This window comes from Malus sylvestris, chromosome 10 (genome assembly GCF_916048215.2).
Source record: "Malus sylvestris chromosome 10, drMalSylv7.2, whole genome shotgun sequence".
In the NCBI taxonomy this organism is placed as follows: domain Eukaryota; kingdom Viridiplantae; phylum Streptophyta; class Magnoliopsida; order Rosales; family Rosaceae; genus Malus; species Malus sylvestris.
The window spans coordinates 11,182,577-11,254,665 of NC_062269.1; the positions used below are offsets into that span (position 1 = coordinate 11,182,577).

General features: G+C 35.7%; 2 protein-coding genes and 1 long non-coding RNA gene across 4 annotated transcripts; all 3 read right to left on the minus strand.

The window, feature by feature from the left end:
- Positions 1-12,192: 12,192 nt before the first annotated feature.
- LOC126584708 (putative polyol transporter 1) lies at positions 12,193-15,435 on the minus strand. The gene is made up of 3 exons (XM_050249037.1): positions 15,144-15,435; positions 14,574-14,920; positions 12,193-13,614 (listed from the first exon to the last, which is right to left on the minus strand). Exons 1-3 carry the CDS (start codon positions 15,298-15,300, stop codon positions 12,502-12,504), a joined length of 1,617 nt encoding a protein of 538 aa, XP_050104994.1. The 5' UTR covers positions 15,301-15,435; the 3' UTR covers positions 12,193-12,501.
- A 2,545-nt stretch (positions 15,436-17,980) lies between these two features.
- LOC126587925 (uncharacterized) lies at positions 17,981-19,117 on the minus strand. 2 transcript variants are annotated; one of them, XR_007611275.1, is made up of 2 exons: positions 19,032-19,117; positions 17,981-18,288 (listed from the first exon to the last, which is right to left on the minus strand). It is a non-coding gene; the product is annotated as an uncharacterized LOC126587925 (long non-coding RNA). The 2 variants fall into 2 exon arrangements; XR_007611276.1 differs by lacking the exon at positions 19,032-19,117 and adding an exon at positions 18,489-18,790.
- Positions 19,118-43,966: 24,849 nt separating this feature from the next.
- Positions 43,967-47,354, minus strand: LOC126585895 (putative polyol transporter 1). Its single transcript, XM_050250473.1, has 3 exons — positions 47,053-47,354; positions 46,389-46,735; positions 43,967-45,286 (listed from the first exon to the last, which is right to left on the minus strand). Exons 1-3 carry the CDS (start codon positions 47,201-47,203, stop codon positions 44,177-44,179), a joined length of 1,608 nt encoding a protein of 535 aa, XP_050106430.1. The 5' UTR covers positions 47,204-47,354; the 3' UTR covers positions 43,967-44,176.
- Between the last annotated feature and the right edge of the window lie 24,735 nt (positions 47,355-72,089).

The following is a 72,089-nucleotide window of genomic DNA, read 5'->3' on the forward strand; positions in this document are numbered from 1 at the left end:
CCCCCCTAGCCAAAGGGGGTTTAGTTCCTCATATGCACAAAGCAAAGATAAATAAATTTAGACATTGAAATCTAAAGAAAGAAAACACCTAGACGCGCCAACTTGGACAGCAGGTGCATCCACAAACTTCTCCTTCCTCCTTGCTGCGGCATAAAGCTTGGGGACATGTTTTAGGGTTATGAATGGTGTGGAATGGATGGGGGATAGTATGGTGGTGTTTAGGAGGATGGGTGGTGCGGCAAAGGGTGTTTAGGTTTAGGAATTATGGAGAATGGTGGTGGAAGGCTGCAGCAGAGAAGAGCTTATGTTTCTGGCATGGATGATGAATTATGAGGGATGGTAGTTCGGCTAAGGCATAAATAACAATATATATAGGCACATAAAACCCTAGGGATATCAGATATGGACTTGTAAAATCCAAATCCACAAGGAAAAAGGCTTAAACAATTAGAATCCCCAAGGGAAAAGGCCAAAAGGTGTGGCAGGGATAGGGAAAGAAGGATAAGGCTTCTAGAAAGACTTGCAAGGCAATGACAAAGGGGCTCCTTGCTAAAATTGGTGCGACACTTATAGGAAAATGTTCTAGAACCTTTCTTTGTGTCCAAAAATGCTTAGGAAACCTTCAATGTTGCTGAAACTTAAGGCTATTTAGGTTTAGGAAAGATCAACCCAAAATATGAAACTTTAGGCTTAACTTTTTTACTTCAAGTAGGAAACCTTGTTTGAGTAGGAATCCTCATTCTTCTAGGAATCCATCTTTGACTAGGACTCCTCCGTTGATTAGGAATCCTTCTTCAATTAGGACTCCTTCGTTGATTAGGAATCCTTCTTCAATTAGGACTCATTCGTTCTTGTCCATTCATTTCGTTCCAAGCATGTGATATCCATTCCAAGCTCAATTTTGCTCCAAAAGGCTCCAAAATGCACCACTTTGCATACTTTGCCCTTAAAACCTGAAAACATATGAAAATAGCTTAAAAGACTACTTTAACTAAGAAAACACAACGTAAATGCACAAGAACAAGCTCACTAAGTCGCATAAATATGCTCCTATCACGATGATATTTTCACTTATATGGTAGCTATCGACATAAATGAAAAGTAATGATATCGAACCGTGTTCCGTTGATTAGTGACAATGTAGAACTGATTGGACAACTGAAATTACAATCCAGGTCAAATTCCTTACCAAAGTGTGTATGCAGTAATCATATCTAATACAACCTTGTACTCGACCTAAAAGGACACCACTCTTTTGAATGATGTTGGAAAATTGAGAGAAAAAAAAAATGATCGTATTGCATTGTAAATGTAATACAATAGGTTCCGGTGTCGCTCACGATCCATGAGATTACTCAGAAGAGATTACTACTCATTACATTTCCACCAGAAAGCAAACTGAATAATGGGTCTTCCTTGGACCTGTCATTCCTACGCTGCCCAACGTAACCCTATTATGTTACAAGTGGGAAAGGAAACGTTATGAGATGAATGAAATAATGCGATATGATGCACGCCTTACGACGTAAGGTTTCTCTCAAAATGTCCTGTGATTGATAGTAGCATTATGAAATGTGGTTAGTTTCTCCATGGGGATATAGATACAGAGATTGACATGTAAGTTCCCGAAGAATTTTATGGACTGGTTCAAATAGTTCCAAAACCATGAAACACCCTCTTAACTCATTTTGAGGTGTTCACTTATGGATTGAAAAATCCGACGGATGTGATATACCCATCTACATGATTATTTGATCAATCAGGGATGATTTATGCCCTCGTGTGTTAAACTATGAAGTCTTATTCCAAATTGCTAGAGTTACAGTTTATGTCATTGACACGAATCTCACTAAAACTCTAGAAAAGCTTGAGAAAACTGCCTCACACCTAAAGATGGAATTTGAGATGAAGGATCTTAGGAAAACTCGTTTATGCCTAGACTTGAAGTTGAAGCATTGTTCTTACAGTATTTTGGTCTACTAGTTGAACTACACCCTGAATGTGTTACCTTTGAGTATACCTATGATCATCCATACGTTATATGCAAATGAGATCCTTGAAGAGGTTATGGATCCGAAATTCCATGTCTAAGTTCAAGTTTGTGCTTTGTTGTACTTAGCTCATTGTATTTAGACATGACATCTCATTCGCTGTTGATCTTGGTAAAGATGCAGCATCACGCCTACACGCATCCACTGAATTGGTATTAAAGACGTACCCTGAAGGTATTAAGAGGGCAAATCCGAACGCATCTCGAGCAGATCCAACCCCCTGATCATCGGAATGATGCTTGCCTTTTTTGTTATGTTGACACTGGTTACTTATCAAACCTACACAAGGCAAAATCCCCAAATGGTTATGTTTTTACCGTTAGGGATATCGCAATATCTTAGAGGTTCACGATATGACCTTAGTTGTGAAATCTTTGAATCGTTCCAAGCCTCACCTCACTTCACTACGCCATAAGTGAGACATGGTTAGAAGTTCTTGTTGAGCATATTCGAAATACTTGCTGTGTTTTCATCCGTCGTTGAGTCCCAACCAAGCCATAAAGACTATGCCGCATGTATCCACCCGACCAAGCCATGATACATCAACAAAGTCAACACCAAGACATATTGCATCTACATCAGCAAAGCATTAGGAGATTGAAGTTATGCAAGCCGATCCCAAACAACCTTGCCGACCTCTACACAACGTCGCTACCAAAGTCAACTTTCCATAAGCTTGTCTGAGGAATTGGTATGCCTAACTATCATATGCAATGCTTGTAGTTATCATTTGGAAGTTATGTCAAACTCAGGGGGAGTATCCATAAGTATACTCATTGATCTTAATGTACTCTTTTTCCCTACGATTAAGAGCATTTTTCCCACTGGGTTTTTGCTACCAAACTAGGTTTTAACGAGGCACCCATCCTAAGCTGATCATACCTTTGTGAGCTCTTCTACTTATGTCCAAAAGACATGTAGTTTTGACTTAATGAAACTTCTCACTTTTCTCCTTAGACTATGGGTTTTTCTCCTACCTTAGGTTTTACCATAGTGAGGTTTTATGAGTTTTACTTTTTATGCATTCTTCTATTGATTTAAGACTCGCATTTGCTCATTGTGTCAATGACTTCATCAATTGTATTTACTTCATCGCTGAAGACCTGATGCGCCATTTACTTAAGTATTTACACACTCAAGGGGGAGTATTGCAATCCTATTAGATTAGAAATATGTTTGTGTAAATCCTAGTATATCTTGAAATATTTCTTATATTCCTATTAGAAGTAGATTACCTATTAAATGTTGTAATCCTAAAGGGAAAGATTTTTATCTATCCTACTACTATAAATAAAGTCACAATGGGGTGATACAAACACACCCCACAATTACACATCTCTCTCCTCTTCTCCCTATGCCGCACCTCTTTCCATATGGCCTCCATAATTATTCAATAAATTATGCCTACAACAAACTCAAGACAGTAGTTTTTATTTTTTTATTTTTTGAAAACTGAAAGTAATTACCAAACAAGATTTCAGTTTTCAATTTTCAGTTTCTAGAAAAGTGAAAACTGAAAACCAAATGGTTATCAAACGGCCCCTACATTATTGACTTTTAGGTATTTTTTTAATTACAAACAATTTACTACTCTAAGCTAGACTAAAGAGATGAGAAATGTTTGACCTTGGAACACACTGGGTTGAAAAGAAATGTCTCATTCACTAGATCAATCCACCACTTATTTTTTAGGTATCTTAATATACAATATTATTGTACGGTGATAAAACAATAAACATGAAGTTCAAATTGTTTGTGCATTCTAAGGGGAAAGAATACTTATTCTTACAAGTTTACAAGAAACAGTACGATACTTGTTATACAAGAAAAGCAATTACGATAAAAGTAATGCTACATTTATCACCTATTTGTATCATCTCTCTAATAAAGATAGGGTTCACTAAAACATGATGATTCCATCTTTATTTGAAAGATAGTACAAATTATAGTACAAATTTGTGGCATTTTTGTTACGATAATGTTCTAAGATCATTTATAACACCACCCATAAAAAACTTGAGAAGAAAAAACACAAAGTAAAGCCCACACAGCCCATACGCTTGATGAGATGATTATTAGCACTTTCAATTTTTTACTTTCCTCACAAAACAATAAAAAAATGCGAACTGTCACGGGCCATAAAATCAAGTGTAAAATGGGTTTGATTGTATGTTTCTAAAGAGGAATTCTGAGAAGGAAAAAGAGACTCGTTGGATCACCATACCAGTTTATGCTGCTTGGATCGATCTTTTCGCATATCTGAGAGTCCATAGCTGTTTTTGGATGTGAAACTTGGTTCGAGTGTGCTATTGGATTTCGGGTTGGTATTTTTGTGTTGCGATGGTGTTGTTAGATACACCATCTGGTTGTTGCTTATATGGATGGCGAGTCACTTTATATGGCACGGATACACCATCACTCTTATGTACCTGTGGTGTGACATTATTTGAGCTGCGGACTCTGCATGGTTTGAATGTTTCCTTCTTTCCGGGTTTAGGCCCGTGTACACAGGGATTGGACCTCCCTCTTTAGCTTGGGCTGTTTTCCCCCTTCTTTTGGGGCCTTTTATTTTAGGGTCCGGCTTTAATAATATGTAGACCTAGCATTCATGTCGTATTTTTCATTTTCGTGTCGTTTTCTTGACATACTCGATATCTTAACAGGTCGTGTCATGTAACATCCATTAAAGTATACAGGTAATATAACCTGATCTGAAATTGACTCGTTAATATTATCAGGTTATATGACCCGACTTATTACCAATTAAAGAAAATATATTTTAAATCAATAAATAATGAAAATGAAAAACATAATTTGACCCCAAAAAAATTGAAAACATAATACTAATTTTTGTATATGTATATCACATTGTCACATAAATATTACCTCAAAACATAAAAGCATCATTTGTCTTTTAAGTATTACATACCCCAAAATAAGAGTCTAATGAAAAAAATTTAGTACATTACTACAAAATATCAAATGTTCAAGGATATGCAAAATGAAAGGAGTTGCGTTTCAAGGTTGAGGAAACCTTGCACTTTTTTTACGATAAAACAGTTCAATTTTCATCATCACCAACATAAATGATATTGGTTTATTTTGAACTCCCTTAAAAGTACTATTCATGAGGGTTTGTCTGTTTTTAAAAATTCAAATGACAATGTACCCATCCTCAAAGTATAGAGGATGCTATCACGAGCGTTTGCATTTTATTTTTTTTCACATTTTTCAAACTTGTAAATTAATTATTTTATTTTTTCAATGTGTTTGGTATTTTTAAATTAATTGATATTTTTATTTTTAATGTGTTTTATAATTTTTTAATCTTGCTCTTTATGATTTTATTAATTTTTAAATGAGTGAATTGACGAAAATACCCTAAAGGCTAGATTGTTGACTTTCGTTGATCGCCTTTCGTGAGGCGTACGAGTTATTATTTTACCATACTCTCAAAGTCCTCAACGAGGCAAACGCGTAGGCGTAAGCAGAATTGAATTTGGAGCTACAATTAAGATTTTATGGAATTCGGAACGCAAGGGCAATCTTGGTAATTTTTCAAGTAGAGATATTTTTCACTTTGGACCAATCCTGTGCTGACACGTGGCAAGATGTCCCCATTTTTTTGAAGGGTCCTTTCTTGTCCGGTGATCTCTCTCGCACCCTCTCTATTTTCTTCTTCTTTCACTATCACTCACCTTTACTCCTTTTCCTCATTTTGCCGAGACACACACACACCTCTACACCTACAACCACAACAAGGCAACACCCCCACCATCATCCCTTGTAATCCTTGTGAACCATTGGACCTAGAAATAGGAGAAAAGCACCTAGAAAACCACCTCCCCGAGCTGCACAGTACAAGCATTGTGCATCACTTTTCTTTGGTGAATTCTAGCCATTTCTGGCCAAGGTAAGCCTCGAAATTGGTCCCTATCATTGTAGATCATGTCTAAGCTCATGATTAGTAAGTTTTTGGGTGGTTTTGGTGGTTTAGGAGCTCGGAAAACACAAAGGAAGGTCATTATTCATTTTTAGAAATTTTGAATCCGTGGTCGTTTGGCCACATTCCAGCCATTTTTCCGACTAACTCTGATCTCCATTGGGCCTCCTAAGGGTATGAATCTCTTCTCTACATTTCTAACTTCTGGTTTTTGGATCATCAAGTTTGGTTAAGTATTGAACTAGAAATTAGCTATGAAATTTGGAAATTTTTTTTTCTAGATTTCTGGAAAATTTCGCCATGACCATCATGCCATTTTAGGCCGTTCCCCCGTCCAACTTCGGCCACTATTGGACCCTGAACTGGCATAAACTTTTTTTTTTCTCCATATTCTTAGCTTCTAGTGAGCTTTTGAATCATCGAATTTGGTTAAGTATCAAGTTAGATATTAACTTTGAAAGTTGGGATGAAATTTCCCAGATTTCTAGAAACTAGATCCGTGGTCATTTGGCCACTTTCAGGCCATTTTTCCGGCCAACACCAACCTTAACACGGCCCTAATTTGGTATGGTTTTGTTCCCTACATTTCTAAATTCAAAATGGCTTTTGAATCACTGATTTTGGTAGAGAATCGAGCTTGATAAGAGCTTTGGAAGTTGAACAAAAAACCTGCAAAATTTGCAGGAACTCACAAGGAATGCAAGTACGTGCATACTCGCAGGTGCGTGCAGCAGCGCGTGGAGGAGCCCGAGGTCCCTCCTTAGGTTTCTCGACATGGCGAACTCGAATCTGCCTTCTGTTTTCCAAAATTTGACCGTTTTAAAATAGTTTCTTTATTAGCTATACTTTGTATGAAAATGCGTTTATATGTTAATACGTTATGTATTTACATAAATGGCTTCATTTCTAGATGAAACATATCACAAGGACTCTCGATGTTATGAGGCGGGTTCGATTCAACGACATGAAGTGTGAGTGGGTCTTTTCTTTATTTATATATATTGGTTAGTTTCCATATATACAAGCATTAATAAATTATTTATGCGATTGCCATGATTAAATTATGTTTATAAGAAATACCTTATTGTTGGGAAATGATGAAATAATCCTACGGATGCACATGTAAGCTTACTATAGGAGATGCCTTGATTATATTTCTGGTCATGAATAGTACAATGTTGATTAGAATTGTTGAATGGATGTGGCATGATTGTATTTATGTAGTCTGCTTATCATTATTGCACCCCGGTGTTAGTGCTGGCCTAGGGTCAGGGCCAGTCTTTCACGTGCATGTTCACATCTGCATCGCATGCTCGCCTTGGATCCAAGTAGGTGCCATTCATGTCGTACAGGTTGCAATAGGCAACTCCGACATCTTGTCGTACAGGTTGCAATAGGCAACTCCGACTCGTATGTGACTGCGAATAGCGCCAATATTCATGTGATTGTGACACAAGAGCGTATATTATGATTACACCCAGTCCTGTTGTATAAGTTGCATTAGGCAACTCCGACTTGTGTGCTAACATAAAGTGATGAGCATCAGTACAGTCGTACAGGTTGCATTAGGCAACTCAGACTTGTGTACTAGCATAGATCGATGAGCATCTAATTTTATTATGCTACTATTGAGAAATTGTGATTGGCATATTTCTAGATTTATTGTTGATTTACATTTGATTTCATACTTATACGTAGTATGATTTTCTGGAAACTGTACTTGTTTTACAGCTAGGGGTTACAATGTTTTCAGAAAGATTTTTATAAAACTTTATTTTCAGGCCCACTCACCCTTATTTTTTGCCCCTCCAGGTTTTAATAGCCGAGCTTTCGTATTGACGAAGATTCTTGGAAAATCTCAGTATAGGTGGCTACCTATGATGGTATAATCTTTATCATACCTTATTGTACTTTACTTATGCTCTGTCATCACGTGTGAAATGAGTTAATTCCCGCTCACATGCGACTCTTATTTTAGGCACTTTTAGGTTTAAATTTATTCACATTTTTCACATCACTACACTTTATGGCTTCATCACCTTCCAGGTGTTGGCTAACACAGCTCGATTTGGAGTCCTAGTAGACATTTCGGGTCGGGGTGTGTCATACACTATGGCTATTGTAGTTTAAAAAATTAAAATCATCAAAATAACTTTTTACTTAATGTGTCAGAACAGATTATCCGCGTGTCATTCTCATATAAACCTGTTAAGGACCCATTATTAACGAGTTCTTATTGTGTGACTAGATAATGACCTGATTAGTTATCGTGTTGACCCGAAACCTGGCTGCACGATGTACAATGAACAAACACGATTGATTGATCCTCCAGATCCCCACAAAGAGAATCCTTATCCCCTCAGGAGGGCCAAGAGTTCAAAACCAAGATTCGAAAAATCACAAATTACCTCACCGCACCTACATTAGAATAACTAATTATTATCCAAACATTGAATTTGATTTGATTTTAGAAGAAGAATGGAATGACCTTTTTACCTCTACTTGTGGATGAGATTTTGATAAAAAATTTCAATTTGTACTATGATTGATAACCAACTTCGCCACAGGGTTAAAATTAATAGTTTTCCACCACATGAGTCGATTTGAAAGTAGTATCTCACCACAGAGATCACGAAAAACATTTGGCCTAAAATTAATAATTTCAAACAAAAGAACGAAACTCCAAAATCTTGATGAATGCGACGAGGGAAAACTAGTAGTTACATTTTTGTGTACATAGAATACCACCACGTTGTTTGTTTATTTGTTAATATACCTCTAATAAGATATATCAACTATGTCATTTACATATATTATAACTTTATAAATATCAAATGGTAATATTACACGGCAGTGTTCCCGAAACAAACAAAATTTCTCTGAAACTAGCACCATGACCACCCAAATTTTAAATGCAGGATTGTAATCATTTTCTTAACGGCCTCAACCTAACTTCACCCTCGAGGCCAATAGAAGAAAAAAACAGAACTTCACTCTCAATGGCCTCAACCATTTGGCAATGCATCAGTAATTAACATTTTTTAATTCTGGTTTGGAATTATTGATTAATATTGGTCCCCAGAAGCGTGATCTCACTGGACCTCAACTTTGATTGATACCAGATCACTAGACACCGTTCAGTTATACAGAAAATCTTGTCCTATATTTTAGACAAAGATCATGTGACGCGTGGGGAGCTTGTGATCGCCAGAATTTGGAGGATTAACTTGTTAGATGATACTGTCATCTTATAGCTATCCTTATGAACCCAAGATGCAATACGCGTGGGGAACTTCACCCTCATTGATATCATTTAAGCATCAATTTGCTTCCCTATCTATCAATCTTTGATTGTACAAAGTTTGATTTGTGCTTAATCTTAATCTCACTTATTGCCACAGAATACGATACATAAGCCACTTGTCACATTATCGATGATCAAAATTTGAGAAAGCCCAAGTGTTGCGAACTTTATTACTGTCATTCATTGGTTGCATACAGCAAAAGAAACTTGTCATTCATTGGCGCATGCGATCTGCATAAAATGTTTATTGTTAAACAAAATACATAATCATTGTTTATATCAAATCGAAAAGATAGCGTGTAGAAGCCATGATTAGATTCAAGAATTTAAATCAGTCCGCATAAAAATCCAACTAAAATACCAATTAGTTAATTTAGTTTAGGATAAATCAAAGAAATTGGATGATAAAAGAAATATCAGGTCGATTCAGATAGGCAAGAAGCAACCAAATTCTATCAACCTCTGAATGCAGAAAGAAGAATGGATTATGGACCACGTATTTTATGAGGTAGAAATAAAATCCTTCTATTTTTTTTTTTTTCAAATGCCCTCCCTACCCAATTATTGGAGTTTTGTCTGTTCAACAATATTGTTTTCGTATGTACCCAAAAATTAACTAATTTGTCATCGTTATATTGTTGTTTCTTTTTCGTTTCGAAATTTATTAAAAATACTATTCTTACTATAATTTTCATATTACATTTGTATCATATTTCTAATAGAGAATAAAGATAAGATCTACATGTGTTAGTGACCCTACCTCTATTAGAAAGATGATGCAAATATGATAAGTGTTACATTATTCTTTTTACTAGCTTAAAGTTGTTCAACTCTTTTGATTTATTAGTTATATTTACCTTTTCAACTATTGAATCATGAATATGTTACGTACATCCACTATGACCTTTGTTTTCGTCAAATCATACATAATCATATGCATATAACAAGTACAAAAGTATGAATGATAATTTTCAATAACAAATGTTATTTAGTCTCAATAAACATGTTATAGTTTTTCGTTGGGTCTCAATGCCACAACTCCAAATAAAAAATAAGTTAATACTAATTATAACGATTATTTATTCCGTTATTAAGAAACTTACACCTCAGTTGGTTAAGAATATTTTATTTTTGCATAGTCTCGAGTTCAAATTCTCACCCTTCAATATCACTTATATAAAAATTAATAACCGTTGTTATGGGTTTGATTGGAAGAGCTTAACTTCTGGTATGACTTATGAGGCTAGGCTAGGGGACATATGGCCTCCCAAAATGTAACTAGCTAGGGACTAGAATCCAAAATTTGTTTATTTTATGCTTACTGTTTTATCAACTTACTTGGTGATGGTTATCCAAGACTTACGCAAAACCTATTTTAAAGAAGGGATAACTTGATATAGATCCAATTTTGTGAGTCATTAGTAGGATTAGTCCACTTCATTGAAATAGATCCAATAATTGAGATTCCACATATGCTTATTTGTGATTTGTACCATATTTACCCCTTAGGCTTACAAATTGTAGTAAATTCACAAAAAATTCTTAATTATGGGATTATTTGTGGTTTAACTAATCCCTTAATTGTAGGATTAGTTATAGCCATATAATTACCTCAACCCCCAGTCCGTTTCATCCCTCCTTTTTTCCTTCTTCCACACAATTCCCTCCGTTAGATCATGGAATCAATCCTCTTCTTTTTTGTCTCGTCTTTTCATGGGTGATATTTTTGTGTTTTCCCTCCAAATTCGTTCCTTTAATGGAGGTATATTATATCATATTTATATTTCTATGTTCCGCCATGTAGGTTTCCAGAATTTTTCTTCCGATATAATGGGTAGTTTATTTTTGATTTGCAGGTAGATTATATATGCTTTGTAGGTATAAAGCATCTTTCTTCCTACACAATAGGTAGTTACTAAATTATATCGGTTTTGTTTTCTTCATAAATAGTAGGTACTTATTAGATAATATTTTAGTATGAGTTTTAAATATTCAAAATTTAAAAACTGAATAAATGATAAAGAAATTTAAAGAAATTAAATATTTTTATCTGAAGGGGCAAAATTGATATCAAAATATGTAATTGAATAACTGGACTCAGTCTCAAAAACTACCTATTTTTTTGGACCTAAATCCAAAAGCCCCTTTAAAGAATTGAAACAAAACCTATTTTAAAGAATTGAACATTTATGTATGGCTTTTTAAGCTAAAATGGTCATTGAAATTTGTATAACTCTTCACTTTGGTCCACTGAGATTTGAAATCAATAAAAATGGCTATTGAGATTGTCCACCATCAATCATTTTGGTTATTGGGTGAAAAATTATGTTAATGAGGATCAAAATTACAAAATTATACTCAATTTAATAAACAATAGGCCAAAATAATTTGACCAAAATTGAGGGTATTTTTATCATTTTATTCCTATTTTATGGAGATTTTTTTGCAGAATGATCAAAATGATTGATTGTAGACAAACTCAAGGACTAATTCTATCTATTTCAAATCTCAGTGACCAAAATGAGGAGTTATGTAAATCTCAAAGATTATTTTTAGCAAAAAAGCCTTTATGTATTGGTGCTATTTTTTAGAACTTTTTTTACAAAAAAATGGAAAAGATATGAATAAGTAGGAATTCTTGTAACATATACAAATACTACAGGTGTGGGAAGTTATGAACAAAGGAGTAGGTACTTTTAGAGCGGTGAACAAAAAATGCAGGAGTCATTTGTTTTTTTCTAGAAAAGAATTATTTTCATCATTTCGGCTAGATTTTTTGTTCATTTTGGCCTGCTCTCCTTCTTGCCTATGCTTAAAGACTTTTGGGTTAAGCTACAATCTCATTGCTTTTAAAAGATTAAGAAACAAAAAGAAGTTGGTGATGGAAATCAAACTTGAACTGAAAACTTGTTGTATACACGTTGAAGACAAACTCTTCTACATGCTCATGAAAACAAATTCGTACAATACACATCAAAAACACTCTTTTTCCCTTGCTAATGCATGGAAAACAAACTTGTACAATACATATTGAAAACAAACCCTTTTCTCCTCTGTCTCTGAGGTTTGAAACCCGTTTACATATATAGCCGATTAAGAGGAGGTACATTATATAACCGACGCCTACCCAAATTTTCGTCAAAGAACTAAATGCACTAACCATTATATCATCTACTTATCACACTAATCTAATTACCTATAATCTAATTACCTAGCCCTTTTGTACCTAATTCGACCGCACCAGTTCCATTGTTGCCATCGCCATGATTAACTTGGGTTTTCGTTTCGAGCATTGCATTCGCTTCTCTCCACTTGTGGAACTTACCAAACAAGATCTCCATATCTTCTAGGGTTCTACCTTGGGTCTCCGGGTACATCGTATAAAAGAACACCCATGCAACAGCAGCAATTCCCCCGTAAAGAAAGAAGGCCCCACCCATTGTGATGGCCTTATACAACGAAATAAACGTCATTGAGAGGACCCCACTCACCACCCTATTCATCGCCACTCCCATACTGCAGCCTTGGGCACGTAGCTTCAACGGAAAGATCTCAGAGCTATAAACCCAAGTGATGGGCCCCAATCCGATAGAGAAGAGCGCGGCGTACGCTATTACCATGGTCAAGCACAGTGCAGTAGTCCACGTCATCTTAGCCCCGTGGTGTTGATCAATGATTGTAAGGGCGACACCAAGAGATCCGAGGGAAAATACCATCCCGGCAACACTAGATAGAAGCAACGGACGCCGTCCGATCCGATCAAGCAAAAACGTGGCGACCAGGATGAAAACGGTCTTGGCTAATCCAACGGCTACAGTACAGAGTAGCTTGTGGTCGGAGTTGGTTATCCCAGCCTTCTCAAAGACTCTTGGGCTGTACAAAACGATGGCGTCGATGCCCGAGGCCTGCTGAAAGAAATGGATACCGACGGCGCAGATTAAAATGTGACGAACTGCTGGTGTTGGATGGAGGAGCAACTCTTTCCAGACGTCTTGGCCTTTGCTACGTTTGGGGACCTGAACGACGTCGTCGGTGCAGTGCTCGGGGATTCCAGCAGCTTCTTTGATGTCCGCTAATCGAAGCAGAGCCTCCTCCTTGGAGTCTGAGGTTTTGTTGAGAACACGTGTCGCGTCCCCGAGCCGTCCCTGCATGACGAGCCAGCGCGGCGACTCCGGCATGGCTAAGACGCCTACGGCCAAAAAAACGGAGGGGACTGCGCCGATGCCGAGCATGAGCCGCCACCCCAAGTTAGTTGGGAGCTTCGAGAACGCATAGTTGGACACGTAGCCCAACAGTATCCCTACATTGACAAAGACCTAGTATGCATTCACACAAATCAAATTAGTGAAAACATAATCAATTCATAATAAAAACAAAATCAATTCATATCTGCATTCCACAATTTTTTTTCTTTAACTAATAAATCATTTCAAGCTTTTCAAAAGTGATTTTCGCATCATAATTCTTTTTTTTTTCTAAAATATTTTATTCATCTAGCATGTAACTTTCTTTAAATTTATACAATTCATATGTCAAAAAAGAGTAGTGTTATGTAGATTGAGTTTGTAGACTAAATTTGCAATTAAATAATGTGTCCGCAATAAGAAATAAACACGTTAACTAAATAATAATCTAATCATCAACTTACATATCATTTAGTTTACAAATTTAATCATCTTAAGTATTACCCCAAAAAATAATAAGAGTGCATGAGAGAAAAAATTACAAATAATTATTTACAAAATTTTGTTTCCCTAACATTACCCAAGAAAATGAGTGCATGAGAGAGAAAAACATTGCAAATAACGCGTTATCCAACATTATCCTTTTATAATTATTCAAATTTTATAGTAATAAACTGTTAATTTTGTTTTCATGTGGAGGGAAAATAAAAGAAATTCATGAAAAACCACATAAAAGAAAAACTCCTGACATATCGAAATTCTTATATTTGTATAATGTTTTTAAGAATAATGTTGCACATACCACCCATTCGTTTGTAGCACCTTTCTACTAGAGGTAGGGACCACAAACTCCTTTCTACTAGAGGTAGGGACCACAAACTCATGTGAGTGCCATTTCCTTTAGAAAAATAGTACAAATAAATGATAAGAATAACATTTTTGTTTCTTAAAAATATTGAAGGCATGCATGTGGTAGGTCTCACCAACATGCTGCCTGTGCTTTGGGTTGTGAACTTGTGATAAGCTCTAGTACTATGGCTGTTTCGCTTTATGGAAAATGATATAGCGGTTATGGATGCATATAAACCAACCTCTGGGAAAGATGTGAGGAACCCACGAGATGACGCCGGCGAGACCTCGGCGGTATAGACAGGAGCGATCATGAGGGCGTACCCGATGCCGATCCCAGCTACAAACCGGCCGACCATTAGAAAGGCATAGTTTGTGGAGAATCCCATAAGAAGAGCTCCTGCAAAGAAAATAGCCCCGGCAAGGACTATGGTGTATCGGCGACCAATCCAGTCGGATGTTCTTCCGGCAGCGGCGGAGCCGAAGAGGGAGTAGACGTTTATAATACCGAGTAGGATCTCAATTTCCACGTCGGAAATTTTGAGGTCCTTTTGTATGTAGATTGCAGCTCCACTCATCACACCAATGTCTATAGATATATAAAACCAACATCAACACATGCAAAAATATAACTTTTGGAATATTAATGACAACGAATTGCTTCAATAAATTAAGAATTTTTTCTCGCGACTCAATTTTTATATTTATCATGTATTTTTATCATTAAAGCAAAAGTGTATACGACTACTTTGGAGGGTTAATAATAATTAAAAACAATCTAAGGAAGCAAAATTTGAAGTACATATCCTTACCATAACCCAGCAAGATTGAAGTCATGGAAGCCAAAATGGCACAACCAAAGGCGTACTTATTTCTTTTGGGTTTCTTTTGGGGATCAAAGTCTGAGAGGCTTCTGCTCCCGGTTTGTTGGCTGAAGACGGCATTATCTTCAGCTCTCCGGCCGGCCATCTTCTCAGAGAAAAGAGATGTGGAGGGGAAAAATAGATCCTAATATTTGCAGAGATGTAATTTAGGGCGAGAGAGAGAGAGAGAGAGAGAGAGAGAGAGAGAGAGAGAGAGAAAGAGAGACTTAAGTGGATATCAGATGTTTTGAGAACTTGAGATGATGAGGGCTTAAATAGACGTTAAAAAAGCTAACATCACTTTAATAGCATAAATAGATACGTGAGTCACAACTCCTCTACTAGCGACTCTGCATCTCTCTCTCTCTCTCTCTTCCCACCAGTTCTTCCATCCCTCTAACATATTCGTCCATTCAAACGACAAAAAAATATAAATTAGTAACAGTGTTTCTCTCGTTTTCATTTTCTACGTGGGGCGATGACCAACCGACTCTTTCTTTAAAGATAACGTACTCATTTTGGATAAGAGAATTTACATATTTTACCGCAGCCTCAATTTTGAAATATTTTTAAGGAAAAATTAAGTTTATATCCCTCATTTTGCTATTCTCTTGATTAAAACCTTATTCATTTTTAATTTTTTATCAAGGTTATTGAGTATTAATAACATCATTAATTATTTCAATAATAAAATAATTTTATTTCTAAATATATTCATTCGGTTAAAAATGTTACAATTAATATATTTATATTTATAGCTAAATTTTTTATCATATATTTTTATTTTTAGTTTGTACCCATTTTTAATTTGCAAACCTTTTTTAATTTGTACCAATTTTCTTTTCAGTTTTAATTTGTACACATATTAATTTCTTTTTTTGCCCTTATTTTTTTTATAATTTCTTTTTTTGCCCTTATTTTTTTAAAGTTTTATTTGTATTTGTGTCCATGGCTAAACTTTGTATCATATATTTATATTTTTAGTTTGTATCCACTTTTAATTTGCAACCTTTTTTTTTAATTTGTAGATTTTTTTTTAGTTTTAATTTGTACCCATGTATTAATTTCTTTTTGCGCCCATATTTTTTAAAATTTCATTTGTACTCACAAGTTTTTAATCTTTTATTTGTACCCTAATTTATTTATAATGTACCTATTCTTTTTTATTAATGTACCACTTTTTTATATGTGAAATGTACCAATTTTTTTTTGTAAAATGTACCAATTTTTTTAACTCATGGATACATTCTTTTGGCATTTATTATTTCTTATTGTTACATAGTTTTTATCCATTTATTCAATCAAAATGTGTGAATTTTTTTTATTATAGCCTTTTCTAATAGTATTATAATGAGGAATTTTAAATTTATAGGATTATAAATCTCTTAAAATATCAAACAATTAATGTCAAAACTATAAAAATATAAATATTAATAGTACTATAATGAGGTGTACAAAGTTAAGGAACTTTAATCAAACTTTGAATACCATTAAGGTTTTAATCAAAGAGTGTTAGGGACTAGGAATCACATCCAAAGTATCCCTATTTTTAATTATGTGAAAAAAGAAAAATAGGAAACTCATTCACTCATTCAAATCAATACAATGTCAAGCCTTTTAACTATTAAAGTGATTGGTGTATGAAAAATGAAGTGAGAGATTCACCATCATCATGCTGAGGTCAAACACTCCAAGCCTTCGGATTAGTAGAGCATATTCCATCTCTAATAGGTGTGTAGCAAATTATAAATTGTAGTTTCTCAAGTTTATTTAGTAAAAAAAAAATGAATCGCTATAATATGTTATGTACAACTCAAATATCGAATGAGTGCTAACAAAAAAAAAATTCAGAGAGTAATTCTATTTACTCCTGCAACACAAACATATACTATTATTGATACAGTCGTTAAAATAGGTGAATTCCAACCAGTTCTCTTATAATTTGTCTTCTGAATTCGGACAACTGTAGAAACCAATGACATTTGAAAGCTTGTGTGGGTTACAATGAAATGTCAGACAAAAAGAATAATGTTTTCCCAGCTCCCCTTTGTTCCACAAACTCATTGGTGACCTCACTCGTCTCAATCCCTCTCAATAGTCTCTAAAGGAGTTCCTAATACACCCACAAAACTCGCTCACTCTGACAATTTCTCTCTCACTCGGTATACCCCCAAGATAAATCTTAATCAATTAGTCACACTCAAAGGACGAAGGTAGCTAAAGGCCCACAAGGGTGGCTGCCCAAAAAATATGATGCTTACATAAAGGGGTAGAACATATTATTCATGCTCATTCGAATGAATATAAAGTAAAAGGCATATATAACTTGAATTTAATATATTTAAGTACTTTAATTGATTAGTTGAAATTTTTTAAATAATATGAATAATGATAAGCTAAAGGTCGTACCCAGTGCACAAGGCTTCCGCTTTACGCAGGGTCTGGGAGAGGTGAATGTCGGCTAGCCTTACCCCAATTTATGAAGAGCTCCCAAGTCTCGAACCCGAGACCTACCGCTCATGGGCGAAGGCACTTGCCATCGCACCAAATGCGACCTCCATGAATAATGATAAGCGATGTGAAAAAATGCCTACAAGTTGGCTTAATGAAATTTGAGAAGAAAAAAAAAGAATGAAATTATAGAAAATATTCTATTATCATAAATCTTCTCAAGTAGAGCTAGATGTTAAGGTCACCCCAGCTAAAAAAAGTTTCGAGCTCTTTCCCTATACTTACACTAGATAGTAAACACATTACAGAATAAACAACCCCAAAACATGAAGAAATTGAACTGAAATGTTATGAAATTATTATGAAGGTGGGATTACACTCTAAACTCAATTAGCAATGAAGTGAATAACCCAGTTCTTTGCAAGCTCTTATAAGATATGGTAAGTTTCAAATTTGAGACATTTCGTCACATCTTCACAATTCATAATCAAATAGGACTGATCAAGTAGTGTGCTCATTTTCAGAGTGCAGGAACCAGTGAGCACCTTTGGGTGATCGGTGACCCGAGAGAGAGAGAACCAATTTCGCCGGCTAGTTTTGAAGACTGATCCCCCAATGCCACCGATCGGTCGTCAGTTAATTTCTACACCAAGAGGAGAATAACTACAGTCATTGAAATAGTAAGGAAATTACTACAGGAAGATGGTGAAATAAAGAGTGATCCAATAAAAAACTTTCCGAAGCTTTCAACCCGGTTCAAAAAGAGGCGACACACTATAAAAGAAAACATGCTAGCTACTTTTAACAGCTAAATCGGACATTAAATCAGATAGTTTCTCAAACCAAATATACTCATGTTCCTGGACAGGACACAATTTGCTTCGCTGTGTTCATGGGAAAATTTGACTTGGAAAAGAGACGAGACTCCAGGAAATGTCTTGAAACATTTATGATATTGCGCAACGTTAAAAACATCTTCCTCCTTCGATGAACAACTGCTAAAAAAAGGAAGCAGCTGTACTTTGAAACACATTTCTTGATGAGATTGAAGAGCCCCAGATGGCTAGTATACTATTTGAAATTTCATCATAAATATTCGGATTATCATTCACATATCAATTTATTTGAATGATGTTCAATGTATAATGGCATAAATATGCCCGAGGAAGAGAAATTACGAATTCATTAAAATAAGTCATCGTTCCAAATAATAATCAATAAGTTAATAACTATACCAGCTCGAGTAAAAATATTAATACTTCAGCTGAACAGAAAAGGGAAACGAAAAGGGGGAGAAAACACTACACTGTACATATGTAAATAATTCATGAAAAGGGTAGTACACAGATGGAAAGAAAAATACATGATAAATAACAACGCACTAACCTTCACCACTCTCCTCAGTCCCCACAAATTGGAACTCATCCAAATCTTGATCATGAACATGAGCATACCAAACTAACACATTGCCCACCCAAACCTTCTTCTTAAAAGGAGGGTTGCACTCATTTTCATGAGGGTGATATATCCCAACCTCTAATGCTATTCTCAAGGTGCAAAATGGCAAATCTAACCTAACTTCACACCACAACCATTGATAATTTAATAATCCCAAGCTTGATTTCACTACATCACAAAATTCTTGTATACGACGATCTGTATGTGGCAACACATTCAAAGTAGGGGTGGGCAAACGGGTCCTGGACCCGCGGGTCGGGGCGGGTCTTTGCGGTTCGGGACGAGTACGGGGCGGGTCCAAGAATTACAAATACAAAACGGGGCGGGACGGGCCGGTTCCAGATAAATAACGGGGCGGGCCGGTTCTAAAGATTGGAGAAAACGGGCCCCCGGCCCGGACCGTTCATGGTCTACTGTGATTACCCTCTATACCGTCTCTTTTATTATTAGACCTAATTCGACCCTCTTACCCTTTTTATTATCAGACCTAATTCGACCCTCACACCCTCTATTGTCTCCTCCCTCGATCTCTCCGCTCTCCCGATCTCTCTCGATCTCATCCCTCTCGATCTCCTTCTTCTCGATCTCTCTCTCTCACAGTCTTTCTTTCTCTCTCTCTCTCCCATCTCACCTACCCTAAACCTTCACAAGCCGCCGTAAACCAGGCATATACCCAGCTCACCCGCCGTAAACCATCTGCGCCACAAGCCGCCGTCCACAAAGCATCACCAGCTGTGACTTTGTCTCTGATCTGTTTAAATTTTCAGGTAACTATTTAAATTTTCAGGGTTCCAAACGCCTTTGTCTCTGATCTGTGTGTGAGTGGGTTGATGTTTTCTCTATTGTTTTCGGCTAGTCGCTCATTTGCAGAAGAACCCCCTTTCTCTGTTGAACCAACGATCTCAAGTCTCAAACAGGTAAACGTTTTTTTTTAAATTTAAATTTAGATTTTGTTTGTTCTTCTCGCGTTTCTTTTAAAATTTAAATGTAGATTTTGTATTGTTAGTGTCGTATTATAGATGGACCAATCTTCTCAATTTGCCATATTCTTAGTTTCAACATCACTGTTATTTTTGGATTTTGTTGTTGTTATCTGGTATTGTGTTGTGTGTGTTATGTTATGTGTTGTGTTGTGTGTGTGTGTGTTCTGTGTTGTGTGTGTGTGTGTGTGTTCTGTGTTCTGTGTGCGTGCGTGTGTGTGTTCTGTGTTCTGTGTGCGTGTGTGTGTGTGTATGTTCTGTGTGTGTGTGTGTGTGAAGAAGGTAATTATTTTGTTTTGTATAGTTTGGTTTATAAGTTTATATTAATTGGTTTACAATTAACGTTTGTTCTTTGTTGTAGAATATAAAAGAAGAAAAGCAAATACTATATCTACAAGTTCAACCATTTCATCAAGTGTTCCTGAAATTGAAGCTCCTTAAACAACTTGAACGAACAAAGGAAAAGGAATTGCGGTAATATTTTAAACTCAAATGAATAAACTTTAAATTTCAATGAGGATAATATGATGTTGGACGTTAAAAATGTCATGTTTATATTCTATTTTTTCTTACAGATTCAATGAGGAATTGAGGATTGTTGTTGGAACTTGGGTGTTGGATGTGGTTTTAATTTGAAATTTATTGCGGATGTCATGTTTATGTTGTTTTGGATTATTTGATTTTTGGAATTTGGATGTCTTGGACTTTCGGATATTTTGTATGTGGATTTCATTTTTAGATGTTGGAGGACGATGTAATATTGTTATTTTGGATGTATTGTTAAAACTTAATTTATGAACTTGGATGTTAGACTTTGTATTTAGATTAGATGTGAATAATGGTGAATTTGTGCAAAATCTGCATAAATGCAGTGTCACTGTGATTGTGCAGTTGCAAATTGCAATCTGTGCAGTTTGCAAACTGTGCAGTTTTCAAACTGTGCAATGCAATTTAAAAAAAAAAAAAAATGGGTACCCGTGGACCCAGCCCGAACCGGCCCGTTTTAACCGAGCCGGGTAATGTCCGGTTCCTATACAAGCAAATCCAATCCCCGCCCCGTCCCGGCCCGTTTCGTTTAAGCTCTGGTTCCTACAAACTTAGGTTCGGCCCGGCTCGCCCCGGCCCGTGCCCAACCCTAATTCAAAGGGGAAGTTCGTATGGGACTTGCATGCAAGGTGCCTACTTTACTGCGAGTAAGGCGCATAGTGTCGAAATTTCTCCACAACTTAAGTAGGTGCCAGAAGCTTCCTAGACACAGTTTACTTATGTGAAAAGCTTGTCCTACTTAACAAAACATGTGTTCGCTCACTTCCTATCTAAGCATCTACTATTTTACTAGGAATACTTTGAAATATTTCAATTTTGAACCAGGGACCTCCATGTTAATTTAAACATCATGAACCACCACTTCCAGTTAAACTTCTTAATCACTTGGGCAAATTTTACATATTATACCCTTATAAAAGGAAATTTGTAAAAATTAGAAAGTAAATAACACAAGATTTGAACACATGACCTCCTAATTAATTTTAAACAACATAAACCACTAGTTCTAGTTAAACTTCTTAGTTATTTAACCAAATTTTAAAAATTTATACTCTTATGAAATTATATATGTATATAACACCCGAAATTATTTTGCTGCCCCTGATTTTTTTGGATCCCTAGACGATCACCCAGCCCGCACTAGGCCTAGGCTGGCCCTAGATCGGATTTAATTGAGAAGAATATTTTAGAATATTTCAGCTTGGAAGCAAATATTTCTATCTAAGTTGCACCCCTAATCTCCAAGAATTGATTTGAGAATCTTTATTTATTTTTTTTTTCAATTTGCAATTCCACCTCAGTTTTAAATTGTTTGAACATTTCAAAGGCTTCAGACTTGCGTTTTATAAGATACCCAAATTTATGCTTTGACGTGTCGTTAGTAAAGGTGATGAAGTAGCTATATAGCCATTTCTTGCAACAGTGTTCATGGGATCATTATGTACGCCACTATATATTAGCTCACAAATCTAACTAGCTTGTTGGTTTACTCCATCAAATGGAACTCGAGCCATTTTCCCATGAGACAAGGCTCACAAGCCGGCAATGATTTAGAAGATTTAAGATTGATTAATCTCTTACAGTATCCAAGCCTTCTAAACGCTTCTCACTTACGTGACCTAAACTCATATGCAAGAATTGCATGCATCTCTTCCCAATTCGTTTGCTCCCACTGATTTAATCGAAACTCGTATTGCAGTATATCCCTCCATCCAATTCAAGAATATAATAGCGCGCCACTAGCACTACTACAAAAGAGGCTATCAGTGGCGGTGTAAAAATCGACTTTAAAACCCAATTACTGTCGAATTTTTGGTAAAAATCCAACAGAAAGTTGTGCAATGTCGGATAGGTGAAGCGACACCATTGCTACCATCACCAAAAGGATATTGTCGTCAGTTAGTCCATTTAATCCGCCACCAAGAAGCAAAGTAATATAAAATAAAAAAGAACAATAGCGTCGCTTAAAAGCGACATGCAACATTACATCGGTTAGAAGCGACGTTAAGTTCTAACATGATGGCGGTTCTAAGTGTCACAGCCCGTCCCGAGATTTTCATATCGAGGGTATGAAATGACGGAAATACCCTTGACGTTACTAAGGTGTGTGTGTGATATGTTTTAGATATTCATATTTTTCCTAACCTATTGGATATATTAATTAAGTTGGATAGAATTTTCAAAGGTTGGAATGTTTGTTTGGTTAGGGATGTAAATGGATGGTGTGGATTAGAGTGGACTACCTACACTCTCCTGCTCTCTCTCTCCCTTCCCGTAGCTCTCCCTCTCTCTCTCCTCCCTCACGACCCTCTCTCACTCTCTCTCACCCAAACCGTACGAACAACACCAAAACCAACCAAAACTTCATGGATCGATGTGGAGAATAGTATCATCGTGTTGGTGAATGTCCTACGAACTCAAAGATACCATTTTCAGGTAAGAAATCCTTCGTTTTCACGTTCAAAACTCGAGGACCGAATGTGGCACTATTCATGAACTTTATGTTGGTTGATTTTTAGGACAATCCAATCACACAGTGAGCTTTAGGAGGTCCTAAGGAAGCTCGGGGACGTTCGTTTGGAAGTTTTGGACGTCGGGATCGTCGAGTTCGACTTTGGCCGGTTTTGCTTGGATTTTTCCGGTGAGATTTAGTTGTTCTTAGAGCCTTAAAGTAGTGTATCTTGATTCTACATGTTTGAGGCTTCAATTTGGTATAAAATACGAAGAAAATGGGTGAAAAACGAAGGAGAACGAAGAGTTTTAAAACTCGCCGGAAACCGGCCGCCGGAAAAACCAGTCCGACGAGCTAAGGAGGAAGAAGATGCGCGTGGGGGGCGCGTGGACCCGTGCCACCCACGGCGCGTGGGACCTCCAAAAAAATTTTCTAAAAATTGTGCGACGTCCGTGACGTCGAGTAGGTCGATGTGGTATATTCATATACCCAATTTGAGCATCGTATGAGAAGTTATTTCGAATTATTGGTGATGTGTTTAAAATTAACGTTTTTATAGTTGTTTGGCATATAGGTGACACCTATCCCGAGGACAAGCGCATCCAGGGACGCCACGGGGGTTACGACCCCTCGACTTATCAGTGAGTGGGCAGTTTTGATTTCGTATTTACCTATATACAACTGTTTTTCCCAGAAAATCCGTTTATGTGAAAATTATGAATCTATTTTCCATGCATGAAACTGTTGAGATATTTAGTTGACAATTGATATATATATATGTGAAATGACGCGGTGGACGCCCAGGTGAGTTTATTTATTTTCAGCTGAGTTATTTATCATGGATTGCATTAAAAGCTCATGACCTGCACCAGGTGATAGTGCTTATATTGTTATTCACCACACCGCACGCTCGTCTTGGATCCAAGTAGGTGGATGTCGTACAGACCATGTGAGGGTTCCGACATGCTAGTCGTACAGATCACTAGATGTGATTCCGACTACTGGGTGACCTTAGTTATGCGCGCTGATGATTGATGAGAGAAGCACTAGAGCGTATTTATACACCTGTCATGGTACAGACTACTATATGTAGTTCCGAATAACGTGCAGAGTTGAACCGTACAGGTCACCGAGGTGACTCCGATTGGATTGGATGTTGAGCTTTAGAATCAGCCGTACAGGACCATTGTAGGGTCTCCAGTTGATTTATCATTCACCTGATTGATATTGATGTATTCTGATTATAATTTGGGCATGGCATGTCATTATTGAGATATTATGTTGATGAAATTGAGTTGAGTTTGATGTTGCGTATATATATATGTATATATACTATTTTCTAGGAAGGTATACAGGTTTTTACGGTGAGGGGTTAGAATTGTTTTTAATGAACTGTTTTGGAAAACTATTTGGTTTTACTGGCCCACTCATTTTGTTTTGCGCCCCTCCAGGTTCTAGTTAGCAGTTGGTGGCTCTCGAGGTCTTATTCCGGCTTTTTGACAGACTCTTGACATGTAGGACTCACCTGAGGGTGATGTACTTTTATTTTAGTCCTACTTGACTGCGCTTAAACCTATGCTCTGAACTTATATATTTACTTTATAACCAGTCCGGTTAATCTAGTAGGTTGTTTTGTTAGAGTTTGGGTTGAATTCCTTTTTATGTATGTTATGGTTTTGCTTCCGTGTCGCACTTATGGTTACGTCACACCTACGTGACGGCCAGCACACCTGGATCCTCCGGATCGGGGTGTGTCAGTTTGGTATCAGAGCCTAGGTTGCAGTCCTGTATAATTGTTAATGCTTTAATGATCTTTTGATGTTTTCTGTCAGAATTATGCCGCCTCGTAGAGAGCGTAGGGAGTCTCGTCGTACTCCTGAATCTTATTTTCCGGATATTACTCAATTGGGGGAAGCAATGGCTCAGGCTTTCCAGAATGTGATTCGTCCTCTTCCCCCACCTCAGAGGACACATTTGGAGACCATGTACAATTTGAAGTTAAATCGTTTTATGGGTGATGAAGGTCACGAGGGGGCAGAGAAATGGCTAGATCATATTGAAAAGACGTTTCAGGTAATGCAAAGTCAGTGGAACTTTCCGGCTGATAGGTGGGTGGAGACCACTACCTGGTTTTTGGGTCGAGAGCCGGCTAGTTGGTGGAGGAATCAGACTCAGTTTATGACCCCAGCTATGGCATCTGATTGGGCTGTATTTAATGATAATTTCAAGAAAAGATTTGTCCCTCCAAAGTATATTGATCGCAAGAAGCATGAATTTACTCGGTAGAAACAGAAAAATATGTCAGCTCATGAGTACTATAGAAAGTTTACTGATTTGTCTCGCTATGACCCTGATACAGCTGGTAATTAGGGAGAGATGCTTCGACGTTTCAAGTTGGGATCTAAGAAGAAGTGGCGTACTTTTGCCAATGCACTTCCCTGCGCCGATTACCATGAGTTTTTCGAGATTTTGGTCAGGATGGAGGACTCTGATAATCTTCCCAGTGAGAGTGACGATGACGAGGATAAGAATGACGGTCAGAAAAAGGATGATAAAGGTAAGGGTATTACTATTCCGAGACCTCGCAAGACTCAGAATTTTAAGAAGAGTGGAGCAAGTTCGAGTTCTTCTAGTGGTGGATTTAGTGTTACTGGCCCGAGGAGAAGTGGTGGTAGATTTTCTGGTGGGCCTAGATTTCAGAGGCAGAGGGATTCTGGTGGTGCTAGTGGTTCTGGTGCTCCGTGGTGCCGCCGTTGTAACTTTCGTCACCATGGTGAGTGCAGGAGAGGTAGTGGTGCTTGCTTTACGTGTGGGCAAATGGGACATCGTGCTTCTCAGTGCCCCCAGGGTCAGCAGAGACCTCAGCAGACTAATATGCCACCTTCAGCACCGATTCAGCAGAGTTTTGGACCAGGTGGTTATGGCCAGTCGAGTCGTGGTGGTGCCTACCACTACCAGGGGGATGCTGCTCCATATGCTCCCGGACCTTATCAGTATCCCCCGGAGCCTTATCCTCAAGCAGGGTATTCTCAGGATTTTGGAGGTTATTCTTCTTAGTCCTCTATGCCAGCTGGTGGATCGCAGTGGCATCAGGGAGGCCAGCCCCGTCAGGGGGAAGTTGCTACTGGTGGTGCAGGATCATCCAGGCAGCCTAGTCAGCCAGGCCAGGGACGTACTCCTCAGGGACGAGGTAATCAGGGCAGTAGAGATCGTGGTGGACGACAGCAAGCTCAGGGGCGAGTTAATCATATTTCATTGCAAGAGGCTCAGAACCATCCCGACTTGATCATGGGTACGTTAAATGTTCTCGGTCATTTTGCTAGAGTTTTAATTGATTGTGGTGCTACCCACTCTGTGATTTCTCATACGTTTGCTCAAATGACCCAACCTCACCCTTCACCTCTAGGATTTGAATTAGAGTTTGCCATGCCTAGAGGAGATAAATGTTATGTTGATAGTGTGTATCTTGGGTGTCCAGTGATGGTAGAGGGCGTGGTTATGTCAGCTGATCTTATTCCGTTAGATATTGTGGATTTTGATGTGATTCTAGGGGCTGATTGGTTGCATTATAATCGTGCCCATATTGATTGTTATGGTAAATCAGTTACTTTTATCGTCCTGGATTACCCGAGGGTACTTTTGTGGGCGAGAGAAGTGGGGTGAGACATGGAGTTATTTCTGCCATAAGGGCAAGGAAATTATTATCGAAGGGTTGTCAGGGATATTTAGCACATGTGGTGTTAAATGATGTTGCTTCTACTAGTATAGAAAAAGTTGGTGTGGTCAGACATTATCCGGATGTATTCCCTGATGATTTGCCGGGGTTGCCGCCAGACAAAGTGGTGGAATTCGCTATTGATTTGCTTCCAGGTACTGACCCTATATCTCTAACTCCTTATAGAATGGCTCCTGCTGAGTTGAGAGAATTGAAAATTCAGTTGCAAGAATTACTTGATAAAGGTTTTATTCAACCTAGTTCATCACCTTGGGGTGCCCCAGTATTATTTGTGAGGAAGAAAGACGGAACTATGCGATTGTGTATTGACTATAGGCAATTAAATCGGGTAAGGATTAAAAACCATTATCCATTGACTATAGGCAATTGAATCGGGTAACAATTAAAGAGGAAGATGTACCTAAGACGGCTTTCCGAACTCGTTACGAACATTATGAATTTTTGGTTATGCCGTTTGGGTTGACTAATGCACCTGCAGCTTTCATGAGGTTGATGAATGAGGTATTCCAGCAATATCTTGATAAATTTGTTATTGTTTTTATTGATGATATTCTGGTATACTCTAAATCTAAAGCAGATCATATTCGACACCTTAATTTGGTGTTAAGGAAATTGAGGGAGCATCAGTTGTATGCTAAGTTCAGTAAATGTCAGTTTTGGTTGACTGAAGTAGCATTTTTGGGGCATGTTGTATCGGCTCAAGGAATTCAAGTTGATCCTCAAAAGATAGCAGCGGTGGAGAATTGGGAGCAACCTCGAACCGTCACTGAGGTACGAAGTTTTCTTGGTTTGGCAGGTTATTATCGACGGTTTGTTCAAGATTTCTCTATGATTGCCTTACCGTTAACGAAGTTGACCAGAAAGGATGTTAAATTTGATTGGGATGAAAATTGTGAGCGGAGTTTTCAGCAATTGAAATATTGCCTCACTCATGCTCCAGTGTTGGTACTTCCTGATGATAGTGGTAATTTTGAAATTTATAGTGATGCTTCCTTAAATGGTTTGGGATGTGTTTTGATGCAGCATAATAGGGTGATTGCCTATGCCTCTCGACAATTGAAAAATCATGAAAGGAATTATCCTACTCACGATCTTAAATTGGCAGCAATTGTTTTTGCTTTGAAGATTTGGAGGCATTATTTGTATGGTGAGAAGTGTAAGATCTTCACTGATCACAAGAGTCTTCAGTATCTGTTTACTCAGCATGATCTTAATCTTTGGCAGCGAAGGTGGATAGAATTGCTAAGTGATTATGATTATACTATTGAGTATCATCCGGGTCGTGCTAATGTGGTAGCTGATGCACTGAGTAGGAAACCTCAAGGTAGACTCAATGCCTTATATGCTTGTCGTGTTCCTCTTCTTGCTGAACTGAGGGCAACTGGAGTAAGGTTGGAGTTTGAAAACCAAAGTGGAGCTTTTCTTGCTAGTTTTCAAGTCAGGCCAGTTTTGGTGGATCGTATACTCGAAGCTCAGATGGTGGATGAGGAAATTCAGGAGTTGGTTCAATTAAGAAGTGAAGGGAAAAAGAAAGACCTCAGAATTCGAGAATCAGATGGTATGCTTATGCAGGAAAGCAGAATGTATGTTCCGAATAATGAGGAATTAAAGAAGGAAATTTTGGATGAAGCGCATTGTTCAGCTTATGCGATGCACCCGGGAGGAACAAAAATGTATCATACCATTCGACCATTTTATTATTGGCCGGGTATAAAAAGAGAAATTGCAGATTATGTGAGTAGATGTATTATTTGCCAGCAAGTTAAAGCAGAAAGGAAGAAGCCATTTGGGCGAATGCAGCCACTTCTCGTTCCCCAGTGGAAATGGGAAAATATAACCATGAATTTCGTGTATAAACTTCCTCGTACACGAAATGGATTCGATGGTATTTGGGTGATTGTGGATCGACTTACCAAGTCAGCGCATTTCATTCCAGTTAGGGAGAAGTACCATTTGAATAAATTGGCTAAGTTGTTCATTACGAAGATTGTGAAGTATCATGGAGTTCCGGTAAATATTATTTCTGATCGAGACCCGAGATTTACTTCTAAATTCTGGGTGGCTTTTCAGGAAGCTCTGGGTACACAATTGCTTTATAGCGCAGCTTATCATCCTCAAACTGATGGGCAATCAGAGAGGACCATTCAGACGTTGGAGGATATGTTGAGATCTTCAGTATTACAATTTGGCGATTCCTGGCATGATCGTCTGGACTTGATGGAGTTTCCTTACAATAACAGTTTTCACTCGAGCATTGGTATGTCACCATTTGAGGCACTTTATGGTAGGGCGTGTCGAACGCCATTATGTTGGTCTGAGGTTGGTGAAAGGGTGTTAGAAGGCCCAGAGATTGTAGATGAGACTACTCAAAATGTTCAGGTAATTAAGTCTAACCTGAAAGCAGCCCAGGATCGACAGAAGAGTTTAGCGGATCGACATACTACTGATCGAGTGTATGATGTGGGTGATTGGGTGTTTTTGAAATTGTCACCCTGGAGAGGTGTGGTACGATTTGGAAAAAGAGGGAAGCTAAGTCCAAGATACATTGGACCTTATGTGATCACCGAAAGAATTGGTGAAGTTGCCTACCGGTTGGAGCTGCCTCCGGAGTTATCTAAGGTCCATAATGTGTTTCACGTCTCTATGCTTCGACATTATATTTCTGATCCTTCTCATGTGATCCCTCCTCAACCGTTAGAGATTAATCCGGATTTGACATATGATGAGACACCAGTCACGATCTTGGATTGGAAAGATAAGGTTCTAAGGAACAAGACGGTGAGTTTGGTGAAGGTGTTGTGGATGAACCATTATGTAGAGGAAGCTACCTGGGAGACAGAAGATCGAATGAGAGAGATGTACCCAAGGTTATTCTATGAAGATTAAGTGGGTTATTTGGTTATGGGAATTTCGGGGACGAAATTCTATAAGGAGGAGAGATTGTCACAGTCCGTCCCGAGATTTTCATATCGAGGGTATGAAATGACGGAAATACCCTTGACGTTACTAAGGTGTGTGTGTGATATGTTTTAGATATTCATATTTTTCCTAACCTATTGGATATATTCATTAAGTTGGATAGAATTTTCAAAGGTTGGAATGTTTGTTTGGTTAGGGATGTAAATGGATGGTGTGGATTAGAGTGGACTACCTACACTCTCCTGCTCTCTCTCTCCTTTCCCGTAGCTCTCCCTCTCTCTCTCCTCCCTCACGACCCTCTCTCACTCTCTCTCACCCAAACCGTACGGACAACACCAAAACCAACCAAAACTTCATGGATCGACGTGGAGAATAGTATAATCGTGTTGGTGAGTGTCCTACGAACTCAAAGATACCATTTTCAGGTAAGAAATCCTTCGTTTTCACGTTCAAAACTCGAGGACCGAATGTGGCACTATTCATGAACTTTATGTTGGTTGATTTTTAGGACAATCCAATCACACAGTGAGCTTTAGGAGGTCCTAAGGAAGCTCGGGGACGTTCGTTTGGAAGTTTTGGACATCGGGATCGTCGAGTTCAACTTTGGCCGGTTTTGCTTGGATTTTTCTGGTGAGATTTAGTTGTTTTTAGAGCCTTAAAGTAGTGTATCGTGATTCTACATGTTTGGGGCTTCAATTTGGTATAAAATACGAAGAAAATGGGTGAAAAACGAAGGAGAACGAAGAGTTTTAAAACTCGCCGGAAACCGGCCGCCGGAAAAACCAGTCCGGCGAGCCAAGGAGGAAGAAGATGCGCATGAGGGGCGCGTGGACCCGTGCCACCCACGGCGCGTGGGACCTCCAAAATTTTTTTCTAAAAATTGTGCGACGTCCGTGACGTCGAGTAGGTCGATGTGGTATATTCATATACCCAATTTGAGCATCGTATGAGAAGTTATTTCGAATTATTGGTGATGTGTTTAAAATTAACGTTTTTATAGTTGTTTCGCATATAGGTGACACCTATCCCGAGGACAAGCGCATCCAGGGACGCCACGGGGGTTACGACCCCTCGACTTATCAGTGAGTGGGCAGTTTTGATTTCGTATTTACCTATATACAAATGTTTTTCCCATAAAATCCGTTTATGTGAAAATTATGAATCTATTTTCCATGCATGAAACTGTTGAGATATTTAGTTGACAATTGATATATATATATATGTGAAATGACGCGGTGGACGCCCAGGTGAGTTTATTTATTTTCAGCTGAGTTATTTATCATGGATTGCATTGAAAGCTCATGACCTGCACCAGGTGATAGTGCTTATATTGTTATTCACCACACCGCACGCTCGTCTTGGATCCAAGTAGGTGGATGTCGTACAGACCATGTGAGGGTTCCGACATGCTAGTCGTACAGATCACTAGATGTGATTCCGACTAGTGGGTGACCTTAGTTATGCGCGCTGATGATTGATGAGAGAAGCACTAGAGCGTATTTATACACCTGTCATCGTACAGACTACTATATGTAGTTCCGAGTGACGTGCAGAGTTGAGCCGTACAGGTCACCGAGGTGACTTCGGTTGGATTGGATGTTGAGCTTTAGAATCAGCCGTACAGGACCATTGTAGGGTATCCGATTGATTTATCATTCACCTGATTGATATTGATGTATTCTGATTGTATTTTGGGCATGGCATGTCATTATTGAGATATTATGTTGATGAAATTGAGTTAAGTTTGATGTTGCGTATATATATATGTATATATACTATTTTCTGGGAAGGTATACAGGTTTTTACGGTGAGGGGTTAGAATTGTTTTTAATGAACTGTTTTGGAAAACTATTTGGTTTTACTGACCCACTCATTTTGTTTTGCGTCCCTCCAGGTTCTAGTTAGCGGTTGGTGGCTCTCGAGGTCTTATTCCGGCTTTCTGACAGACTCTTGACATGTAGGACTCACCTAAGGGTGATGTACTTTTATTTTAGTCCTACTTGACTGCACTTAAACTTATGCTCTGAACTTATATATTTACTTTATAACCAGTCCGGTTAATCTAGTAGGTTGTTCTATTAGAGTTTGGGTTGAATTCCTTTTTATGTATGTTATGGTTTTGCTTCCGTGTCGCACTTATGGTTACGTCACGCCCATGTGACGGCCAGCACACCTGGATCCTCTGGATCGGGGTGTGTCACTAAGCGACGTCAAGCAACAATTAAAGAATTAAAATATCAAACCTTGTCAATCCTAACCGACATCAGTAGTTAAAATAATAAAATAATCAAACCTACTGTCGGTTTGAACCGACATTACTTAACTGTCGATACATAAAATATGTCTTGTGATGTCGTCCATAAGTGACACAAAATATTTTAATAATAAAAATTAATTAATTAATTAATAAAAAAAATTTATATGAAAAAATTTCCCAACATATTTTAGGCCAAAGCACATATTAATAAAAATTAATAACAATTATCTACCATAACAAACATTTTATATCACACATAACATACAATAACTCATCCACCGTAACAAACTCGGCTGGTTTATCATTGACTTATTCTACAATCTTCAAGTAAAAATAAATAAATTTATACCCTTATTCCAGAATTGGCAACGAAACCAGCAGAAAATGGTAAGAAAGGAGAACAGAAGTCACACGAATCGAAATAGAATGTTTGAGAACGTCGCACTCTCGCAGAGTATAATAATAATACAAGAAATGAATAAAAAATCAGATCATTTGTGGACCGTAGTGGAAGATGTTGGGATCTAGAAAAAGTGGAGGGGGTTCTGATTCGGCTGAGGAAACGTCGAACCATCGCGCTTATGAAGGCGCGAAGCTGGCAGAATCAGAGGAAGCTCAGGGTGAGTGATAAGAGAAGCACCCAGGGAGAAGTACCTCGGCGGAGCTGAGGTGTTCAAGATCAAGATAGCAGAGCTTACTCTGCCAAAAACACTATCACCGACGTCGCTGTCACGCTTAAGCGGTACAAACTCTGCGACACTAATGGTAAACTGTCGGTTGAGAAAGAGGTATCCAACTGCCGTCGAATCCTTCCATATGAGCACATCCTCCATCTGAAAGACGACGTACGCAAGAAAGACAGCTACAATGTTATTTTCGAGTCGTATAACCTGGCAGAAGATCTGAGTTGCAAGATTCGACACGGCAGCTTAAGGAGGACACTGTGAGAGACTTCAGCTGATAGATTCTGCTAGGATTTGCTCACTACCACTAGAACATGGAGCACAGGGGAAGAAAGGGATGCACGGGGAAGATGGAGCACAGATGAAATGGGGATGGAGAAGGAGAAAGACAGTATGAAGGCACGAATGAAATAGGGAAGAAAGGGTTTAAATATGGATACTGAATTGGCATCGGCTAAAGCCGACATTGACTGCATGACGTCGAAATAAAAGTCACTAGTGTCGAAATAAATTAAGCTTGGTGTCGATTAAAATCGACACCAAATTCTGATAGTCTTTACTGATATGCACGTCCAATTAAATGAAGCCTAACGAACTTTATTGAAGTTCAGGCGGCGTCGGTTTAATGAAAATTGGTGTCGGTTATAACCGACACTAGATTTTGACACACTTTATTGAAATACACGTAGCGTCATTCAGCGTCGGTTAAATACGATAGCACATCTGACACACTGAGACTGATTGTCCCCTTCCCTAGTGACTGATTGAATTTCTCTTCCCCAGTCACTTTACGTCGCTTTTAGCCGACACCACTCAATTAAGAGATACAAGCGGAAAAATTTCCGCTAAGTATTTCAAATAATTTGACCAATGGCGTCGGATAAAAGCGACATAAAACTATTTTGAAAAAAAGATGTTTAACCCAAAGAAAAAAATAAACCAACGTTTTTTTTTAATGTTATCTCATATAATATTTTAAGATTTTAATAAATTTAATACGTAATAAAAAATAAAAATATAATTTTATGATAAAATATCATCACATACGAATTGAAACATAGTCTAATTAATACATAAAATAATTAATTAGACTATTTGATATCATCACATACTTTTCGACGGTTATAAACAAAAAAATCACGATTTAACGGTTATTTTAACTCTGATTTTGATGATTCTTTTTACAGCTACACTCCTTTATCCTATATGAATACAATGAACTAATTTGATCGTCAATTTAAAATACTTACACAAGTGGATACCACAAAACCTTATGTCATAGTTAATGAAAGTATGAATAAACTCTTAAGTGTTAGTGAATCTATTGTTTTGATGGGAAACGCATTTTACGAAACTAGTTTCAACAATCTAACCGTCAAACATGTTTGTATATACTTCGAGATCATATATGCCAAAAATTGCAAAAAACAAACATTCAGAGATCAAGTAACAGGACAAAACTTTTTGATAGTTATAAAACGAAAAATCACGATTGAACTGTTATTTTAACTCCGATTTTGATTATTTTTTATAGCTACACTCCTTGATCCTATATGAATACAATGAATGAATTCGATCTTCAATTTAAAATATTTACACTAGTGGACACCACAAAATCTTATGTTATACTTAATGAAAGTATAAATAAACTCTAAGTGTTAGTGAATCTATCATTTTGATGGGATACGCATCTTACGAAATTAATTTCAATGATCCAACCATCAAATTTGTTTGTATCTGTTTCGAGATCACATACGCCAAAAATTGCAAAAAACAAACATTCAGAGATCAAGTAACGGGACAAAACTTTTCGATGGTTATAAACAAAAAATCATGATTTAATGGTTATTTTAACTCCGATTTTGATGATTTTTTACAACTATACTCCTTAACCCTGTATGAATACAATGAATGAATTCGATATTCAAGTTAAAATATTTACACTAGTGGATACCACAAAATCTTATATCATAGTTAATGAAAGTATGAATAAACTCTTAAGTGTTAGTGAATCTATTGTTTTGATGGAATACGCATTCTACGAAACTAGTTTCAATGATCCAACCGTCAAACATGTTTGTATAAACTTCGAGATCGTATATGCCAAAAATTGCAAAAAAACAAACACTCAGAGATCAAGTAACCGGACAAAACTTTCCGACAGTTATAAAATGCAAAATCACGATTTAATGGTTATTTTAACTCCGATTTTGATTATTTTTATAGCTACACTCATTGATCCGATATGAATACAATGAATGAATTCAATCTTCAATTTAAAATATTTACACTAGTGGATACCACAAAATCTTATGTTACACTTTAATGAAAGTATGAATAAACTCTTAAGTGTTAGTGAATCTATTGTTTTGATGGGATACGCATTCTATGAAACTAATTTCAATGATCCAACCGTCAAACATGTTTATATATATTTCGAGATCGCATATGCGAAAAATTGCAAAAAACAAACATTCAGAGATCAAGTAACGGGACAAAACTTTTCAACGGTTATAAAACAAAAAATCACAATTTAACGGTTATTTTAACTCCAATTTTGATTATTTTTTATAGCTACACTCTTTGATCCTATATGAATACAATGAATGAATTCGATCTTTAATTTAAAATATTTACAGTGAATCTATTGTTTTGATGGAATACGCATCCTACGAAACTAATTTCAACGATCTAACCGTCAAACTTTTTTGTATATGCTTCAAGATCGCATACGCCAAAAATCGCAAAAAACAAACATTCATAGATTAAGTAACGGCACAAAACTATTTTACGGTTATCAATGAAAAATCACGATTTAACAGTTATTTTAACTCTGATTTTGATGATTTTTTTGTAGCTACACTCCTTAATCCTATATGAATACAATGAACTAATTTGATTGTGAATTTAAAATATTTACACAAGTGGATACCACAAAATCTTATGTCATAGTTAATGAAAGTATGAATAAATTCTTAAGTGGTAATGAATCTATTGTTTTGATGGGATACGTATTCAAAATATTTAATAAAAATTAAAACTTATGTAGGCTACAACCAACACTGGTGTGTGAGAAAATTTTTTATTTTTGTTTTTGAGAAATTTTTTTACTAGCATATTGGCACACAAAGTGTGTGAGAAATTTTTTTATTTTTGTTTTTGAAATAGAAGAAGAGAGGAAGGGAGTGATAGAGAAAATATTTAAAAACTATCATTAGTGTCAGAAAAAAGCGACACCAGTCTTTTTTAAACCGATGCTGACATTATGTCGGTTAAAAGCGACACCATTTTTTTTTAATGCGACACCACTATTTAAAAATATTAAAATCTATGTCGGTTATAAGCGATATCAACAGTTTATGTCGGTTATAAGTGATAGAAATTCCGACACCATGTAAAGTAGGTGTCGTAATGTCTTAAGCGCCACTATGTTTTATAAAGCAACAGCAACCACCGACACAATAAGGCCCTTTCGTAGTAGTGTAGGTAACCATTACTTGTTATTTCATTCTTAAATGTGTTGTCACACTTCAAATCACAATGGATCACAAAGTACCTATTTAAATTTAGATATGGAAGCGACACAATATTGTAAATACATATCAGAATGAAAAAGCACTCTGTCAGATGAAGATTTTGCCATTGGGAAGCCTAAAATATGCATGCTTGTAGTGCAAACAGAAGCTTGTAAATCATTTCCTATTCTCATGTATATCTGTCCTAGTTTTAGATTTCCATCCGCCTTCATGTCATGTAGTGTGTTACATACATGATAGTTGGCCCCTGATCAAGTATCTATAGTTGGATAAAGTTTACTACAATCGTTGAACCAATGATAATAAGGAAACTTGGATCAAAATTATCTCTAGGTCTAGAACAGGTTCTTCCCTAGATGTCCTTTGCCTCTTTTGTTCAATCATTTGGTTATCGAGGTTTGATTGTGAATTATAACTGTAAACATAATTCTTTTCTACAGAAAATAAAACAAATTTTAATTAGCGAAAGTTATACTCTAATCAAAGTTCACAACTATAAGCATAAGATACCTAAGATGTCACAGATTTGAGAACTATTTGTTTACTTACAACCAGAAGCGTTGTAGTGTTTAACATTTGGTAAGCATCCATACATTTACGCTTCTTGCACGATCAGTATTTAGTGAACTTGTCTAATAGACAAACACATGTTTATCCACCACGTGTCCCACACACGTAGCACGAGATCATGCTAACCTTAATGTGATATACACCGTCATTTTCATATAGTTAGTGTCTAGTTGACTTTCCAAACGACTAGGAACTTTTTTTAAGGATTAATTGATCTATAGAATACTAGTCTCCTTAGCCTAACCTCGTTTAGGACATTACTTCCATACCTTATATCATATCTATCATATAAGCCAAACTCATGAATGTATAAAGTATGTCATTTATTATTTGATTTAAATCAAGTTGTGAATTTTAGGGCACAATTCAGATTCAAGCATAAAAGACAAATTAAAAAAAATGTTTACCTTTCTCGGGAAAGAAAATCCCGCTCAAGTATAGAACAGCAACATAAATATTGCCTACAGATTTCGTGATTTCGTGAATTTGCAATATTTGTATTGAAATAGTTCTCAATAAATTCATCACTTCCTGAAGATAAGATTTCGATTATTGAGGCACTGCTTCTATTTGTGAACATCTATTTCTTATCAATAAATGTTTGGGTTAATATTTAACTTTGAGCTTAAAGAAGAGAAAGCCTAAAAAAGTTCTATAAAAGGAGTTTTTGCCCAAAAGCAATGGAAATCCATCAACTTAAAGTGACAATCGATGGAAATCCATCAACTCTCTGCCCAAAAGCACTTTATGAATGGCATAGCATGTAAAATACTGAAGGTTCCCAACCAATTGCTTTCGGGCAAGAACAGAAACAACACAAGTCAGGTTAATTCATCTATAAAAGGAGGAAGAGGGCCTAAAGATAAGAACACTTAACCAATTAAACAAACATACAACTTGTCTCTCAGCCAAGCAAACACCCAGAAAGTCATGTTTTGTCCAGACTCTACACCCTTTTAGCCTTATATTTCCTTAGAAAGACATTTTTTGTCTATGTAAAAGCTCTGCTACCTTTTCCTAAATGCTGCAGTATCGATCTCTCTTGTATAAACTCTTTACTAGTCATCCCCCTTTAGTATTCAATCATTTTGTAACTGCAAAGAAAAGAGACTGCAAGACATTTAATCTTGCCCGGAAGGTGAAATCTTGTCATACCCTATTTGTTTTGTCTTTCAATTAATAGATCTGGTGTCATAATGCATTCCCCAGTTTATAATCAAGTTGTTTCCAGCCTTTTAATGACTCAAAGCCCCATCAGTTTTCAGATCTGGTTCATTTAATGGTTTTATTGTCACAAGAAGATTGGAATGAGTTAAAACTGATGTCTTGATCAGATCTGGACCTTCACCCCTTAAACATACAAGATAACTAAAAGTCCTTGATCTCAAGGCATAGAAAAGAACCTAATGTAGACTTAACTTATCTACAACAATCCTTTGATAAACAAGAAGTCATAAATAACTTGGGGCGCAAGTAATCGACTTAAAACACACTTGTTCTACATTTGCCATACATAGATGGTAGTGGCACACCTAAGCACTTAGTTGGTTTTGATTGCGAGTCTTAAGGCCTACACCTAAAGCCCCACAAAGGCACCTTTCAGAACTAACTTTGTTCTCCTTTTGCAGCATTGCGACAAGCAAGAGCCCAACAATCAACCAAAGTGCCAACTCCTCAGGGAGCTGTGTGCTTGAGCCAGGAATGCACATCAGCCAGATTTCCTGCTCGAACATAGTTTTGGCACGCCCAGTGGGACCACAAATCTTGTATGCCAAAAAGATAAAGGAAGGAACAAACATTTAGGTGAGAATAAAAGCAAAAACCACCCTGGTACACACTAAGATCTAGCATGGCAAATCTCCCATAAGACTTGCAAGGATTCGCCTTGACGGAAAGCCTGACCCCTTCTAAGAAATTTGGAGAAAAGGTCACAAATGAAAATTTGCATGCTACTATATGATGGTTGTGATAAGGAGCATGGAGAGAAACTCTTCACAAACAATAGAGAAGTAAGCCGACTCTGTTCCTTAACAGGACATCTGCAAAGAAGGCTGGATCTGGAGTACCCTACCCTAGAAAATGATCATGCTAGAGAAACCATGCGGGAAAATATACTTGTGGATGAATCAGTTATTCCTTTGTTTCCTTTACTTGAGAAAAAAAAGGAATAAAGGAAAGGATAAAGAAGAATCCGGAGCTAGTCAGCCAGTATTGGAAGAAATGCTGGAAGCAGAGTTGCCCGACCCCCTATTTTCACTAAATAGTAGGGGGCATATCGGGTAAGAAAGAATGAAGTATGGGATGCCCCAGTTGATCGGGGAATCTAGTAGGAAATGAGAGCTTACCAAAGCAGACAAACCTCCACCTTATAGGCCACCACCAATGGTCACTAAAGGAGGGGAGTTCAAGTGGAGAAAGCCCCAGCCAAGAAAGGAGATTAACTTAGGCAACGATCGTAGCCTGAAGTGGGAATTGCCTCCTCATACCCCGCCTAATAATACAGCCAACCAACAACTCAGAGATGAGTTACCTGAGTTAAGAAGATGGTGGTGAGGAATGCCCAACAATAAGCTCGCCCGCTGTTTAGAATCGCTTATTAGAAGCCCTACCCGGAGTTTATTGATAAGCATAATCCCTTTCCTCTCAACTTCAAGATGCCTGCCTTCCCAACATTCAACGAAGAAGCTAAAAATGTGTCTTCCAGGGATCATATCTGGAGAGGAAGGGGGAAAATGCATTTTCACTATAGAGAAGCCAAACAAAAGCCAGCCAGAACAACATTTGCGCCATTTTACTATCCATGAATAGTACACTCGAGTTTGGGTTTTAGTATAGGAATAATGTCCAAAAGAAGAGCATGGTGCTAGAAGACATCAACGACTGCTATGACTTTAATGAGGTAAACAATTTTACTCTTATTACCCTAAACCCCACCCGCAACCGGAACTAAGAAGAGACATTAGCTTAGGAGCTCAAATGCAGTGGCGAAGCCACTAAGGGACCAGAATGATTTTTGACCCATCTTGCCTTTTTTTCTTCTTCTTGCTACTATAATAGATGTTGCTGTTGCTGCATATCAGTCTAATACTCATAAAATTCAAATGTGTTCTCAATCCAAACTCTCTTTCATTCCTGGCCTTAGCTTATATTTTATAAAAATTCTTGCTTATTCTTGACCTCATACTCGGGTTTTTGGGTTTGTGCAATGTTTTTAGTCCTCTTTAATGAATTTAAGGTCTTTCAATTTTTATACAAATTACTCTAATATCTCATGTTCTGAGTTTAAATTACCTAAATATGTGAAAGGGTCTCCCACACATAAAATTCTGGCTCTGTCACTGTTCAAGTGAATGTGTAAATTTCTCATAAGACAAAACAAAAATGCAAAAATAGCACAAGAAAAAAATAGATAAATATGAAGTAACTTTGAGATCCATTTGGATGTGCAAAAAAAAAAAATTAAAATGCCATATGCACCCAAAAGTAAAAGAAAAAACAAAAAACCCAGACAAACAATAAGTTAAGCTACCTCCAACACCAAAAGAACAGTGGCAAAGCTAGGAAGTTTGGATAGTAGGACCAGACACTAGCTATTAAAATATGTAGTTTTCCTTAAACAACATAATTACTTGTACAATTAATACACATCCGTAATTACGTTAGGAGTTAGGACGTCCAACCAATGATGAAATATCGGCAGTTCAAGTTACCGACATAGGAGGAATGAAATATTTTATATTGATGTCAAAGAAAATGATGAAGGATTAGTCCAAAACTAGATTTTGAATGGAACAATAAACATCCTCACATACCAAAACCAAGATTAAACGGTACGGGTTTTAAAATCTTCTTCCCGGCAAGTCTCTGTGTTCGCTCCCTAAATCCGCTATGGTGCCTTGCGGGCAAGCCGGAGATTTACTTCACATATGAGATTGGTGGGTGCGGGCGTGCCACTACTAGATGCCGCTAGTAGACGGGATTTGAATGATTGAGGTTGCGCCTTTTGACTTCAAATCAAGAGATTGTGCAATTTGAGTGGGAGTTGCTCAAATTAAGGTTCTTTGTTTGCCTTAAAAATAAGGACTTTACTTATATGGAGAGATAGAACAATATGTAAATGACAAGGTTGCTTGGAAATATAAATGACAGAGGAAAGTGACTAATATTGCAGATTGCTTGGAATTTATATGACTAGAAATGAGTACATAAAAGCTACAAATGAGATCGATACCGCAAGTGAGCAGCAAAGCTAATAAACTAGATAAAAGAAGGCTTTTGGCAAATCTGGTTTGAGCAGAGTTTGTGCTTTTGTTTGTTTGTTTGAGTGTCCATAATCCTTGTGCATCTGCTCCTTTTTATAGAGGTCTGGAGGAAACCCTCCTGCTGAGGTTTTGTACTTGCCCGAAAAAAGCTTGGGCAGCTTGCATTTCCTTACTTTGGTAGCTTGCATTGCTTTTGCCAACTTGCATGTAGAAACAATATTAAAAAGGGAATTTGCATCTCCACCATATGTTTTTAGCACATGTTTTCCCACTTGTAATAAACTAATATTTAAAAGAAGCAAGTTGGCTTCTTTCACATTTTCTTTGCATCCACACCCATATGTTGCCTTCCAATCTATTTGCAAGGATGCATGTATCTTGATTAAACAATGCTTGACAAATCTCCACCACCAAAACAAATTGGAAGAACAATATTATAGTGTCCAACCCCTCTACTTGCATCTAAATTTCTTTCCAAGTTAGCCTTCTTGCATGTTAATCCTCCAAATGCCATATTTTACCCAAATTGCCCAAATAAGTAAAAATGGGTATATTTTAAGTGCAAACACTCTGTAATATTGGAGTACGACTTCGACGTTAAAGGCAGAAAGTCTGAGCCTTGCCTTCTCAAGAAGGTTAAAACAAGTAAACGACACTGAATCCTATTCATATGTAGATTGCAGAGGCCATGTGCAATCCGTGTGGTCCTCTCCCCATTCTTCCCAAAAAACAAGCAATGGATACTCAAGGTTTTGTCAAAATTTTCCGGGGCCATGGCCAACCGTAGTTTTTCTTAAGGGTGATTTGGTATTGCTATACTTTGAAAAAAACACTACTTTTACTGTACGGTGAATTTTTTTTAAATTTTTTTTATATATTGTTAAAATGAAAATTCATTCATCAATCATCATATATGATGTGATTTAAGAAGTATGATCTCTAAGTAATTATCTCTTTCATTTTTAACTGCCTTCCTTTCTCAATTATTGAAGTTTTGTCCCTTTGCTCTTCCCCCAAAAAATATTTTACGTGTGCGAAAAGTACTATTGGTCCACGTGATCATTGGAGTTTTGTCCCTTGCTCTACCCCCCAAAAAAAAATATTTTACGTGTGCAAAAAAACTATTGGTCCACGTGATCTTGCACGTCCTCAGCCTGACTTTTCTCGTGCATGTCTGTGCAATACTCTCGATCATGACCATTGCATTTGATCTACAACTTAATTAATTAGAAAGTAATAAAATAAATTCTAACAAAATAATAATAATAATAATAAAATTAAAGGCGAAATTCCTGTATTTTGGTGGCTGTATATTAGGAAGTGCGATGTAGGATTTCGGATTTCGGATCTAGGACTCAACTGCATCTAGCCGATTCGGAGGATACATGCAATTGCCAGTTGCAGTGGTGGTAGAGGAATAGTCGAGAAGAAAAAGATGGGAAGAATGCCATACATGCTCGTTTAGAAGTGTTTTTAAATGATTAAAAACAACTTAAAAAATATTTTTAGATTTTAAAAGTATTTAAAATGCTTCCGCAAAAGTATCAATTTTATTCTTCTTGCAACTTTAAGTGTTTTTTCAAACATTAAATTTATTTTTACCAAAAATTAGTTTAAAAAATAATTTTTCTAAAAATACTTTAAGTCATTTAAGTACTTTAAGTTCACTAAAAACGTGGCACATTGTTAACCTTTCAGATTTGTTCGATTGCTAGAATTCAAAAGCCTTGAATAATCTTGTACGAAAAAAACATACAGAGGATCATTATCCCATAAATATATCAATAAAATAGCATCACTCAGTTGGCTTTATACGGTAAGAATAGTCTTGAACTTTACCTATAGTTTAATTTTAGGAAATTTTAACGAAAAGTTTTAGGTATTGTTCAATTTAACGAAAAACTATATTTTTACACTAAAAAGTCAATTCTGACACTATTCACTTTATCATTTATTTTGTCTTTATTATTAAAACTCAAAGTTTTTAAGCTATTTTCATTAGTTTTTCTTTAATTTTAATCTCTAAACTCTCCCATTATATTTTTTAGTTATCAAACTTAACATTATGTTGTCCCATTGGTCATTTTCATTAACGACGTATTTTTTCAGTTAATTCTAGGGTATATTAAGAACTTCAATTGAAAACTTCAAAAAACAATAGAAGAAGCTGAAAAACAAATGAAAATTTATAAATTAATATCTAAAACTTAAAAACAAAATGCAACTTAATACTACGGTCTAGTAATATTCATCTTCACTTGCAAGTGAGAGGTCTTAGGTTCAATTCTCTACAAAGTAAAATTTGAAACACATTATTGCTAGCCTATTATGAGGCTAAGCCCACCTCTTCCCCCTTAGTATAGATAATATTATTTGTTAAAAAAAAAACTTTAAACAAAATGAATTTGAAGTATAAAAATACAAAATGAAAATGGTTGGACTTTAACAACTTTTAAATGTTAGGCAATGCAATGTCAAAGTTGGGAGGAGATCGAATTGTAGTTGAACTTAAACAACTAACAAATCACATATTGAACTACGAAAATACGTCATACGTATTCAATTTTTTTTTTTTTAAATCTGGTTTTTAAGGTTGTTTTTTCTTTCTCATTTCTAATTTTTAAATTTATTTTTAGTGATGTAGGATGAAATTCCTAATATACCTCTAAATTTAATGGAAAAATAGACGGTGTTAGTGTAAAGTACCAATGGTAAACACATTGTTAAGTTCAATTGTTCAAGAACTAATGAAACTAACATGATATTAAAGACCTGTACTACATTTAAGCCTAATTAGTATCATTCCTTAACTTTTGCTAAAATTGGTCAATTTGAAACTATATTCTCATTGCTTTTCGATGAACAGATAAAAGTCGCAAATAAAACAGATTTGAAGAACAAACTTGTAAAATACACATGGAATTTCATCTGAACTATGTTTTCTTATTGCACACAATCCTTCTTTCTTAAGGGGTCGATTGCCCTCTCCTTCTTTGGAGCAGAGTAAGACGAGGAACATACTTTTATCGTGCGTGTTACATATAATCGATGCATACAATACTTTTTTGGCAAAGAGCTATAGCCATTACGTAGAATATTCCACCACATGATCGATCACATTCACTCACTAATCTAATTAACTTGCCCTCTTGTTCCTAATTGTACTTGACCGTTGTTAGTGATACCGTCGCCATGACTGGCATTCTTTTTCTGCTTGAGCAGTGCATTAGCTTTTCTCCACTTGTGGAACTTGCCAAACAAGACCTCCATATCCTCTAGGGTTCGGCCGTGAGTTTCGGGGAGCATAGTAAAAAAGAAGACCCACGCCACCGACGCGATTGCCGCGTAAAGAAAGAAGGCCCCACCGATCGTGATGGCCTCATACAATGAAATAAAAGTCATCGAAAGGACCCCACTCACCACCCTGTTCATCGCCACTCCGAGACTGCACCCCTGAGCACGTAGCTTCAACGGGAAGATCTCGGAACTGTAAACCCACGTAATGGGGCCCATTCCGATCGAGAAGAACGCGACGTAGAGTAAAACCATGGTCAGGCACAAAACGGCGGCCCACAGGATCCGTTCGTGGTTCTGATCAATGATCGTAAGGCCTAGGCCGAGCCCCGTCAACGACAATATCATCCCCGCCACGCTGGCAAGAAGCAACGGACGCCGTCCGACTTTGTCGACGAAAAAGGTGGCGACCAGGATGAAAACGGTCTTAACGAATCCAACGGCCACGGTGCAGAGTAGCTTTTTATCGGAGTTGGTGATCCCCGCCTTCTCGAAGATCCTGGGGCTGTACAAAACAACGGCGTCTATGCCCGAGGCTTGTTGAAAGAAGTGGATACCGATGGCACAGATCAAAATATGACGAACGGCTGGCGTTGGATGGAGGAGCAGCTCTTTCCAGACGTCTTGGCCTTGGCTGCGTTTAGGGACCTGAACGACGTCGTCGGTGCAGTGCTCGGGGATTCCCGCGGCTTCTTTGATGTCGGCTAAGCGTAGCATAGATTCTTCCTTGGAGTCTGAGGTTTTGTCGAGGACACGAGTCGCGTCACCGAGCCGTCCCTGCATGACGAGCCAACGAGGTGACTCCGGCATGGCTAAGACACCAACGGCGAGAAAGATGGAAGGGATTGCTCCGACGCCGAGCATGAGGCGCCACCCCAAGTGTGTTGGGAGCTTGGAGAAGGCATAGTTGGAGACGTAGCCCAACAATATCCCAGAATTGATGAACACCTTTAAAAGAAAATTCAACTCAGTTAATAATATACAATGGGCCACTGGCCTAAAAGATAAAAAATCGTGATGACATACTTGTACGGATTATGATGATTCTTTTGGCACATGATAATTTAATTTAACGACGCTCTAAGTTTTTATTTTGTTGAAGGTTCTAAGTTGCACTGCCGTTGTTAAAAAACGCTAGGTAAATTGGTAGTAAGAAGTAACTTTCTTGAAAATATTATTTATTTGTCATACCCTTGTTAGAAAAATACAAAAGAAAAGGGGTAATCGGATAACAATTTACAATACATACACTTAAGCCAAGAGTCAAACGTTTACCATACTCTTTGTAGCCTTTAACAAATCATCTGAGGGAAATAATAACACATACTATAATAACACATACTCGCCTTTAACAAATCTTTGTTTATTCTTATTTATAGTTTTCGTTTCATTTATTTAATTTAAGAATGAAAATTACCAAAGATTATATAAAACGCTAAAAAGAGTGCATGGAAATAATTTTTCATCACTTTAAAAAAAATTTCCGGACACTGTTTTCTCCTTTTTAATTATTTTTATTTTTACTTCGATCCAGAGAACAAAAATAGTGCACGGAAAAAAGATAAACTTTGTCTTCTTAGCTTTTGCTTGTTTGTAAAGTGGGCAATGTCTGCTTTTTTGAAAGAATTGGAAAAGGGTGATGCTAGATGCGAGAGAGCATCTTGTTAGACTATATTTTATAAATAATATATAATATGCAACTGTTGATGATTAAATTTTTTTTAATAAAAAATTCAAAATAAACTCTACCACTCTACATCATGTGATTTTTAAAACATGATCTGAAAAAGGTCTCTTAGCATTTTCCCTCAGAGAATATCCAAGATTAGGTAACATACCAAAAAAGTTATCTAACATGCCAGCCTGGTGCCTAATAGGCAAAAATGTTTTGAGCTACATCAAAATTTAAAAGTCCAAGAAAGTGAAGGGTACACAATTGGGTAGTTGGACTTGGATTGGATCCAATCCGAAAGTAATTCTAAACGATATCCAAGATTATTTTGATATACGAAAGGGATATTTAACAACGTAAGAAACAAACAAAACAAACCTCTGGGAAGGACGTCAGGAACCCACGTGACGACGCGGGAGAGACCTCGGCGGTGTACACCGGAGCAATCATGAGGGCGTAGCCGACGCCGATTCCGGCAACAAATCGGCCGAACATGAGGAAGGAGTAGTTGGTGGCGAATCCCATGAGGAGAGCCCCGACGAAGAAGATGGCTCCGGCGAGGACTATGGTGTACCGGCGGCCGACCCAATCTGAAGTTCTGCCTGCGGCGGCGGAGCCTATGAGTGAATAGAGGTTGAGAATACCAAGGAGGACCTCGACTTCCACGTCGGAGATTTTGAGGTCGTCTTTGATGTAGATTGCAGCTCCACTCATCACACCAATATCTGTAGATAAAACCAACATCAACACGTGCATGGAGACAACTTTGTTTCCAAAGTAAAAAACTAGAACGCAATAAGTGCTTCCCATGCTTTTGGAAATAGCATTAATTAGCCTCCATTAATCTCTTTAATGCATAAAGCATTGAAAAGGGACATCAAAATTATACGGTTTAAGATTATGTAATATAATTGTAGCTATGTTGGTTAAGATTATTCATCAAATTTAGGTCTGAGTTCGAACTCTCTCTCCAGCTCTACTATTGCTTCATAAAAGAAGCAAAAACAATGAAGAAAATAAAGTTTGAAGCATATTTACTTACCATAACCCAGCAAGATTGAAGTCATGGAGGCCAAAATAGCACAAGCAAAGGCATACTTATTTCTTTTGGGCTTCTGTGGGGGATCAAAGTCTGCAATGGTTTTTTGGGGTTGGCTGGAGACTGTATTATCGTCAGTTGTCCGGTCAGCCATCTTCCTGGAGAGGGATTGAGACTGGACAACTGCTTAGCAAAGGGTCTCTTGTTGCAGAAGTGTAATTTAGAGAAGAAAGGAGGAGAGAGATTTGTGTGGATATAAGTAGGAGATACAGCAGAAATACTAGTGGCTGTGCAATTGTTGAGTTGGAGCTATAGTGTTTAAATAGACCAAAAAGTTGACATCATTTTCACAGCCGTAGGACCTCCCCTTGCATCAATATTGGGAAGCTATAGTGTATTTCATTGTCACTGCAAGCTTGGTGAAAATTTGAAGGTGCAACGAAGACAGCTGTAGCCGATTCTGTTACTAAATTATATATTTACATTACTAAACTAAATCAATAATGTCGAAACATTACTTTTGGTGAAATGATACATGTCCGTGACCACAATCAAGAAGACTCACCAGCTTAAAGTCTTGAACCCGAGACCTCCCACATTTTCTTTGTTTATTGGGAAGTCGCAGTCTACGCCCTTACCAGTGGGCCACTTGCTATAATTTTTTACAAAATATATTTGATTAAATAATTAAATGATCCAACTCCGGATTCTCCCTCCCAATTAATTAATAGTTTTCTTTGTCAAGCTATTCCAAGTCGAGTGTATTTTAATTAGCTTGTGCTTCCCAATTTATGGATTATCGGCAAATGAGTTTGATTTAATTTTATTACAAAACCTTCAAAATTTAATATGCTTATTTAACGGCAATCAATAGGGTGTTTTGTTATTGAGATGTGTCATTTAGATGTATTTATGAATGATTTTGCAAGAAATGTGTGTCATTTTTATTTATGTGTTTACTAATAATAAAAATAATAAAAAAGTATGTGTTTTACTGATTTTCGATAAGGCACATTTTTTTTTTAACAAACAATATTATCTACACTAAGAGCGAGGGGAATGTGCATAGCCTCACAATGAGTTAGCAATAATGTGGTTCAAATTCACCTTTGGCGAAAATCGAACATATGACCTCTCACTTAAAAATGAAGATAAATATTATTAGACCGTAGTACTAAGTAGCCGATAATACATGCTTAAAAAAATAGGGAGTTTTAACGAAAAGCTCATGGTACTGTTCACTTTAACGAAAAACCACATTTTTACACTAAAAAGTCAATCCTAGTACTATTTACTTTACCCTTTATTTTGTCCTTATCGTTAAAACTCAAAGTTTTCAAGTCCTTTTCATTAGTTTTCCTAAAAAAATAAGCATAAAATAACGAAATAAAGTTATTTATCTCATTTGCATTTCTTGTCCTTACCATCCCTTCTCATACTCTTATCAAGTAAGTAATTAAACATGTTCGAAAGGAATGAAAGATAAAGTCGGACGGAAGAAATAGATAAAATGACATGACAAATTTACCTTGAAAGTGGCACACATACAATCTTCAATCCACCTGACTCAATAAAATTAACTGTAGGGGGAACGCTAGGCATTTTGGTGTTCAAGAAGGCATAAATTCAAATTCAAATTATACAGGGTATAATGTGGAACACAGGCATTATTTACGGAAATGCCAAAATATGTCCCATCTAATATGATTACTCTCAATTTCCTCCTTCAAAGCTACTCCAACCTTGGAGTAAAACTCAAATGTTAGATTCTAAACCAATCCTAATTTGCTCCAACCTTTGGGCCAAATATGAGTTTTAACCCAAAACTCTTTTTTTTTTTAAACAAATTCAGTCCAGAATTCCCCCTGGGTTAGTGGGTTGGCTCACCATATATGTGTAATTTTTTTAGCTTTATATCTATAAATTTATTGAATTAAATGATCAAATCTAATGGTAAATAAAAAAAATCTAAATGTTCAAATTTAAATCCAACGGCTAAAATAATAATAAAAAAAATCTTTCATGTGTTTCATATTCTTCATAGTGTTCCACAAGTTTCATGGTGTCGGTTTAGTAATTTTTCAATATTTATCGGAATCTAAATATTTTTAGGTTAAAGTGTTCATAAAATTAAATTAGGATAATCTACATAATTTTTTTAAGAAAAAAGTTACTTTAAAAATCCTAAATTCATTGTTTAATGATATCGGACAAAAAATTTAACCTAGAAGAGTTGGAGTATAAAACATGCTTCTGGGTTAAAACCTAAATTTTCTGAGTTAAAAATTTTAGGTTTTAACCTAAGGGTTGGAGATGGTCTCATAAGTTTATATCATTTTTTTTTATTTTGAACAAATGATTTTATTTACACTAAGGAAGAAGAGTGAGTATATCATATTTTTATGAAAAAAAAAACAATTAACTTGTTTATGGAATAAGAACATTTATAATTGGTATCTCATCTAAGATGCATAATTGGTCTGGCTTAATACAATATTCTATCCTTAAAAAGGTCTCTCTCGACTAGTATAAATACATCATTCTAGGGTTCGTCTTCGTCTTTGGCAACGCAATTATCGTACTCTAACTCTCTTGTCCAATGCTTGAGTCTTATACTTGATAGGAGCATATTTATGCGTCTTAGTTAGCTTGTTTTCTTGCATTTATTTAGTTGATTTAGGTTAATTACATTGTTTTGAGCTATTTTCGTGTGTTTGTAGGTTCAAATGCCAAAGATGGCATGAAAGTGCATTTTGGAGCAGTTTTGGGCTTGGAATGAATAGCACATGCATGGAGCAAGGTGGATGGACGAATTTGAAGACCAAAAGAGATTAGGAATGTGCTAAGAAGATGAAGGAATTAAGTCATGAAAGAGGGAAGAATTTGGAGCCATGTGTTCCCTTCCATACTAATATGTTGTTAATGATTCATGCACCCATTCTAGAATTTAAACCATTATCGGACCATTTCAAGTATCACCTCCCATTCAAATATCAATTCCATGTCGTGGGACCTAGGGGAGTTTGAATGGAAATATTGTCTGGCTGGAAGACGTTAAAACAAGCGCTTCTTGGGAGGCAACTCATGCGTTCAAATAAAGAAGACCTAGGAAGCTCCGACTCCATAACCAGATTTGCCTTCTTAAACTCTACTCTTTATTGCTTTTATTTTGCCATAATTGTGGTGATTGTTAGTTGTGTTGTTTGCTTGCTTACGTGTTAGTCTATGTTTGAAACATTGAGGATAATGTTTGGTTTAAGTGTGGGGGTAAACAAGTGTTTTTGTTGAAAATTCGTGGGTTTTTATCACCTATCCCCTCTAGAGTTGATTCTCATTGTTTTTAAGTGTTTTTAGTGTGGTTTGAAGTGTTTTGAAAGAAAAATACGAAAATTTGAAGAAAAAATTAGAAAAAAAAGTTTTGAAAAACCCAAAAAGAGTCATTTTTGTGTGTTTGTTTGTGTCTTAGGGTACCTTCCAACACAATAATGAGGATTTGATTTTTAATTACATGACTGTTAAAGAAAGTTACAAACATGGGTGGAAGTTTGATATGCTCTTTGGTTTATGCTTGGTTATTGTTATCGCTTACGAATTCACATGTAATCACAAAGGAAAAAAAATCAGTTTTTGTAACATGCTTGAAGGAAGGAACTCAAACTAACGCTACAACCCTGAGAGACTTGAGCCTAAACTTTATTTGGAAAGTTATTAATCTATGATTTCTTGTTTTCTAAAGTCGTTGCATGATCTCATTATTCTTTGCTTGGTTGCTACTTAGAATGCGTTTTATCACTTTAGTTCCAAATACTAGAACTCATGCCCGTTTCATTCAAAGCTTAAAATTGAGTGCATAACATATAACAAGATGAAGTTGTTTAGTAGTTACCACCAGAGCCAAAAAGCCTTCATCCCATGTATTTGTTTTGTAGGTTTAATCCCTTTGAGCCTTATTTAGCCTATTTTCTTTGTTAGCCACATTATCCTTACCTAGCCTAGAATAGGACTATCCATACCCTTGTTCTTAAAGTATAGTAGAGCATAACTTAGAGGGCATTCCTTTTGATCAACATATTGAAGAAAATAAGTTTGGGGGAAGGTCTTTCGTTGCAAATCTATTGAGTTGTACGTTCTATGTGCCAAAAAAAATGAGCAAGGCACGAGAAAAGAAAAAGAAAAAAAAAAGAAAAAATCGTGAAAAGAAAGAATGAAAGAAGTTGTGAAATAAGTGAGAAAGAACTCACAAGTATTGGTTGTTGAAGAAAGGGTCCAAAAATTTTGAATATGACCCTAAGTTGTACGAAATCCCCTTAGTGTTTCAAGTTATTTGTTGCATTCAAGAGTGAATTCTAAATTGATTTCATTACTTTGCTTACTATTGCTTTAAGAACCTTTGTCTATCCTTAACCTTTCTTTGTTAGCCAATACCCTTAGACTTCTATCTTGGGTGTTATGTGTTTCAATCTGTGGAGTTTGGAATTTGTATGAGCATATGGAATCCCTGGTTCTTGCTTCTAAGTAGTACCATTCATTCATGAGATCACACATATATATATATATATATATATATATATATATATATATATATATACATGCATTAATAACTCTAGAAATTGACCTCTTTGTTTAAAACATATGTGAGTACTAGTCTACATGTTTACATCAATCTTCTCACATATACCTAGTATAGGGAGTGTAGTCAGAAAATCTGTGAGAAAATAGTGAGTATATCTGGTGAGGAATTGAGGGAATTCTCTAAGGCATGTTACTTCATTCAAAATGTTGTTTTAATTGATTAAATGTGAGCTAGTAAGTGGTGACTATGATTAAGTGTGTGCTCGAAGGTAAGAATTGCTAAAATCTATGTGAGTGGTGATCTTTGGCACGTCATGTTTCATTGGAAATCCCTGAGGCAAATGTTGGAAGGTCTAGGTTGTGTTTTGTTTTGCTCGAGGACTAGCAAAAGCTAAGTGTGGGGGAAGTTGATATGAGCATATTTATGTGTCTTAGTTAGATTGTTTTCTTGCATTTATTTAGTTGATTTAGGTTAATTACATTGTTTTGAGCTATATTTGTGTGTTTGTAGGTTCAAATGGCAAAGATGGCATGAAAGTGCATTTTGGAGCATTTTTGGGCTTGAAATGGATAGCACATGCATGGAGCAAGGTGGATGGACGAATTTGAAGACCAAAAGAGACTAGGAATGTGCTAAGAAGATGAAGGAATTAAGTCATGAAGAAGGGAAGAATTTGGGGCCGTGTGTTCCCTTCCATGCCCCCTTGTTGCATCACTCTTTCCCTTTCACTTTGTGTCATAACTTACCCTTTCACTTTGTGTCATAACTTTCCCCTTCCCTTTCACTTTGTGTCATAACTTTCACTTTCCATTTCACTTTGTGTCATAACTTTCACTTTCCCTTTCACCTTGTGTCATAACTTTCCCTTTCCCTTTCACTTTCTGTCATAACTTTCCTTTTCCCTTTCACTTTGTGTCATAACTTTCCATTTCCCTTTCACTTAGTGTCATAACCCTTCCTTGTCCCCTTTGCCTTTCCTTCCCCTATAAATAAAGTGTTATGCCACACCATTCAAGGAACCATACACACATCCATTCACTACCATTCACACTTTCAGCCATCCTTCACCATAATTCATCACTTAAACCACCCTTACCACCTTGTGCCGCAGCAAAGAAGAAGAAGGATGACCTTTGGACGTGCTTGCCATTCAAAGTTTGGATTGCTGGAACATTATTAGGTGTAATCCATCTTTTTGTTCTCAATGTTTAATTTTATTAGTCTTTGTTTTGCTGTGAACATGAGGAACTAATTCCTCTTCAATTAGAGGTGAATTCGAAGCCATGGACATATGTTTAATATGAATTGATTCCTTTCAGTTATTGTTTTGTAAAACATGAATGCGATATACTTATCTGCGTTACTAAGAACTTATTCTTGTGTGTTGATTGAGGATGCATACTTAGTTTGCATGCAGGGATTTGATGCTAAATTTATAAGGGAATTTCACCTAATCGTTATAAACTTATAATTAAAATTAGTGGAGATTGCTAGTCACAATCGTGTTAAGTAGATTCTTGGCAGAGGTATCATGCAGTTCATAGTTACGATTGTCTTGGCAATGCTTATGATTTTCATAGAACTTAATGATCTTTGATATGTATCTCTATCATGTTGTTCATATAGGGAACTTGATGAGAATAATTTGGTTGCGATGCGTTGTCCATTCAATTTGAACTTAGGAAAATCTGAAAGTTAATTAGTGCATTCACAATTAACTTGGAGCATTGTCACTCATGGTTTAAAGAAACAATACTGGAAATTGATTTATGTTGCATATGTTTCATGTGTGGAGAAGGATCTTCTTGCTAAGTTTTCACCATTCAAATCACCTAATTTATTTTATTTTGCAATCTATTTAGTTTAGTTCAATTTCATCCCAATCAATCCCCCTTTTAATTAAGTGTCTTAGATTAGTTAGAAAAGTGTTTAAATCTGTCCAACTTAGTGTTTTGAGTCTTATTAGTCTTAAATTCGTCCAAATAGTCCCTAGAGTCTGTTTTGAGTCTTTTTAACTTAGTTTTGCTGTTTTGAGTGTTTTAAGTCAGTTTTGAGTCTATAAAGTCTAGTTTAGTGATTTTGAGTCTTATTTGTGTTGATTAGCATCCCTAGTTAATCCCTGGTCTAGAACGATTCCTACTTACATCTTTATTACAATTGTCATCAATAGGGTTTAATTTGTGTGTCGAGTTAATTTTCACATCAATACTTGCTCGCTAACTTGACTATCGGATAGCTTTTGGTCAGCACACCCCTGATCTTAGGCTTGTTCACGACTGTTTGCTCCTTTATAGGTTAGTCGAATTTGTGCATCTTCACCAACTGTGGCAGTGTGCGAATTTAATTCCAATAATGTTTACCAAATAACCATTAAAAAGTTGCCACATGGATGTTGAAACAAGTGAAAGAACTTGACAAAAAGACTATTTGTTCACAATTAATCTAACATTTAACATGTACATGAATGATTTATTTTTATGTTTATAAAACATGAAACTTATAGGAGCTTGTCATCGATCGAAAAGATTCCTATTATAAATATAACATGCTTTTTTATTCTTTTTGAGATGAATGAAATTTCATTGAGAAACAGCCATAACGTACAAAGGATGGACAGCATGACCTTAAAAACTTCAAATTAGAAAAATGAGATCACACATGTCAACACAATTACTTTACTCAACAATTAATGTACTCATCACCAATATAATCCATAAGTCATGGAGGATCATATCAACCTCTAAGAAAGATCCCGACTTTTACAAGCAAGGTGTGTCATTTGACACTGTTAACTCTAGAATTAAAGTTGGGAGCTAAAAGCCGTTGAAAAATTAATTAGTTAGCAATTTAGTTTATATTTATGTTAGTGTATTTTTTTTATATTTTATGTACTAGCTAGGGTTTTGTAGTGAGATGAGGATTATGAATCCTTTCCTATTGTCTAATAGGATTAGGATTGCTTTTCTATTCTTCTAAGGTTTAGGATTATTCCCTATTTTCTTTAGATTAGGTCTTTATAAATACACATCATGTAACGCATTAAAACTAAGTTTGGCAACATGTAATCTTTTTAGATTATGAAGAACTCTTGCAAATTTTGTTTTTCTTATTTTTATCTACGGAATAAAATTCAATCAGAGTTGCAATTCGTTTTTCTTCTTTTCTTGTCCTTTGATTTTTTTTAACACAAACAGTTAAATGTGCATTGTATGGTTCTAAAGTCTTGTTGTTTAAGTTAATAAGCTAATGTGGCTGAAAAAAATAGAAGATATTCAATAGCTATTTCGTTTTTAGTTTTTTTTTTTCACTTTTCACAAAAATTGAACACTAAACACTTGTTGGTAATTTATTATCAAGTTTTCAGTTAAAAAAATTTTACTTTTCTTGAATTTTCAAAATTTGGCTTTCAAATTTTTTTTTTAAAATTTTTGGTTTTGAATTTTCATTTAAAAAAAACGAAAATTAAAACAAAAATATAAACTAAAAACTGAAAATAAAATGGTTATTAACCGAGCCATAATATTTTGCATATTAGGCTTTTACTTTTGTTTTGTTAATTTACTGCAGCTTATAGCCCTTAGCTTACGTAATATGAAAATAAGACAAAGATTTGCAAATTGGCTTCTAGCACTGTTTTCTAGCCAGATGACATACCTTGCACCATTCGTCTTTTTATCATTTTTTTAACAAATAATATTATTTACACTAAGCGAGAGGGAGGAGAGAATGAGTTTTAGTCTCACAATAAGCTAGCAATAATATGATTCAAATTCGCTTTTGGCGAAAATCGAACCTAAGGTCTCTCATGACTTACAAGTAAAAAAGAATTTCACTGCATCATTCGTCTTTGCATGCTATTTTTTTTACATCACGTTCTTCTAATGAATTAGTGTATATTTTCGGGTATTTGAATAAACATATCCTCACTTACCGTAAAGGATAAAAAGCATATAGATCCTCTCATTTTTGCGTTATTTACTTCACCCGTCACGTTTGTACTTAAAAACTTTGTGCTGTTAGATAATTTCATTTCTATTTGAGAAAATTAAAATTAGTTGCGTCATTTTGGATATTTATAGACTAAACATCTGTTACTTTCCAATTTTTTATTAAAGTGCTTTCACCTTTCATTAAAAGGAAAACTAATGAAAAGGGCTTGAAAACTTTGATTTTTAATGATAAGGACAAAATAAAGGGTAAAGTGAATAGTACCAGGATTGACTTTTTAGTGTAAAAATGTGGTTTTTCGTTAAAGTGAACAGTACTGGGTGCTTTTCGTTAAAGTTCCCTTCATTAAACCCTATATTCTACGTATATTCTTAACTTAAGTATTTTTTTTAATTTTAAATTAATTTCCATATCAAAAATGCACTTAATAATATTATTTTATTTATTGCTTTTTTTATGGATCTCATTCCTTTCTCAATATAAGGATTCAATTAAATGGGATGGAGATTAATTGGATGGATATAATTTTATTTATTTATTTTTAACTCAACATTTTATACAGATTATAAACAAAGTAAGATTTCTTTTATAATTAAAATAAAGATAATACAACGTACCAATAACTTGGTACGTACCAAAATAACGATAGCACAATGTACTAATAACTTGGTACATACCAAATAAAGAATTGCATAACGTACCAAAGTAATATTTCTAACGTACCAAAATAATACTAATATGTACCCAAATTAAATTTATATAATGTACCAATACGTACCAAATGATTGGTACGATATATTTAATAATATGTGCATGTTATATCTCATAATTGTATTTTAATAGGATATTTGATGTATTTTTAGAATTTAAAACAAAAAAATTATTTGAGTTGAAAAAAATTATTTTCAAACGAATTATGATAAGATAAGATGGGATGTTTGTAGTGGTTTTAGGATATTTGTGATATTAATATGTGAACTAATTGGTAAATTAAATATAATTAAAAATTAGTAGAAAAATGTAACATCCCACATCACCTAGAGGAGTGGATCTTGTAAGTCTTATATGTATATTCGCATATCTACCTAGCACGAGGTCTTTTGAGAGCTCATTGGCTTTAGGTTCCATCGGAACTCCGAAGTTAAGCGATTCGCGTGAGAAAAATCCTAGGATGGGTGACCTACTGAGAATTTCTTGTGTGAGTTCCTATAAACAAAACTGTGAGGGCGTGTGTGGAGCCAAAAATAATCACAATGCGACACGTGGATTTTTGGAAGAAGAAGACGAAAATACCCATGAGGAGCATCAGGTTTCCTACGCGCGAGTAGTTGGTAATCATCTTCAACCTAGTAAAAAATGCCCAGAAAAGGTAACCAATTCCAAGTTATTTCTTCCATCCTCATTTTAGGTGGTTATTTCATAACCTCTAATTATTCCATTTAAATAGAGATTAATTGGCTAATTAATGAATTAATTCCTAATAATTCATTAATCAACCAATTAAATTATCATTTAAGCCGAAAATTACCCTAAAGGCCGGATATCCCTCCAAAGGGAGCCGGCCATTTCCCACCATAACTTGCCTTTTTGTGATGTTAATTAGCTAATCAATTCAGCCATTATTTGATTGATTAGCTAATTATACCATAAAACTCACAAAAACATTCCCTTTATAATGTTAATTAGCCAATTAATATACTTATTCTTAATTAATATATTAATTGTTAATTAAATCACCTAAATGCACCCAAAATTCATCTCTAAGGACCGGCCACCCCATTCCCTATATATATGACTCTATTTCTTCTAAAAAGTTGGTCCAATACTTTGGCAAAAATCCCAAAATTCTCTAAACACTCTTTCTCTCTAAATTCTAACTTTGGCATCAGAGGCTCTTCGGCCAAAGCGCCCCCCCATTCATCGTGGGTGCATGAGGCTCTTGGCCTTAACCTAAGATGTTAATTGTTTTGTAGGTGCAAAATTATGAAAGATCAAGGAGGAAAAAATTTGCATCCACAACGTGGTCGGGGCCCAAAGCGGACAATATCGTGCTATGGTGGAGTCCAGTCCGGGATGTGGTGGGGGCCCGGGCCGGGATGTGACAATTTGGTATCAGAGCCAATCTCTGGCCGGAAGTGTGCCGATGAGGTTGTTGGGCCCATAAGAGGGATGGATTGTAACATCCCACATCGCCCAGGGAGTGGATCCTGTAAGCCTTATATGTATATTCTCATCTCTACCTAGCACGAGACCTTTTGAGAGCTCACTGGTTTCGGGTTCCATAGGAACTCCGAAGTTAAGCGAGTTCGCGCGAGAGCAATCCCAGAATGGGTGACCAACTAGGAATTTCTCGTGTAAGTTCTCAAAAACAAAATCATGAGGGCGTGGTCGGGCCCAAAGCGGACAATATCGTGCTACGGTGAAGTCGAGCCCGAGATGTGGTAGGGGCCCGGGTCGGGATGTAACAAAGAATGTTTTTTTTTAGTACAATGATTTAGATGTTAGATTAGCCATTGATGGAGTTCAAACTTACGCCTTCATGCAAGAATTTAACACTTTTCCACTATTGTGGTAAAGGAAAATGTTTGATCAAAAGTTCAAAAGCTATGAATGTTTGATTCAAAAAATTCAAAATCAAGGCACCTATATCAAAACGCCCATTTACCTGTGAATCCAAACTCACATTCTTTCCCTCTCAATAGTTAATATTAAGGTAGGGAACGAGATTCTCAGTAAAAATGCAGATTAAGCACTAGCCACAAGGAGAAGGGGAGAAATCAGAATTTGGATTTCAACGTTAGAAGGGTAAGTACAAAAGCTGGTTGGTCACCAACAACATTTTTGAAATGTAATAAAATTCAACCACAAAAAATGCAATAAAAATAGTGTACATAAATGAAATGATTTTTGCAAACCTTCTCTCCTTCATGCACAATCTTCATTCTTTAGTCATTAGATTGAATGATTGAACGATCACACAATCTTTAAGGCTGAAATTAAGAGGGAGTGTACCGTAGTTAAAAAATGGTGCGTAGGAATCGCTTCATATAATATACAAACCATGTGAACCCAAAAACCAAAACTCTATGGAAAATAATTTACCAGCCCAAATCTACTTTTGCACGAGCTAAATGTCAAATCCTTTGCAAAATAACATCATTTGTTACATGATTCTTAACTATATCTTGACCATTACAAGTTATTTGCTTTATGAGTCCCTTTGGTATAAAAGCCTACTAAAGATAAAGGAGTAATGACCTTTTTTTTCAATTACAAGTTAAAGCTAATCTAGCTAGATCATAGCAGTCGTATTTTGACCACAACTCACATTGAGTAAACTCTGTTACAAAATTAATTTAGAAACGACCAAAACATAAACCAAATTGGTTTTAATATTTCTCATATGCGACCTCAAGGAAATAAATGGCTTGTTATGGTAAAAACGACGTAACTAGAATTTTATATATGGTCAAAGGAAAAATTCGTGTGTATTTTTTGACATACATTTTGATACTGTTGAATATTTCAAGAATATATTCATAGGCTGAAAAGTTGTGTATTTTCCCAACCATCCCTTCTCTTCGAAGTGAAGCATTACAACAATTAGTTCAATAATATATATATATATATATATATATAAAGAATTGTTATTAGCACTCCAAAAATCTCATTCTTCATTCCTCACAAATGTATTTTTATTTCTAATTATAGAAAGCTTAGAGTGCCAAATGAGATTTTAAGAGTGCTAATAACAATTCCCTATATATATATATATATAGGATGCTGCATTGTGCAACATGTGTGTGCGAAAATAATAGTGCCGAAAGGTTGAATTTAATTCAACCTTGTATCTTTTGGTTGAACTGCAACTTTTGGTTAAAAGATATGATGCTTACTCAAATTATATGAGTAAAATTAAATGATGTAATTAGTCAATATTTATTTTTTGAAAATTCTAAATAGAAGACATATCTTTTGGATCAACACTATTAAGAAATGTTGTATATCTTCAACTAAAATGAAGGGGTTTGATGAACGAGTACACACAAATTCAGAAATTTGTTTCTACATTCCTTACTCTCTTTTCTCTTCATCACATTCATACAATTTCTTTGTAGTTATTTCTAAGGGAATACAATTCGGTTTTGCTAATCGAATATTTCATACTTTGTTGTATCCTAGAAATGATTTGTCAAAAACCTTTAAGCAAACTCATTCGAGTAGGGGCAAATAATACTTTAAGGAAACGATTCAAGTCGCATCTCAAAGTCATCATTCAGATTATTTTCTATATTTCTACATTTACTCTAACAATCTTAAAGTGTTATTTTCATCATGGAGAACAAGTCTGATAACATGGCTTTGAAGATTATCAATCAAAGATGTCTACAAGCTAGACAAATTTGATGGATCAAATTTCATCCGATGGAAGGACAAGATGCGTTTCATGCTTACTGTTCTAAATGTCATATATATGTTGGACCCGGAATTGGAGCCTATTCGTAAACCAAGTGACAAAGACACGAACAAAATAGTTGTTGATCGAAAGAAGCGTGAATAAGATGAATTGGTATGTTGAGGACACATCTTGGGCACATTATCTGATCGCTTATATGACTTGTACGATCACATTCAATCTCCAAAGGAAATTTGGGAAGCACTTGAGCACAAGTACACAACGGAGAAAAGAGGTACCAATAAATTTTTAATGTTCAAATATTATGAATTCACTATGTTTGATAACAAACCCATCCTAGACCAAGTTCACGAATTATTGGTCTTGGTCTCAAAGCTTCATGAACTTAAAATAGTTATTCTGGATCCTATGATAGTTGGGGCTATTATGGCAAAATTACCCCAAATATGGAATAACTATAAAAAGAAACTTCTACACATAGTAGAAGATATTAGTTTGGAGGATTTGCAAAAGGGTATTCAAATTGAAGAGAAAACTCGAAATCGTGATAAGAATTTTACAAATCAAGATTCCTCTAAAGTTCACATTGTCGAAGAAAACAAATATAAAAAGAACTTCAAAGTCAAAATTGACAAAGGGAAGTTTAAGAAGATCAATTCCAACAACAATAAAAAGAACGCAAATGGTGTCTGCTACCATTGTGGAAAGAAATGCCATTACATTCGTGATTGTAGACACAGAAAAGCAAGTGAGGAATATACCAATAAGACCAATAGTGTAAATATGGTGGAAAACTTTGGAATTGATAACATTGTTGCAATGGTATCAATGATGCATATTGGCATAACTACCGAATTGAATATGGCAGCGGTAATAAAATCCTCCGATTGGTGGCCTAACTTAGGGGCTACTATACATGTCTGCAATGACAAGGCACAATTCAAGACATATGAAGCATCAACGGACAATTAAGAGGTTTTAATGGGGAATCATAATTCCACCAAAGTTCTGGGATAAGGAACCTTTGAACTTTAGTTTACTTTTGGGAAGAAATTGACGTTGGTTAATGTACTGCATGTTCCATAAATTAGAAAGAATCTTGTTTCTACAAATTTATTATGTAAGAACGGTATAAGTACTGTTCTAGAGTCCGACAAGTTAATAATGTCGAAAAATTGGATGTTTGTTGGAAAGGGGTATTCTTGTGATGGGATGTTTAAACTAAATATTAATAATAAAGTGAATTCTTTTGATTATATTGTTGAATCTTCCTCTTATTTATGACATTTACGTTTAGCTCATATAAATTTTAGATCTATAAAATACATGTGCACACTTGGTTTAATTGCTTGCAATGATGATTACAATGATAAATGTTAAACATGTATTCAAGCAAAAATGACTAAGAAACATTTTCCAACTGCCAAAGGAAATAAAAATTTATTAGACTTAATACATTCTGACATATGTGTATTTAATGGTGTTTTAACAAGAGGGGGAAAAAGATATTTTATCACATTTATAGATGATTGTTCTAAGTTCATTTATGTTTATTTATTGTCTAATAAAGATGAAGCGTTTGAGTGTTTTAAGCGCTAAAAAGCTGAAGTTGAAAGCCAAAAAGGAAGGAAAATTAAATGTCTTCGTAGTGATAGACGTAGTGAATATTTTTCACTTGAATTTGATATTTTTTGTGAAGAGCATGGTGTCATACATCAAAGAACTGCATCCTATACACCACAACAAAATGGTTTGGCAGAAAGAAAAAATAGGACACTCACTGAAATGATTAATTCTATGATGATTAATGCTAATACTCCAAAATATTTATGGGGTGAATCATTGTTTACTGCATGCCATATACACAATTGAATTACATCTACGAAGACACATGTGCCACCATATGAAATTTGGAAAGGAAGAAAACCAAGTTTGTCATATTTGAGAGTATGGGGTTGTGTAGCTTTTTATAAGGCACTTGATCCTAAGAGATCCAAGTTGGGTCCAAGAGGAATTAAAAACATATTTGTAGTATATGTAGAAAATTCAAAGGCATATAGGTTGCTTAATTAAGACTCAAGTACAATTGTTGAGTCTAGAGATGTCGAATTTATAAAAAATAAATTTTATAATGACTACTCAATGTCTGGAAACGAGAATGATCAAACACTTTTCTCTAATCTGGCTACTAGTCATTCTCAAGGTGAGAAAAGAAAACAGTCTGAAACTGTTAATGAACCAAGGAAAAACCAAAGAGTAAGAAAAGAAAAAACTCTAGGCTCTGATTTTATTTCGTCTCTATCTATTGTATTTTTAGTCGAAGGAAATAGAACAAAGGTTCTTAAGAAAATACCCATATTGTTGAATGTTGTGGATGATCCTAAAAGTCTAAGCGAAGCATTGACTTCAAGAGATGCAGCCTTGTGGAAAGATGCCATAGATGATGAATTTGAATCATTAATATCTAATCAGACATGAGTTTTAGTAGACTTGCCCCAAGGATAAAAAAAAAAAGGTTGTAAGTGGGTATTTAGAAGAAATACAATACAGACGGGCCTATTCAGATATTTAAAGCTAGGCTGGTTGCCAAGGATTTTAAGCAGAAAAAAGAAATAGACTATTTCGATACATATGCACTAGTAGCTAACCTCACATCAATTAGAATATTGTTTGCATTAGCATCTGGATTTAGACATAATAGTGTTGATAAATGCATATACTCTAAATTCACAAATGATTATGGTGTTGTTATATGTTTATATGTCGATGACTTGCTAATTTTTGGTACAAACATGAAAGGTGTATCTGAAACTAAAGAGTATCTAAATTCAAAATTTAAGATGAAGGACTTGAATGAAGTAGATACTATCTTGGGAATTAAAGTAAAGAAGCATAGTAGGGGTTACGCTTTGTGTCAGTCACATTATATAGAAAAAATTGCTTCTTAAGTTTAACCATCTACAAATAGAAGAAGCAAATACTCCTTATGACCCTAATGAGACTTTGCTTAATAATTCTAGCAGGTCCGTTGCACAGCTTGAGTATGCTATTGTAATCGAAAGTTTAATGTATGCTATGCATTGTACCAGGCTAGATATCGCATTTGCAGTAAGCAAACTTTCTAGATACACTAGTCATCCGAGTACTGCTCATTGGAAAGCAATAAATAAATTTTTTTAGTTATCTTAAAAGAACTATTAACTTAAGTTTAACTTACTCTGAGTTTCCAGCAATACTTGAAGGATATTCAGATGCAAGTTGGATAACAAGTGCTAATGATAATAAGTCTACATCAAGGTGGATTTATACAATTGCCAGATGAGCAATTTCTTAGGCTTCGAGGAAGCAAACATGTATAGCACATTCAATTATAAAATCTAAATTTATAGCATTAGCGGCAGCATGTAAAGAAGCAGAATGGATTAGAAATTTGTTATTGGAAATAGAGTTGTGGCAACAACCAATGCCATCCATTTCTTTATACTGTGATAGTGATGCTACTTTTTCTAGAGCATACAATAAGGTATACAATGGAAAATCTAGACACATTAGCTTAAGACATGAATATGTCAAGCAATTAATAACTGATGGAGTTATTAATATTATTTATGTTAAATCAAGTAATAACGTAGCGGATCTGTTAATGAAAGCACTTTCAAGAGCTTTGGTAGTTAGTACATCTAGTGGAATGGGGCTAAAACCCTTTACTGAAAATTAGCCACCAATAACGGTAACCCAACTTTGTCAAGAACATCACTAGTTTAAAAGTTTAATGGGTAATAACAAGTTATTGATAAGTGGTTGTGAAAGCACTGAAAATTAATATATAGCACATTCTAGGATGATCAGTGCAAGACTGCTACGTTTAGGAGGATAAGTTTTATCTTTTAATGAGGTTATTTGTAGTTATGTCTATAATAGCAGGGACATGGAAAAGAACCTCACCTATATGAACATAAGAAGTGGTGCCGCTTCTACGAAGAGTTGGGTTTTCTTTTATAAATGTTCATGAAACCAGGATGAAACACAAGGCAATAATAGTGCTTAATTAGTTCAGAAATTTCTTTAAGGAAATAAGACATAATCATGTGTGTAGTGATTCCGGTTTTAACATAAGAATAGTTGGTTTAAACTTAGGTCACCATCGCATTTGTTATAACTTTGAATTAGTTACACTATTTAAAGGTTTAATTTGAAAGACACCTTTATTGTATGTATGATTATATCAGAATATTTGTGATTAATTATAAAAAGAGAATTATTGTAATATCATTTATTATATATTCTTAAAATAGGGAACGATTGTTGAATATTTCAAGAATATATTCTTAGCCTGAAAAGTTGGGTATTTTCCCAACCATTGCTTCTCTTCGAGTGAAGCATTGCAGCAATTAGTTCAATTATATATATATATATATATATATATATATATATATATGATATATATGATGTTGAATTGTGCAGCATGTGTGTGCGAAAATGATAGTGCCGAAAGGTTGAATTTAATTCAACCTTGTATATTTTGGTTGAACTGTAACTTTTGGTTAAAAGACATGATGCTTACTCAAATTATATGAGTAAAATTAAATGATGTAATTAGTCAATATTTATTTTCTGAAAATTCTAAATAAAAGACATGTCTTTTGGATCAACATTATTAAGTAAGGTTATATATCTTCAGCTAAAATGAAAGGGCATGATGAACCGGTGCTTTAATGCCTATAAATACCTATTATGGCATAATGTTTTACACACAAATTCAGAAATTTGTTTCTACATTCTTTGCTCTCTTTTCTCTCCATCACATTCATACAATTTCTTTCTAGTTATTTCTAGGGGAATATAATTCGGTTTTCTAATCGAATATTCCATACTTAGTTGTATCCTATAAGTGATTTGCCAATAACCCTTTAGCAAACTCATTCAAGTGAGGGCAAATAACACTTTAAGGAAACAATTCAAATCGTACCTTAAAGTCATCATTCAGATTATTCTCTATATTTCTACATTTACTCTAATAGATACGGTATAATTATAGGAAACCTTAAACCCCAAGGAACGAAATAGTTCATCATGAATTCGTTTTGCGACATGGTTTCCACAAAATAGTTTCCGCCTCTTCCACAATTATTTTATCCTTTTCTTCTCGTAATTTTATATCAATATATAAGTGGAGCAAGTCAATGAGAAAGATATTAAGGACAAAAGCGAGATGGGAACTTCTTTGGATTGATTTTCTTTGTAAACTTCTCAGTTTTCTTGGGTCAACAAAGGCGGTCTGATCTATCAAAATCTAAAGAATCTTTTAATATCGGTTGAGGGACACCTTGCCTTTTTTCACAACTTTCCCCCATTCATTTTTTTGATTAATTAATATTTCTTTTGTTTTCATTTGGCAAGTTGAGTATTATTTAAGGGGCTTGTGGCAAGTGTGATGCTTGAACAACTGTTGGCAGCTCAATGAGACATTGTTTTACAAGGTCACAGGTTCAGTTCATGTTAATCTTATAAGGCATCGACCGCATCAAATATATGGGCAGAAGATAACAAAATTTTTATCTTGATTTTGTTCAGTGTTCTATGAGCCTAACACACTAGTTTTGGTTGTAAGCACGATAACATTCATATTATAATTTACTCTTGGGCAGAAGATAACAAAATTTTTATCTTAATTTTGTTCAGTGCTCAAGTTTATGAACCTACCACACTAGTTTTGGTTGTAAGCACGACAACATTCATCATATTATAATTTACTGTTATAAGAACCTACCAAAATATTTAAATTGTTACTGAGTAAAAAAAAAGGGTTTCTTGAATATCCCAAATCCCAATGTCTCATAAGTCGAGCGTCGACATTATTTAATTTGAGTATTTGAACTCTCGGCTCTTCTTATTATCTTGCATTGATGTATGACGATTTGAAACGGCTATTTCCTAAGTAGCCCTTTAAAGATTATATTTGGTAAAATTGAATTAAATTCGAAATCATTTGATAACTGACAGGTATCCAAGAAATAGTGCAAAGAATTAAAAGATTTCTAATTTGGTTAATTTTTTTTGCATAGTTGTACTCTAAACGGTGATTTATAACATAAATGATTATGATCATCAAATAACATTGTATGATAAGAAAGAGAATCGAGAAGGAAAAATGAGAAGGTCCAAGTGAAAAGTTGCTAACATCTCCAAACAATTGTTGTTGGATCAAATCGAGTTTAGGTGGAGATTGTCATCATGTATTGTTAAATTTAATTAAACAACTGCCTTGCCATTTAGTACTACGGTCTAGTGGTATTCTTCTTTACTTGTATGTGAGAGGTCTTAGGTTCGATTTTCATCAAAGGCGAATTTGAACCGCATTATTTGCTAGCCCATTGTGATAAGCCCATCTCCTCCCTCTTAGTGTACAAAATATCGTTTGTAAATATAAATATAATTCTTGATAAAAAAAAAATATAATTCAACAACTGCCTTAATTTAATTGGAGGTCCACTTTAATTTAATTGGCCGTTGGATCAATGAATTGAAGATTAATGACAAAAATTAACAAGAATGTGTAAAAAGTAAAATGAGTATGAATAACACTATTCTAAATTTATTATATATTAGTTAAAATCCTCAAATCAAGACCGCAGCTATTGTTTGGACCCTTGTGAACAGAAATAAACTTATTTGTCTAGTGTGATTAAAACAAAAACACATCGAGTGCATAAGTAGTTGAATTTATGTTCTTTCCACAGTGACTCGAAAATTAATCAACATATAAAAACATGGGATTTTGTTTTTTCTTCAGGAAAGTCTAGCCATTCATCTTGAGTATTAAAGACATCCATCCATCGGCATGCAGGGAGATTTTTCTTCTGGATTGACTAGGAGAGTCGAGCTATTTGCTACTAGCTGAGTTGAAAAGACGCCGATCGTCATGGTGCGGAAAAAATTGAATTTTTGTGATCCAAAGTATATTAAAATAAATTGTTTGACTCATTTGTGTCAATAATTTGAAATGATAGCGTGGCTGGGATGGTAGAAGTTGGACAAATAATTGGCACAAAGCCCCCCGAACGTGCAACGTTTGTGACCCATTCCTTTGTTTATTTAGTCATCAACTTTGATTAATCAAAGTCATCAATTTGATTCATCAGTTAAATATTGAATTAGTTAGACAAAAATAGGTTGCATGAGGTTAATCAAGAACATGACAATTAAGTCTTTTCGTTTTGATTTTTCTTTATGGAAAATGCATATTTCTAAATAAAATCACTTGTTCATCAACTTCTTACCAAAATTATCTTTCTATTTTTTTCTTCTTCCTTTTCAGAAGAAAGATCGGGCAAACTACAATGATCACTCCAAAATCATTTTGAATAATGCGTTGACCTTGCCTGCTGAGAATAAGAAGTAATACAGACACCCCATGTCGTTTCTAGAAAATAAAAAATAAAAAGAAGAAATACCCCATGTAGAAAAGGGATTTTCTTATATCATTGACTAATCACAAGTACATGATTTATATACATGCATAAGGAGGCAGCCAAGGGTTACAACGGCAGCCTAGGAATTGCAACATGATTGAATTCCTATAATCAGTAATATAACAACATATAACTGAAATTTGCCTTGATTAGCCATAACTATGATTGAATCCTCGTGAATTTGGTAGTAACTCCTTAACACTCCCCCGCAAAATTGGCGCCGGAAAATAGACAAGTTTGGAAACCAAGCGTTCAAAGTGATCCGTAGGCAGCCCTTGAGTAAATACATCAACTAGTTGGTTAACAAAGGAAATAAACCCCACTACAATATTAGCTTTAGGTTGCGGTTTTAGAAAACTCCTGTCGGATAAATTGTATCCGACACATCATTTAATTAGTGACGGATATTAGAAAAATCCTGTCGGTTATATCTGACATAAATTCTTGTCGGATATTTACTGGCGGATATCAAAAGAATACTGTCGGTTATATTGAAAATCTATGTGCTTAATTCTTTTTTTCTTCCCAGCATGTGCTTAATTCGTTCGTAGATAAAAAATTATCTTCTTTTGTTTGCTTTCTGTTCTCTGTGTACATGTTTTCTTCTTAAGCTTCACTTCAAACCAAGTCTTTATAAGAACAAGAGTTTCTTTGAGCCAATGCTTTACTTAACTACGAATTTATTTTCATTTTTCAATCAAGCTATTTCTATTAAGTACAATTTTTATTAATTTTTCTTAATCCTCAGTGGAAAAAGACTTTTGATATCCATTAAAAAATCCTCAATACAATTTTTATTAATTTTTCTTAATCCTTAGTTGTAAAAAATCATTAAAATCGAAGCTAAAATAACCATTAAATTGTGAATTTTCGTTTATAACTGTCGAAAACTTTTGTACCGTTACGTAATCTCTGAATGTTTGTTTTTTACGATTTTTTACGTATGCGATCTTGTAGTATCTACAAACAAGTTTGACGGTTACATCATGGAAACTAGTTTCGTAGAATGCATAAATTTGCCTAAATTTTGAAGTGGGAAAAGTAATTTGTGCTAAATTTTTATTTACGTTTTTCAAGTGTTTATTAGACAATATTTAGTTAATGCGATGACATTTTCATTATACAATTCTCTTTTTGTTTATTTATTGCATATTTTACATGGATTATTATCTATTAAACCAAACAATTATTTATTTAATTTTTAAAAACATATTCTATTTAAATACATATGATTTATTTATTTATTAAATCAAACAATTATTTTTTAAAATCGTAACAAAATTTTTTTGGGGGGGGGGGGGAATTTAAAATTTTCACAGGGAATTTTGGGGGGATTTTTGCTGCTATTTTTTTTCTGTCGGTTATAACCAACATTAATGAAAAGTTTCTGTCGTTTTTTATTTAAAAAAATATTTCTGTCGGTTTTAATCGACAGTAATGAAAATTTTCCACAATATAACCCCTCCATCTTTTCCGTGCGCCAGTGCTTCTCCCTTCCCCCTTTTCTCCTCTCCTCATTTTCTTTGTCAACACGAGCTCATTTTCTTTGGCATTAGTCTCAAGCTTTGATTCCACAGAAGGGGATGTACTATTTTGAGCTTCCGTAATGACACCATATGCATGAGACTTTGAGCTTTCAGATTGCAACTTGATTTGCTTAACCGTAATCGTAGCCTTTGTGATGTGCTCGTACAGAGGCGAATCGTCGACGTGCTTGACGTTACGAACATGGCGGTGCCCTAGCGGTTTTCGAGTCCCAAGAATGCCTTCAATGGAGGCACTCCGAGTGGTACGCTTCCTACTCTCGAAGCATGTCCTGCTGTGAAACGGCTGTGCTCAAAGATCGTACAAGGCCGCTGGAGGATCGCATTCTCTGCGCCCTCGATTTCATCAATACCTTTCCTGGTATGCTCCAGAACCTCTCTCTTTCTCTCTTGCTGATTTGACAATAAATAGGGGCTTAGTATGATTTTCTTTCACGCAGGTAACAGTGGTGGAATTAAGGGGGTTAGAGTTGGAATTGTTGCTGTTTTTTATGGTCATAATCGTAGTGAAGCTGGTGATATGGCTTCCAAGCTGTTACTTGAGTATTTCGATCTGCATATGCATTTTCTTGTTAGTGCTTCGTATTCTGCTATGTTAGAGAATGCTGCCTCAAGAACAACAAGATTGTAGAATTTTTTTTATTATTAATATATTTTCTTTCGGTTTTATCCTACAAGAATTCTTTTATTTATTCTTATAATAAATTTTCTGTCGGTTATATTCGACAGAATTAGTGGCGGTTTTAGTATTTTCTGTCGATTTTATCCGACAGAAATCTCTTATTTATTTATTATAAATATATATCCTATCAGTTTTAGATATTTTCTGTCGGAAAATTCATTTCCTAATGCAAGCAATTCTGTCGCTTACTATATCTGCCACTACATCTATTTTCTGTTGGATTTTGCTTAAAATCCGACAATAATATATGTTTTTTGTCAGTTTTTGAACCGCCAATTATAGATAATTTTGTAGTAGTGAAACTTAACTTTATGACTGCCGAAAGCAACACATTCTCGAACAAAATGATAAATATCAAAGGCAATATGTTTTGTTCGAGCATGAAACACGAGGTTCGTAGCCATGTCCGTCGTAAAGATTGTTACAGTTGTGAAGACGGTCTCAGTGAGTGGAAAACGAAGCTCGTGCAAAAGTCCTTGAACCCAAATAGTGTCGGCACAAGCACAGGTAAATGTGCGGTATTACTTCTGCATATGAATGAGAAAACTGTACGTTGCAATATTCTTAACAGTCAAACCTTTTCCATTGCCTATGGTGATTTTAAATTCACCATTGTAAGGAGTGGCCTGAGTAAGATGTTCAAGGTTAGCTGTCATATGATGAATGGTACATGTGTCAACCACCCAAGTATCAACATTAGAGAAACCATGGACATTCTGAACTACTTGTGTTGTATTTCATGTTTGAGTTGCCATTCCCATAGGTGTTGGATTTAGTGATTGTGGTGGAGGAGGTACTTGATAAGAGTAATTATTCTTGTGAAAGCACTGTATAGCTGTATGACCCTACTTGCCATATATCTGACAGAAAATTGGACCTTTAAAATTTCCTTGAGCACTATCTGTCCTATAATAGCAATTTAGTGCAGTATGGCCCTTTCTTGAACAAATTTGACATTCTGGAGACATGGCAGATTTGTAATTTGTATTGCCATGCCACCTGCTTCCTTGGTTAAATCCATTTCCACTCCACTTGAAAAATTGCTTGAACTACCATAAGACCCCTTTTGATTGTCAACAAATCCATTGAAGCCACTTGAACCATTTGAATCACTCAAACCATATGACCTATTTCCAAAGTTAGAATAAGATCTTGAATTGTTGTTATTACCATTGTTTCTCTTGTTATTATTGAAATTCGACCTCTGTTGAAAAGATTTTCCACCATTTCCAGCAAAACCTGAACCCCCATTAAAATTGCCTTGACCATTAAACTTTTGTGAATTCGAACTTTCACCTTGTTCAAAATTCTGATAGCTTCCGTGACCTCCTTATCCATTTGTCAAATCACCATTAACATACATTGCTGACATGGTTTCAACAAGATTATTCAGTCTTGTTTCAAGAGAGCCTTCAACTCTAATTAACTGAGCCCTGAAGTCATTTAGAAATATAAATGTATCCCTAGCAAGAATTATAGTCTTGATGACTTCAAACTTTGGTGGCAGTCTAGAAAGCATAGCAATCATCAAATCATTATCAATAATCTTCTCTCATGCAGCCACAAGTTGATCTTTAATAACCTTCAGTCTAAACAAGACTTTATCAACTAAATCAGACCAGTTTTACGCAGTGTGAAACTCAGTTTTCAACTGATTGACCCTCACAACTGAAATTGAGGCAAATTGTTCTTGTAACTTCTCCTAAGCCTCTTGTGCAGTCTTGCACCCTATCACATGATCCATCACTTCATCACTTAATGTAGCAATGGGTAAACTCAGTAGTGCCAAATCTTGACGAATCCATTGTTTGTAAGCTTGAGAAATCTCCTTTATAACACCACTTTCAGCGTAATACAATATTTCAGATGACATTGTGATTCCCCATTGAAAAAGTCAAACAGATCATACCCACGAAGAACAAATGAAAATTGATAACTCTGTTTCACAAAATTATCATCATGCAATTTTACAGTAATCATACCAAGCAGACCTTCAATCTTAACTGAATTTATAGCTATTGCATCAGACAACAACAAGAAATACAAATGATGTACTTGAAATTCTTGATTAACACACCCCAACTTCTGAATCTCGATACACAATTCTCACTTCTGGCTTCAGCTTTCTATGAAGTAAGAAACTCAATAGACAACAAACTTTTTCATTCTTTCAATCTTTTAATTCTTTAGCAATCAACAATCTGTCAATCAAACTTTTTCATTCTTTCATTCTTTAATTCTTCAGCAATCAATAATCTTTCAACCAAACTTCTTCGTAATCAATGACCAACATCATATACGACCAACAATATTTCACATTCATACCAAGTAATTCATAAATTTTCACCGAAACATTTTATCAAATAGTTCATCTGCAAGCTTCAAAAACAGAAAAGATGCAAGG

What these genes read in the sequence shown, in the direction of transcription:
- LOC126584708 (XM_050249037.1), bottom strand. Translation starts at nt 15,300, where the DNA reads ATGGCCGGCCGGAGAGCTGAAGATAATGCCGTCTTCAGCCAACAAACC. An exon ending in TTCAATCTTGCTGGGTTATG is followed by an intron (nt 14,921 to 15,143) that starts GTAAGGATATGT and finishes ATATATCTATAG; the next exon opens with ACATTGGTGTGATGAGTGGA. An exon ending in TCCTCACATCTTTCCCAGAG is followed by an intron (nt 13,615 to 14,573) that starts GTTGGTTTATAT and finishes AATGCATACTAG; the next exon opens with GTCTTTGTCAATGTAGGGAT.
- LOC126585895 (XM_050250473.1), bottom strand. Translation starts at nt 47,203, where the DNA reads ATGGCTGACCGGACAACTGACGATAATACAGTCTCCAGCCAACCCCAA. An exon ending in TTCAATCTTGCTGGGTTATG is followed by an intron (nt 46,736 to 47,052) that starts GTAAGTAAATAT and finishes TTTTATCTACAG; the next exon opens with ATATTGGTGTGATGAGTGGA. An exon ending in TCCTGACGTCCTTCCCAGAG is followed by an intron (nt 45,287 to 46,388) that starts GTTTGTTTTGTT and finishes TTTCTTTTAAAG; the next exon opens with GTGTTCATCAATTCTGGGAT.